General features: G+C 39.0%; 2 protein-coding genes across 2 annotated transcripts; one reads left to right on the top strand and one right to left on the bottom strand.

Annotated features, from left to right (window-relative positions):
• The first annotated feature begins 20,302 nt into the window (after positions 1 to 20,302).
• Positions 20,303 to 62,824, top strand: LOC100303518 (hedgehog). Its single transcript, XM_002740152.5, is given in 4 exon segments — positions 20,303 to 20,746; positions 41,483 to 41,744; positions 61,983 to 62,624; positions 62,627 to 62,824. Coding segments are annotated over 4 exon segments (1,239 nt in total). The 5' UTR covers positions 20,303 to 20,446; the 3' UTR covers positions 62,662 to 62,824.
• A 4,333-nt stretch (positions 62,825 to 67,157) lies between these two features.
• LOC102802568 (uncharacterized) lies at positions 67,158 to 71,757 on the bottom strand. Its single transcript, XM_006823342.3, has 4 exons — positions 71,337 to 71,757; positions 69,938 to 70,510; positions 69,600 to 69,708; positions 67,158 to 68,643 (listed from the first exon to the last, which is right to left on the bottom strand). Exons 1-4 carry the CDS (start codon positions 71,754 to 71,756, stop codon positions 67,373 to 67,375), a joined length of 2,373 nt encoding a protein of 790 aa, XP_006823405.3. The 5' UTR covers position 71,757; the 3' UTR covers positions 67,158 to 67,372.
• Positions 71,758 to 72,089: the final 332 nt, after the last annotated feature.

The following is a 72,089-nucleotide window of genomic DNA, read 5'->3' as shown; positions in this document are numbered from 1 at the left end:
CTAGTATTGAATCCAGCATTCTGATTGGTCCGTCACTTTCTCGTTGCTTGTTATATTTTCCTTGGTTACCTGACGGCAGCGCTTACGCTCGTGGCCGTTCAGGGGTTTCCTTTTACTTTCGAAAGTTGGGTGAATAAAAAACTGTTTCTTTTGTTATAAATTTTCACAGAAACAGCGAGGAATGTCAGAAACATCTCAAATGTGTAAATCTAAGCAGGCAGTATGTTTGAGCATGGCTTTATTGTAGTATTATCAGAGGTACATTACTTGGGGTTTGCAACTCGCATAGTACTGTATGGTGACATCATGTCAAGATCCCATTCAAATCTCTTCTCGTAGATAGCGAGACTGAGGCTACGACCTTCTGACATGACACATATCAATGTTCAAGGTTTGTAATGAAAAAATAAAACTTTTCTTGTCGCTATCATAGTGAAAAATGTAATACATCGAAAATGTACAGAAAATATAGTTCTCGTAATCCGTCATATCGTGGGCAGCTATTTTGATCCACCTGGACATCCCAGTATTCTAGTTACCTCGGGCATGCGCATTCGCATTTTTCTGAGTTGGAACGCTTATGCGAGAGCGAGACTGTGACGGGATCTTGGTATCATGTCACCGTAGTTACAAACCCCAAGTAATGTACCTCTGGTATTATAGACATGTTTACGCAGAACGGAACTTGGAATGTTTTCAGATTACGTCACTCAGTCACGTGCCTTCCGGCCGGAAAACCGGCCCAAATGGAACAATATGGCGATTACTAGTTACCTGGGTCCTACCTACCATTCGCAAAGGACGCCGGGAACCAGCGAAGATTGGGTGGTTGCTTTGTACAGGTGGAAAACCATGTAATGTCGCGTGAGGGCGTTTACATGCGTCAAAAGTCCTACGGCGTTTCAGCGAAAAACTATTGCTATACAGACTACGCAATTATTGGTATATTTGTGTGCATGCGCAGTTATGTAGATCATGATTTCATCGAACGGACGCGCGACATTCTGGCCGATTACGTCATCAGCATACGGATCTGCTCGAGGTTTGCCATGACGACGTGCATGGCTACCCTCTTGCATATAAATAAAGAACCAAATTAAAATATTTTTTTCAGCATTTCACATTATTCGAATCAGACATTTATCATGACAGTGTCATGGTAGATCACAGGGAGTTGGACAAACTTATGTATTTTAATAAAATAAAATTATTAAATAATAAAATGTTATATAACTTTTATTTTAACTCCCCCCCCCCGTTTCCTGGTATCGATTTCAAGTAATATGGGATGTGTCTACATTAGCGCGCAACAAAGATTAGGAAAATAGGAAAGAGTGGTATAAACAAAGATCAGTGATTACTTGAAATCGGTACCAGGAAGAGGGAAGGGGATAAAGAAAAGTTATATAACATTTTATTATTTAATAATTTATTAAAATACATAAGTTTGTCCAACTCCCTGTGGATAGATAAATAATTGGAAGAGGACTTTATTTTACAACTACGACGGGCAGCAGAATATATGGCAGAGCCTTGACTAGACTGGCAAAGTCGGGACTTCTTTTTTTGTTTTACAATAAGAATTAATTAATTGTTCTTTTAGACCTTTTGATCGCGAAAACTAACCTGACCGCTAAAGAAATCCCGACTGGACGCATCTGCGAGCATTTGACTGCATTTAATTATTCATGTCTATTAAAGGTTGATTCGATTCGATCGCAGGGATGGATACTTTAACTTTCTAAGTGCGAAGGCGATACTTTCATCCATGTTTAGGCCAGACTTTTATTATCCCTTGTTTTGCGAACCCGCCGAATGAACAGGAGCCGAAAATGAAATTTTATTTCAGCGTAATTTCTCGCGCCCGCCGACTTGTAAGCGCAAAAAATACTAAAAAAATATTATTTTTATCTTCATTTTTTTACCGCCCGCCGCATAACAAATCCAAGTTGCATTTTCGTAGGAGTATCATGTCGCATACGACTTATTTACCACTTCTGTGTCACTGAGAATGTTCTAGAACCGTACTGTGTCTGGGTGGAATATTCTATATTTTTTAGGAAATGGTTGAATAGGTAATAGAACACTGTAGGAGGCAATAGAGGATAATGGAACATTCTAGTAATTTGTAGTAAGTTCCAGACTCATTATGTATGCTGATGTAATGGTTTATTTATAGACAGTGGGGGTATATATAGAGGAGTTGTTCAGCACTGAGTTCGGATCGGAGATCGCGTTGAATGGTATTGGAGTTTAAGTATCTAGTTATTGGAGTAGTGGAGTTTTACCGCGTTATTGTACTTGATGTTTGCAGAGTATAATAATACCAGTACCAGTTGAAACCTCATCTGTTGGCTCCGTGTTCGTATGTTATCATCGCCGCCAGGGAAGTCTTTCTGTTACTGTTGCCATTTTGGTATTTGAACCATCACATCTGTACTATACCAATTACGGTAATATTACGTTGCGTGTGACATATCATCATGATCAAATTACCGAAGTTTCGCGCAGATGAGAAACAAGGTTATACATGAAATTAAATGTTATTCATTTCTTTTCTCCTATCAATGATCTCACTTACAATTCTTTAAGAATCACACAAGTCTAATGGAAAAAGGAATTCTTTTTATTTTTTTCTGTCCTCCTCAAAAAAATTGGTTTATAAAAACTCGAGAAACAAGGTATAAAAAAGTCTGGCCTTACTGAAAACATGTCGATTTAAATGTCCAACACATTTATTCTTCTAGTAACCGTAATATAAGTAGCCTTTCAAAATCGCCGGAACCTCAGAAATGAAAGGTCACGTACATTAACATAAATAAGATAAGACGTATATAGCTGCACTCTGATTCGTTATCAATGCTTGTCAACAACTTTTAATTAGCATAATCACCGGAGTGATTCTTCTCCGGTTTTCGCTCACACGCAGGGGGCTGCCTGCAGATGCTTCCAGTCGGGATTTCTTTCGCAGTCACGCTAGTTTTCGCGACCTCTTTAAAAGGGCTAAACTGACAATTATTTTTTTTTTTTTTTTTTTTTTGTAAAACAAAAAAGAATTCCCGACTTTGCCAGTCTAAGCCTTGACAAGCTCGGCGCTTGTTATTGCGCCCTCGCCGACGGAATCACAATCCGCCTGCGAGGGCGCAATAACAATGGCGTAAGCCGATGCTATATATTGTATATCTGCTCCAGATGTGAGAAATAAATTGAACAAAAAAAAATTACATAAATACGTTTCACTAACGTCTTAGCGGAGAAAAGAATTGCTTTCACAGGGCTATATGTTCCTGAGCGAAACGTCGCAAATATTGATTTTAATTTCGCTATTTTCGCTGATAAGTAAAATCCGCTAAATTAAATCTACGTGAACATGTAAAGTAACTTTTATAAAACTCTAAAAACCCAGCTCAAAACATCCAAATAATGAAACTTAATATCAGTATAAATAAATAATTTCAGAAGATGAGGGTCTCCCGTAGAAAACATGTGTGGGTAAGAAAAACTTCATTCAAACTTGAAAAAGATTGCAACTCTATATAAAGTATTGTAAAATACTTTATTTTAGCTAGAATTAATTTTCGCTAAAAAAAGACTTTTGTGCGTTTTGTATGGAATTTATTTTCACTAATTTTTGATGAGTTGAATGTAAAATATAGGAAAAAAAGGTATATTCGCTGGATTTTATTTTCACTGAATCATTCCTTAATAATCATGTATTTTACAGTATGCTGTATATCATCCGAGTCCTAAACCTAATGTCAACCACCTACTTCTTAAAACATTAATATATAAATAATTAATTTAATATTAAAGATAAAATTGTATCTAAATTGAATTTGTTTATACTGAGCTCAGACAAAACACTAAATCACCAGCTATAACGGCATCACCCAGTAAGCCAGGAATTCAAAATATGTCTAAATATGTATTTGAAAAAAAGAAGATAAATAGTTGTCGTTAGACAATACACAGGTGCGACCAAAATGTTATTTATTTTAGCTTATTTCATGTGTGTTCTTTTAGTCACAGCTTATGTAAACATACTCTCTGTGAATAAAATATAAATAATGTAATATAAAATTAGAATTGAATGGTACGGGCGTATTTTCAATGAGACTATTTTAAAGCGGGGGAGTCGTCACCTGCGCATGCGTCAGATGGCCATAGCGTGTCATAGTTTACAAACAAGCGTCTACCCATGAGCCTTTGCGTTTTTTGCGTGTGTTATTATCGTCGCTTGGGACTCATTTCCCGTGCGCGCGCGCAGGTGACGACCCTTTCGCTTTAAGTTTCGTGTAAATACAAAACGCACACACCCCGGGAGTGAGAACGCGGTTACTTGCGCACTATTTTGGTAAAATAATCCTATTTATATATATATATAAAAAAAAAAATTACTCTGGATATATGTCAGGGCCAGACAATGGGCGTATCAATCATAATCTTTAAACCATAATTATAACATTTCAAGTGCGTACATCTGTAACCAGAACACCTTCACATGGTATGCGGTATGTGCTGTAGTCCGTTGTTACGCAGCGTTGTCTGACGTGCCATCGATTGCCGCACTCCGTTATAAAACTGTCTTTTTTAGCTGATACCGTCGCCATTTTACAACAGAAGATTAGGGTTTTATTGCAGGTGATTGCGATGGCCTAATTTGACGGGGTCTTTGGGGGCATCGTTATTAAAATGCAAAGCCCATACTTCTTTCTTGAGTACTGTGTTTGTGTTCATCACTCTAAAGAAATAAGATAAGCACCCGGCCCTTGTACACCGACGCTGGCAAGGGGGGGGGTACTGCAAATCACGGTCCAACTTTTGCACGTGCGCATTGGGAGTCGAACGCATATACCTCCAGGGTGGTATATTCAGTGGCATGACTAGTCTACCACAATTCACAAATAAGAAATGAACAAAATTAACTTATATATAATATGAAGAAAACTGGCATACAACAGTTTTTAGATACATATATTTTTTAAATATATATTTATATTTTGGTGTTAAGCTTGTCTCACAATTCTGGCCCTTTATATGAGAAATTCATTCTAAAAACAACTTGTTGGTCGTCATGATAGTGCCATGCCTCCGCATCATAAACCTAATCTACCTCTGCCGAGTAATGTTGGTAAACTTGTCGCAAAACTATAGGAACCAATCCATTAATTGATTTATAAGATAAAGGAAATAACAGTAATTCTCAGAATTTTAAACCATTTTTTTCCTTAACATCTCAGCAGAGAGCGAGATATATTGTAATTCAGACAGCGAGTGTGTATAATGAGAGAAGTGGTCATAATCGTGTGATATGCTGAACTTTATGGGGGGTATAATAAATTTGGGAGTAGCATACATCGATTACAGATACATCGAGCGACAGTGTAAAGTCCCATCCGTATTTTGAATGTTTGCTGCTAGCGGTAACGTTTGTATAAGTAATTCAAAAAAAAAAAAAATCAGACGCCTATTGCGTTTTGCGGACCGACGTCACTTCCGGATTCACGAGCCAGCCACTGCAGGGGCAATCATTTTTAGCGTCGTTTGCGTAATTCTAAAAAAAAAAGGTCATGGTTGTCATTTGAACCCAAAATACCCGATGATTGCATTTTTATTTCACACGTGCTACTACTAGTATTTTTGCTGATTTCCATTAGGTCTGAAAAATCGGTTTATCGTCTATTTAACCTCGGCTTGAATAATTAAAAACACGCCCTCAATCAATCAGAACGACGTATTACTTACTGGTATAATATAATGCTTCTTGCGTCATGTTTTTGCCTCAAACCATTGTCACATTTATTCAATATAGCATCGCAATAGTCTACCAGAAGTAACAACTAGCGTGTGGCGTATACGCTCGTACATCAGATTATTATGATTTTGCAACTTAAAGGGCCGTGGTCGCCGCGTCGCGTCCTGTTCGATATGGGACTCATAGCGACGTATACAACGCGTGTGAAATACAAAGTCGAGCACGCGCTGCGCGACGACCACCGCCCTTCAACTTGTCGTAAAAAATGGCATCCACAACTTTCGTTTAAAAAAAAAAAAACTCTGTTTATTGGGTCCACATTGATCGTAAGTATATTATATTTGAAACAATGAAAACAGGAGTGAAAATGTAAAATTACTAACAAACACTGAGTATTTTCAAAACCAGAATGACAATGCTATTTTACATACACCGTATTGTTGATTAAGCAATAAACCACCGCCGGAGGACAATTTAGAAATAGGTCACTGCACAAAACCAAGAACACCAATTAAACATAGACTATGTACACACTGCAATGAAATAGAAGATGAAATACATCATCTTTTATATTATTTTTATTATATACAATTATCATACACCTGTCACTCTAACGCCATAACGCTATTGCACTGGGTATTTTCATCCTGCCATATAAGGAAACGCGAATTCCAAACATGGAACGATTACGCGCGTAAGCGTCCTCTAATAATAAAAACATGGCTGCCCCAGGGTTTGACCGAACCCCACACAAAGAAAGCAAATAACACCGAATAAACGGCAAGGTAAAGACTATGTCTAATTATAGTAAATACGTACTGCGTGCGTGACTCGAACCGGCGCTCGCGTACGGCACCTAATCGCCTAGCTTCACGCCACTACACGTCTTCCCCTCGGCCACCGGGCATCCCCAAAAAAGGGATGCTTAATAACCGAGCTTATTACGTGCAGAGAACATGAAACCCGTCCACGCGATACGCGCCACACAGCATGGCCAGAATGCGGCAAAGGCCTTCAGATCTGGCTGTAGTAGGATGGTGAAAGTAATGGTACAGCAAAGAAGTTTGCTATAAAATCTGTTCTAAACGTTTTAGATTTCGGCATTTCGATGATGTATATTGATAAGGTTATTAGGAAGATGCTGCGACATATGCACTCAGACAGTACGCTGTCGCATCGACCTCCGCTGCGCGTCAGTCGATACTTTCGCTTCGTGCATACTTTGCAGTACCCTCATAATATATCTATATATCTATTATATACATCGTCAATAGGTGATTTTCCGTACAATTGCGAGATGCATGAAAGACGCGCGTCGAACGTCTGCCGCAAAAATCGAACGATTTAATTTTGAACTCGAATTTCCTTATTTCGTAGCTCACACCGACCGGCCGATCTTCGACAGAAGAATATTGCTTCCGAATACCCTTACTTAATCGAAATTGCCTATCATCAAATGTGGACAGTAAATTATTAAGCATGGAAATGTCCCCAAAATACTCCCACGCGATGTTTGACGCCACTACGACGCTATGACCTTTGTTTGTCCTGTTTTTACGTTCGATTTCACGCATAACGCGTGATTCTCGCAGTGAACGGAAAATGGTCAATAATAGAAATACGAGAAGAAACATGGTAACACAAATCAACCAAGACTTCCAAAGCAGAAATATAATGAAGGATAAATAAATGCAAATACCCAGAATTAATTCATTTTGCAATAAATTGTACTCCTGAGCAATATATCAATAATGATTTAAAAACAGTTTGGGGTCAACAACCTAATTTTCGATAATAATTGTATTGTTGTCATTATTATAACGCTTTCACCATAGGTTCCTATGGCAGAGCTATTATGCCATATCTCAAATTTTTGGTAGGCTGGCGACATCATGTTAATTATTTCAAAAATCCGAGTTTTTAAAACGTGTAAAAGAATTGTTCTTTAATGTTGTGTTCTGTGGGATTGTTCTAAAAATAGCGATTTGTGAAAAAAAAATATTAGAACAAGTTTATCAAAATACGTTACCGTAACACCGTGACACAAACCAATTAATGCTATTTCATGGTGCCATGGGACATTAGCCTCATGATCTTACACAATAATAAACTAATAAACATTGTCATGTGATTTATGACCAATTTTCTCAAAAATTATGAGTAGGCTTCTACCGGAAAGTACATTACTGAAACATCAAATATTGTAACACGTTTTGGATCCGGACACTTTTTGGCCATCTGTAAAAACATACAGTTTAAAAATTGTATGGATCAGCTATTCAATGTTTTTTTATATTGATTTTACTCACCTCTATTCTATTCTATTCTATTCTATTCTATTCTATTCTATTCTATTCTATTCTATTCTATTCTATTAAACACATTGATAGCAAATATATGTTCCTACCACATTGCGCCACGGTTTCGAGTCAATTCCAGGTGATAGCGCCCCTATTGGTGAAAGTGGAAAAATAGAAAACTGCAAACGAACTTGGAGACATACCGCTAGTAAATCCATATCCTTCCCATATGTCTTTGCACCTGACGCAATCGTACTACAGGCAACCATCAATTCTTTGGTCATTTACCTCACTACGCTAGATCATTTTTCAAAGGGATTTCCCAACATTTCCGTTTGTCTTGTTTTCTCGTGAATATTTCAATACCATTTCTTGCTTGAGCGGTTTGCGTAGCTAACAGCCGTAGAACAGGGCAAAGCTCCCAGTGAAGTTGGTCATTTATTTTATAATATAATGCCTTGACAACTTTGAAACGTCTGCTCTTCTCACATAAATCGTGCATAATGTATAAAACTGAACATTTCTTTACAATTCTGGGCGTAAAAGTGATATTAAAGTGATTACAATAACCAGGCGATTTGAAATTAACCGTATTAACCGACAGGAACTTATAATTTCAAATATGCAAATGAGTCGAATGCAAATCTGCCTTGTGGAGTGGTGATAGGTCGTGATTAGTATGAAGTCGGGTTCGGCATTATTAGGTTCCACACCAATTTATATCAATGCGCGGGACTTTTTTAAGTATGATGGTCTGAATTATGATAACCAAGCTTGAATTTATGTTATAGTGAGATTTTAGAATTTCAAAACGGTTGTAAATGAGAAATTTGCAAATAATATAGTCCGCGTAATCTTTTGAAATTTTACTCCTCATTAGCATGTATATGCAAATTAGGCTGTGAAACCGAGCGCCTTCTGTAGCTGTGCGGAGAATAGACATTCTAAAATTCACTACAAGAAAGAGTCTCCTGCCGAATTAGAATTTTGTACACACAAAAAAAGGTTAAAAAAATATGTATTATTATATATATATGATTAGATAGTTATAAGTGATATGCAAATTAGGTATAGTTGAGTCACGTGCAAAAGAATAGTGGGGTCACATGCAAAAATGAAGTCACGTGCAAATTAAAAGGTTTTGCCGTTCCGTGTTGCATTGGACTTCTTTGCGACTGATGTTATCTTACTCCTGATAGGATCGGCGTTCTACGCAATCCAACAGCAAACCAATGAAGAAGCTTCTTGTTTTTTCATGTCGAAAGATAAAATTGTGGTTTGCAGAATAATTACAACCCACTGAACTGTATGATTGAATTAGCATCCCTTGATTCACCGCTACACACGGCAGATTTGCATACGACTCATTTGCATATTTGAAATTTTAAGTTCCTGCCTGTTAACACGGTTAATTTCATGTCACACGGTTATTTAACCACTCTCGTTGAATACATACACGAAAATTCATCAATAAAACATTTACCTAGGAAGACCACTCAAATCATTCAAATGCAAAGAAGACGCTTTCATTGACTATGGAAGCAATTTGGTAACGCCCATTAGCTGTCAGTCAGTCTTAAAAAATAGTTAAAAACAGTAAATTTAAAAATAACAATATAATAATAAAACGATATTAATGGGAGTAAATTAATATTTTATTTCAATTTTTAGAATCGCACCGTTACTAATCTCACAATGTACGCATACCGGCAGTTATTTTTTCCCGGAACGAACGCAAAGTACTCTGGGTAATGTAATCCAAGTGCAAGTTCTCAGTCATGTGACATCCAGCTACACACACCCCTCTGGGAAAACTTAGCTGGTCGTGATTCGAATACGCTTGTGCGTTCCGAATTTCTAGGAGAAAAAGGTATACTTTTCGAAGTTGGCCTGTCCGCGCCCCACCCCCCCCCCCAAAAAAAAAAGAAAAAAAAGAAGAAGCTTGACAGCAGACGGTAAAACAACAGGCAAGTGTTGAGATCTTTCGAAGTTGGCTTTTCCGCAAAAACTCCAAAAAAAGAAGAAAAAAAAAAAGATTGAGAGCAGAAGGCAAAACAACAAGGATGAGTTACACCTAAATTACTCACATCAAATGTACAGAGACGTTTGAGCAAGACGAGAAGACATTATATCATCCTGGTGTTCGATATTTAGACTTTTTGTTCAAATATTAGCATTTTGTTATAAATTTACCATATAAATATATTTCTGAATTCTATGATTTTATCGAGAAATATATATTTTTTTAAATACATGAAAAGGGAGTGATTTTTGATATTTTGCAGAGCATTCTTATGTCCTACCTATGCCTGCCATGTTCCTCTGGGAGTAGTCTAGTGGATCGCGGTTTTCCACATGGATTAGCGCAATGCATTGCGGGAAACCACTACAAATCAGTCGTGCGTTCAGAAAGCGGATACAAGCCGGAGCTTCGCAGCAGTGTGATCGATTTCCGCCGTACTCGACAATCCCGATAGTGTCAGTATGGATTAGAAAATTTCACTGGGAGTAAAATAACGCCGGAAAATTAGGTGGCAGACGACATAATAAATTGTATCACTCCTCATTAATCGCGCGCGTCTCCGGTCGGTAATTTACCAATGTCACTGATTTGGTGAATGGACGTGGCTCCAAGTGAAGCCACGTGGGCGCCTGAACTGAGTGAACTCTGAAATAACACCCTGTAATTAAATTACTGACTGTCACGTGACGATGTATTATCCCCCGTAATTGGCATAATATACTTGATACAAATTTTCATTATGTTCCACTTTGCGGGGGACTCCCTAATCACTTCCCGTCTGCCCTTGGGGGAGTAGACTTTTCAATGAAGTACCCGGATGTGACGTATTCACACAAACCTAAGGGTAATCATGCCTGCCCTTCCTATTATCAGTGATCTATTAATAGAACCGTCGTCCGAGGTCACTATGACTTGTTAAATAATCGTATTATTGACATAATAAAAACTATACCATCCAGCGTCCTTCTAAGCAAAAGGCAGTATTACGGCTTCACACGCACGAAGACACGGTACCACCGGTTTTGATGTCTTCGCTTCCTGTTCTTTGTCTCACGGTGATTACTTTATTGTTAATATTGATATGATTTTATTAATAATTTTAATTTCAATAATATTTGATTTGGTCGATTGATTGAATTTCTGATTGGCAAACACGGAAACGTTCAGTTTAGCGTCGTTAGCAATATCTACGTGGTTAGGCTGACACACTTGTGTCGGGTAGATTTATTTTCTAAAACCAACGCGTCTTTTTTTTTCATTCTGAAATTGTCATACAATTTATGATTTTTTAATGGAAACTAAATTTTCGCTCATTTACGCGCGCGGTGACCAGAACATGAATATTTTGTAGGGCTTTATGTGTCACGTGGTACTAGTTTTTTATGTTTCGGTTTTTATTTTCGGTGTAGGGAGAGGGCGGTCATCCATTATCATAGACTTGAAGCAATATTTCTGTTAGTGAGGAAATCCGGGAATGCGATTGATTAGAGAACGTATTTGTATGTGCCCATGTGTTCATGCAGGTACTACTAAGTATTTACCGTGTCTACATTTGCGTAAAAACACCATACATCGAAGCTGAATACCATCCACATCGGTTTCTCCTACAAATATCACCATTTAAAGCGTTTTTTTTCTCGCTAAGATTTACCTTAAAAAGACATCATTCCCATGAGTCGCGCCCTCTAGCGATAGAACGCTCCCGTGACGTCAAAATCAGTGACGTGTAAGGAAGAAAGCACATGCACCATCATGATTGTGCTTTGTTGTTGTTTAGCATCTTGAATAAAGTAAAATCTCCCCCAAAATAAATAAATAAATAAATAAATAAATAAATAAATAAATAAATAAATAAATAAATAAATGAATGAATGAATGAATGAATGAATGAATAAATAAATAAATAAATAAATAAATAAATAAATAAATAAATAAATCTTAGCAAGAAAAATCTCGACAAATGAATAATCTTGTTGATTCCTGAAAGTATTTTATTGACATGTATGAGACATACGAGAGTCGCTCAGTTAAACACTTTTATATGGATGCATATCATCTATCACCATAGCAACATAATAATAATAATAATAATAATAATAATAATAATAATAATAATAATAATAATAATAATAATAAATAAATAAATAAATAAATAAATAATCTTCGAATGGCAATGACTTGTATTCAATGACTTTTGAATAAATCCACACACACTGTTGTTATCAAGACTTGGAGTTAATGGGAAATTAGATTAGTTTGGTCAAAAACTAACAAAGAAATACATAAAAATATGCTGGTTGAATAATTTCGACTAAAACTTAAGAAGGTGGCTTCGCGCTACGCGTGTTTTCATTTTACACGCGTTGTGTACGTCGCTGTGGGTTACATAGTATCGAACAGGGCGCTGCGAGGCGATCACAACCCTTTAATGTAGCCGGTATGTGTATGATGACATAAGCGAGGTGTGTAATTGCTTGGAAGTATAGCGATGCAATGACAAGACATTCTCCGCTGAATACAACGTATTTGTCGCCAAGTATCGAATGTCTGGGAAACTATTTTAACGAGTCCATAGGAATATGCGGTTTTCGTATGCATCAAGTCGTGTCTATAGAATTCCAGAGCAAAGCACATATTTTATCCCCCCACAGAGACCTCGCCCTCGCTTAGTGTAATCGCCACTTTGTTTGTCAGTGGCCGGCCACTCGTGTTGATATCTGCATATAGGGTTTCTTTGGTAAAACACCTAAGTTACTAAGTTGGAAGTCTGGCACGGATGCAATAGAGTGTATGCATACCCCCCCTAAGGTCATACATCCTGGTACTTATGCATGAACCCTAAAAGGTCACACATCCTGGCACTTTCTGGGGTACAAATTCACTCTTACTGGTAAAAGCCAACACTATGCCAGAAAGTACCAGGATGTGTGACCTTTAAGGTCATGCACAAGTACCAGGATCTGTGACCTTTAGGCGGTCATCCCAAATTGCGCACTAAAACGAAATTGAAAACAAACTATCGCAGTAAAATTACAGCCCTTTTTATTCATTCAATAATTTCTCCCCCGTTTTATGGGATATTTTTGCATTGACCTGAGCTTTTTGTGTCATTTAGAGTTGACCATTAGAATAAATGCTTGTGGTAGAAAAACAACTACCGCAGTTATTCGTATAGTTTTCCTTGAATTCAACATTACAGCACATTGGCCCACCTTCTGTTCGAATGGTCAACCCTTGTACAATTTCGTCTGGTGCTTAGAAAAATTCCGAAGTGTAATACCACCACTGACTAACCCACGTGACCAATCCATGTGGCCCACCCTGATTAGTGCGATGTGTATATTGGATGTTGACTTTCACACAGGTGAGGTTGGATTAGAGCTGTTTAACAGGAAGTCGTCTCTCCTTCTCCCCTCGTCGCTACTATCCCCGGTTTCCTGTCAGATAGTGATGCGGTTACTCGCGCACTAATAACTGGTGCCCCTCCCCACTTATGCTCCTCTCAAATTTTGGGCCAGACGATGGTTTCAGACATTGAATGTAATTGATTCCCCTAACTTTTTGTATTGCGATTACAGTTACTAACCGGCCCGAGCATAAGCACCTGTTGATCTGGTCTAGCTGTAGTCCATAGTTTTACTTGTGTCTAGTCTCGCGAGTTGTTGCCCCTTTTTGCGAGATTTGGGGCTTTTCATGACTTATTTTTCAGATCATGATTTTTCAATCAAACAATAAAAAAACAAAAAACAACATTCAGAAAAAGTTAGCTCAAATATGAATGAAAATAAATAATTTGAACAGGTTTTTCCCTACTATCTCGTAGTTTCAAGCTCGAACCATCGCCAAATTGTATGCTATTTTTCTCGTATTTTGTCTGACTTTTCGTGAATTCTGTCGCTAATTCGAAATTTTATCCACGGTCAGGGGACATCTTCGCAAATGTGTCAAGTCTCTGGGGAGGACTACTCGTTAAAGATAAGTGACAGAATACGAGACGAATACATCGTGGTAGTTGACTGTCAGTCACCGGCGTGGTGGTGGTGAACCACACACCGGAAATATACGTACGCAAAGAAAACTAATAACGGAAGACGGTCATTCCAGTTTTACCAGATGTCAATAAACACAAATTTGTTGATCGGAAATTTAACTTGGGCGTTCCCGAATTCCAATTCCCCGAATTTGTTTTTGATAACGTGCGAAACAGTCTCACAAATTAACTTTTAACTACCGCTACTGTACAACTTAATTAGAGAGCTTGCTGTTGTAATGCCCACTGTATTACATGTATAATGGTGGAAGGGGCGTTAAAATTCACGTTTAGAAAGTCCCAGTTCCCATATCACTACTCGCGTAAGGTGACGCGATTGGCAGCTGTGTACGTGAGGCTCTCGTTCCCCATTATGACTCTAATTACTTTAATTAGCAAATAATTAACCGAATTGTGCATTTAATAAACGATTTACACAGACACAAGTTCCTTTGTAATCGCTAAGTGCGTGTCATTCTCCTTTTCGCGGACTGGTTTTAATTAAAAAGTCAAGTTCTTTATTGCTTCTTTAACGCCTAAGTCTCGTTGCCCCTGGTGAAGGCCCATGGAAAGGTCGACTAAACAAATAACCCTCTTTTGATAATGAAGTATGTGAACAAAAAACAACACATTGCTTTCAGAATTAAGATGTTTCACAGTCGTGCAGTTTTCTTCTGATTGGGGCTTAGAATAGGCGGTGTAGCGAGCCTCAGATCATAGAGGAACAAGTCGACCGCTCCACCAGACCGCGAAAAGACCATCCTGAGCCCGCTCGAGAGAAGCGCCCTTCTCAGAGAACCGACGAGGAACGCCCCAACAAAACATGACTGGGCCCCAAGGACTTTCAAACACTGGGTGTCGTTGGCATATTTCAACAAAACCAGACATGACGATAACACTTTACCTATATAATACAGTAAACATAGTGCCCATAGAGAGAGTGTAGGGTTGGGGACATTTGCTTTGTTCCCTGTTTAGCTGTTTAACTAAGTCAGTGCGTTTACTTTTTACCGAAGTCACAATGGAATCAAGTCGAGCACATGTGAGTCTACGCTTTTCTTATTCAGGTGTATCGCAATAAGATATGCCCATGGCGGTTCTTGAGCAAGCATCACCATTTGCGGGTTTCTGACGCGCGAAATAATAGTATATTCTATCCGATTCCTCAGACAACTTGTATTCTCGCTCAAAATTGGTCCAAAAAGCGCGTGATCAATTTCTCGTACATGTATATAAAAACAATTTAGTTTTTTAGGATTTCGTTTCAAATCAAACATTTACCTGTCAGGCAGAAGTGTGATAGATATATATTTTGAGGACGATTTTAATGATTACTGTCGAACGAGACTGTAGTTTCTATGATGACGTACATTGACAAAAATACCAGGCATATTGAAACGTACAAGTTCTGATTGAATGCTAAGTTCCGGTTATATGTCTCTGTGTTCGGGTGCCTTTGAGGAGACGATGGCAGTTTCGATTTAAAAAAAATCTGTTCTGAAAACTCGCACCGATCGATCTACCGACCCCATGTCAAGTTGTACCCCGCCCAAATAAATATAGCTTCACATAAGACAAAGCAAAACCTTCGATGTTTGGGACTTTTCTTTTCTTGTTCTTTCAGTCTCAAGTGCCGGATAGCGCCAGGATCTGAAACAACGGCAATGGTTCTACCGGAGGCGTCCCACGTCCCCGCTGTTAGTTCGGAACTCACGTACGACATTAAATTCAGCACTGGTGCCAGAAAAACGTGAGAATTGGGGAGAACACTGCCACTTGTATCCAGTGAATAAAAGCCACGCGAGGTGTATCAAAACGTGTGGCTGAATGCGTCGCCTTTAAGTGGATTTGACAGTCTGACCACGGGGTGACTCCTGAATCGATCCATAGTCCCTAAAGAATGAGAGATAATAGAGAAGCCTCGAAAGGGGATGTCTTATTGTGACGCGGTGACAATGGTCTAAACCACTGCTTTTGATGTATTGTATTATTAGCACCTCTCCCGTGAAATCCTCTAATTGCGCGATAAATTGTACAAGTGATGCCCGCGGCGCTCCAAACTGTCTTTCAATTTCACTCAAACTCTGTACTTTAGAATAACTTGTCTTCTTTAGACAGTAATCACTCAGCGACTTCCCAGAGGCGAGGACCGATTCTCAGGCCCGCTAAATTGAAAACAATGCCTGTGGGGGGAGTGAGTATTTTCTTTAAAAAAAAACTATATATCGAATTAAAGTTTTAAAAATGTCGAGTTAAGTATTTGGAATGTTTTTATTCTGAAAGAGGCAGGGAAAACATCTTCGATAATCCAGCCTGTGAGCGAGGAATACTTAAAACGATACTTACTACGGCTAGGCAAACATGCATGCCGACAGACAAGCCAATAACAACACCAATTTAAACGGAACGATTAGGCAAAAGAATGTCAGACCCCTTGCGGGTTTGCAATGGTGGGAACTCAATTCACGAGTAAATAAGAAAAAAACAATATATTTGTTGTCGGTATCTTTGCTCTAGTATATTATGGATGATTACTTGATGGGTACTAAAAAGCGGGTCATGTCGACGGGCCGGCGCGTTTTATCTGAGATATGTGTTCTATTGTGGGCTACGGATTTGCAGAAGACAGCAACCTTGCGCTGTTGGCATATTTGTGTTGCCGAAAAGGAACGTTTATTAGCGTTTCGCAAAATTCAGTCGGTGTTGGCCCATAATATGGAGTTATAGTCGTGGATGGGAACATGATTAAGGATCGTAGTCCAAAATAGAATAAAAAAATCAATAAAAATTCGGAAATTGCAAAAAACGTTGGTCGCGCGAACGACAAGTTTAGTTTGTATCGTCTTGTGCGTCGGGTTGTGCAACCGACGATAATGGAATGTCACACGTCCCCGCGAGTGTCGCGGGGTGTTTAATTTCTTTGCTAATCCGTGTGTTGTTATCAATTTTCTGATTAAGAGAACCAATTACAAAAACGTGATACAACAAACCCGCCTATCCGATGACAGGTCGACGCGCCCAGTAACAGGTCCATTACCGACATTTATCTTCTACGCGGACAGTGTAAACTTCACCGGTATATGCGAACTATTTTGTTTAACGCTCATTAATTTTAGTTTGTTTTTCCCACCCTTACTATCAGTGTACGCGGTGGTTACGTAACTAAATAAATGATGTGAGGAGATCCACGCCCGAAGCGTTGAAAACAAGAAACTCGACGTAAGAAGCTTTGCTCCAAAGTCATGTTGCCACAGTCGAAGTTTTAATGGGCCGTCGCGGATAACACGTTTTCAATAATTATCTCATCAGTGCAATTCTCCACAGAGAACAATTCGGAAATCGGTGACGTCACGCGTTGTCAGTCTATTATTCCATGGGATCATCACAGTGTACAGAAATCGGTCATTTTAAACAATATCAGTCTAATTATACTGGCATAGAAGAAAAGTATCGACAAATCATAGCCATGGACAAGAAATATTAACGATGTGCCCAGCGTACAACTCAAATGCAAGAAAAGTGTTCTGCGAGGACCGATATTATACAAATACAAATTCCGCATAACGCAGAATGGGCTGGGAACAAGGTTAATAGCCCGTCGACATTCAAACGGAAGCATTTCTCTTTGTTTAGGGTGTATTTCGGTAATACTTGGGTTTAATTACTTGCTTTGAGTGACTAACTTAACGGGTGCTTTGCGTCTAATTGCAACCAAATACAGACAGGTAAAAACGTCTCTCGAATTAGGGTGTGTCGAGTACGTGCTTAAACCCCATCAAAAAGCTGACTTATCCAGCATGCATTTGGAAAATGTGCCCCGCCCTCTCCTGTCCACCAGACGTCGTAATATGAATCGAGTAATTGTCACATATTGTTACATAATCAGTATCCACGTGGAGTTTACTCCCCTTACTGTAAAATCAGTTCATTTACCGTTACGTTATTATTATTATTATTATTATTATTATTATTATTATTATTATTATTATTATTATTATTATTATTATTATTATTATTACGTTTGTTACGTTTTTTGTTCTCGGCCACACTCAATAATGTGTAATTTCCAAATAACAAAAGCTTTATATTTATCGAGCTACATCTCAAGTAAATATGTCGTTACTGTATTACGTTCGTTACGTTTTTTTGCTCTCGATTCTACATAGTAATTTGTAATTTCCAAGTGACAGACGCTTCACATTTATTGAGCTGCATCTTGAGTAAATATGTCGTTACTGTATTACGTTCGTTACGTTTTTTGCTCTCGATTATACTTGGTAATTTGTAATCTCCAAATAACAGACGCTTCACCTTTATCGAGCTGAATTATGGGTAAATATGTCGTTACTGTATTACGTTACACTCAAAACTTTGTAATATGTAAGTAACCTACACACCTAAGTTCATCGTTTAGCCAGCTTCATCTCGAGAATGAATAAGACGTAACATTATTGTACGTATTCGTTACGTTACCGATTACATTTCATTACTTGTAATATACAAAACAGTTCGTCAAGCCGCATCTCCTACGAATACACAGTTACGTCATTACGTTACGTGTTCACGTTACAGGTTTTTACAATTTGTAAAAAAAAAAATGTCATTGAATGTTGAAACTGATCCAGGTTTAAACTCCAGGTTTAATACTGGTACCCACAGGTCTTTTCTGACATCATCTTGCCAGATTAAGTTTTATTGTCCCCTTCAAAAAAGACGTGAAACATGGACAATATTGACATAATATTTTACCACTGTGAGCAAACCGCCACAGTCGACGTTCGAAATTAATTTACGTAAATAGTATATTTTACGCGCCCTTGTATCGAACCGACATGGAACACGACACAGAGCGAAGTATATAGCGGTTTAAATTAGCATTGTATCACTGTGAAAAATATTGTTGTTCTCGCAATTTGTCGACCGCCCCTTACTATACACCGGGCGAAGTAAGTGCGCTACCACCTTAACAACTCATTCTTTTGGGGGAACCTCCTTAATCACACTCAGGTTTGACCAGGTGATAGATCTCTGTCGACTGTGGCGTACAGTAGACGACCAACAGCACACTCACATTGCCAGTATGAATGTTCCAGTAATCAACGAGGAAATAGTACGTTTTACACGTTGGAAAAATCGGGCTCTTTGCGCAGCAATTCACAGTGTTGAGGTCTAACGTTAAAACGTACGCTCTGAAATGAACACCGGTGATTTTAAACGATTCGGGGTATAGTTCGGGGGTATTGCGCGTCGCGGCGATAGGGCTAGGCGATATCGAGATATAGCTGGGATAATTGATAGGTCAATTAATTTTTTTTTTGGATTTCGGACTTGAGATACCGGTAACATAAATTTAATCTGATGTGCAAACGTAGAGGTCCTTGTGTCTATGGTAACGACAAACACTACTGCTGATACGAGATCGAGTATTACGTAACCGCGAAAAACAGCGTTGTGAACATTTTCGAGGTCTTTTAGTTCACGGACTCCGTAATGAATAAAAAATAAAATCGCTTTCAGTGAACTCGGACGAATAAAGTACAGCAGTGGTGTTAAAAAGAAAATTTCTTTTCCGCAAAAAATCTAATTTGTGTTATTCTTTGTGGAGCAGAAAAGTGAGTTATCGTCTCACAGTGAATGTAATGAGACGTTTGATTGGGCGAGTGGGATGGAGGGCGGTGATCAAGTCAGATCAGGTGCTGTCAGTGAATAAACGTGACTGAGGTCTGCGAACTGTCGTGTGGGCAGTTTTGTATTCAGCTCTGTGTTCGTCTCAAAATTGCTGAGTGATCATGTCTACTAATCGTCGGGTTTCAACACAAACATACTTTACACACTTGCACACAAATTGATGGAGCTCTTTGCGAAGAGTTGACTGGGCGCCTCTCACGCTCTTGAAATCTGACAGTTATCACCCACCGACCAATCAAACGTCGTGGCTGTGCACACAACCGAGTGCTGATTCGTGTGTGTGGATTTGCTTCTACACCAGTCGCTCGCTAAGCAGAGTACAAGAAGGCAAGGATATTTTGCAAGTGACTGTCACAGTACGTAGCGCAGCAAGTAAACCACGGGATGCCATCGTTATTGTCCTCCGCAGCTAGCAGGAGTTTTATTCACTAGTCCCGTGCGTATTTAAGGGGATACCTGTCCAGTTATCGCTGCCAGTGCATTCTCCTCAACCGGATGATCGTGGCTGTGTTCAACGCGTAGTCTTACTTTAAAATTAACTGACGTCCACCCAGCCAACTATGAGCAGGAATTAGCCGCAATAATCACCTGGTGAAGAGAGAGAGAGAAAGAGAGAGAGAAAAAACGTGGGACCGCAACTGAGTTGAAACATGAATTACCACAATATTGTTTTCACAGCGACATTTCTGTTGTGCCTTCTGACAAGTGGGTGCTGGTCGTGCGGTCCTGGGAGGGGCGGTGGACGGAGGAGACCATCGAGGGAACTAACGCCACTGCTGTATAAGCAGTGTATCCCCAATGTATCCGAGAATACCCTCGGCGCGAGTGGACCGAACGAGAAAAAAATCACGCGGGAGGACGATGAATTCAAAGACTTACAGACGGTGTACAACGCCGATATTATGTTCAAAGACGAAGAGGGGACCGGAGCGGACCGATTAATGACACAGGTAAGGTTTTTTTATCATGTATTTTGTCGAAACGATCTGAAAACTGTGTCACACGTGTTTGATGCATAACAACGTTGTTAATATATCAGCTATGTGTGCACTCGGCAAGTCCCACGGCGATGACAGTTTGCTCCGCTGTGATTTGACTGTCCTTTGCAAGAGACAAAACCCCGAATCCATCAGTATTCAACCTCCGCGTCCGCGCCTCCAATCAACGATAACGTTTCAGTTAATGACAACCTCAAGTTCCGTGCGTTGAATTTGACGGCAGTACAAGGGAATTGCGACGGGTCGTCTGCTTTAACTGAAGCGATTTAATCGTATCACTGCTATCGAGTTTATGTACGACAGGTCAGATTGTTTAACTTACCTTACCTTAGCTACGCGACGAGTGCCAATGTACCAGCCAGCGCGGTTTCGGATGTGGGGTTAAATCCCGCAGTCGTTAAAATACTAAATGGGGCTGTTGACAAAATGACTAAAAAGGGGGATTTTTAATTTGGTCCGATGTATTTCTGACGCATCGAAATGTGTTCAAAATTGAGTTATTTTTGGAGCTTCATATTTGTAAGCCTCGACTGGCTCGTAAAACTTGAAAATGGTAATCCCCCTAGTTAAATTAAGCCAAATAAAATCCGTACGTCAGATGCGTTAGCATTTTTTCGACTATTTTGTATTTTTAAAAATTGTAATTCTCGGTAAAGTAGGCAAATGCGCTTGTTTGAGTTTTGTTTTGTGTTGGTGCTGTTGTCGGACGGGGTAAGCCTATCGTGGTTGGGCAAATAACCTGTTTTCGGTGTTTATTAGTTATAATACGTCGCTTATCGGAGTGTCTACATTTACGAGTATTTCAAATGCTAACAAAGACGCGATCTTTGTACTGTAGTTCGTTGTGGGCTATTACCGATTGACTCCAGCGTTAGAGTCGTTGTCGCACTCAATTTGTACCCCGATCAACAAACAGCTTCGGTAAACGAACACTTATAGCCAGACTGTGGCTAATGTCCCCCATTACCTGTACGTAGCTCGCTGTATTTTAATTAAAAATATCAGAAAAAAATAAAAAAAATGTATATGTTTTCCTTCCGTTTTTTGGCACACCCTGGTTAAACGTTTTTTTTTTTATTCACCAGGATGGGATAGCGGCCGAGTAATACCGTATTTGCTTGTGAGATTATATTCGCCCCAAATTAAGGATAACGTCAAAACATGGCGCATTTCGGGCTATCAGCGCGATATTAATAACCGCATTTGTTTTTCACTGGCGCAAATTAACTCGAATTCACACGATGAGTGATGGTCCCCACGTCATAATGATGCCTTTTAACTATATGATTTGTAAAAATAAAAATTAAAAATTAAAAAAAATCCCCTATATACGAATTATCCCCGATTTGACCTAGTCGTCAAGCTCGGCAAGTCTCGTAACACGGCGATCATCGCCGAGGAGGAAACTTGTCAGACTATACTATAGCAATATATAACTCGAAAAACCTGAATTGTAAAATCTAACTTGATGTTACAACCCGATAAAAAGATTAGCCAATTGATAACACAGACGTAGCAAGGGACTCCAAGATATCTCTTCGATTAGAGGCAAGGATACACGGCTGCGATAACGACCCAGACAAGGAATTCTTCCGCGTCGGTCATTTATCACTAGAGCCAAATAAATGTTCTCCATTAAAAAAAATCTCATTTAATCTTTCATGATTCCTTTTTTCAGGCTTGAAAGTCGACGACGGGCCTGTCGTGGTTCTGTCGCCAATGCAATTCACGGTATGCGTCACGAGACTACGTTTCAGCGGCGGCAAAGCTTACTTTTCGTCCCCCAGCCGACATGGGGGTGATAACTTTCTCGAAAATCATCACGCCCAAATAGCATGCGCGAATTTTAACCCGAAAACTTAAAACAATTCTTGTTTTAGCGTGCATTTTTGGTCGCAATAATATTTTACGCAGAACAGCCATGTTAAAAAAAAAAACTGTTATCGGCCCACAGACCTAAGCAATATCTTCAAAAGCCGCCTAATATAATTTTTAAATTTTTTTTTTGAAAGTCATCTAGCGGCAAAACATTTGAATTCAATAGGTGATTTTCCGAACAATTGCGAGATCTCGCGAGATGCATGAAAGACGCGCGTCGAACGTCTGCTGCAAAAATCGAACGATTTGATTTTGAACTAGAATTTCTTTATTTCGCAGCTTACATTGACCGGCCGATCTTCGACAGAGGAATATTGCTTCCGACTACCCTTACTTAATCGAAATTGCCTATCATCAAATGTGGACAGCACATTATTAAGCATGGAAATGTCCCCGAAATACTTTCGCGTTTGTCGAATCCCACGCGATGTTTGACGCGACTACGACGCTATGACCTTTGTTTGTCCTGTTTTTACGTTCGATTTCACGCATAACGCGTGATTCTCGCAGTGTACCGGAAAATGGTCTATTTTAAACCTGTACTCTGCGGTGCCGGTATTTATTGAACGGAGCACAATGTCATCGATTTATGTCGAGCGCGTGAAATGACGCGAGTGTGTGCAGTCGCTCGCCGACATTGTCTAACATCACAAAACATAAACTCATTCCACTTACAATTGCATATATTCAATTATTTCGCACTGTGATTATTATGACGCCGATATTAATGAGAACAAATGACGATGTTTAATTTGCCATTATCCACCGTATTATGGCGTGTGTTCAGTAGAAGTCGAGTCAAGTAGCCGTTTTATACCATTACTGACTTGTACTGGGTCACGTGACTTGTTCATCTCTTGACCGTCTCACGTCGGTACAGTGCGATATCTGGGCAGAACCTCGACTCATTGGTGACGTCACACCGGGTGGAGAAAGTGCATTCTTAGACCTCGGCGTTTAAACGATTTCTGTTCGGTGTTTGACAGATTTCGCTTCGTTTCTTTGAAAATATGTTATATATGTAAGTGACTGACTGATTCTTTAAAGAAACGTTGACTTTTTTCATCCTCTGAAAAGCAGGTTGTCGACTTTTGATAAATTCCATTGAACGCACTGCACTGGGAGTAGCGTTAATCCCTTTCTGTTTTGTTTACGTGGTCTTTATTATAAGTTAAAATAGAACGATAATCTTTGATTGGTGTATGTTTTTACAACGACTTTATTCGTACGCATTTTTTTTTTTAAAAAAAGGTAACGCAATCTTACCGTCGGGGTGTTTTCTCAATTAAATTGTTTTACTGTGACTGCATTTTCTTTTATCCGTCAAATGTTGTACTTTTTGTTAATTTATAAATGTGATACGGTGTTCGCCTTTGTCCGTTCTGAAAGGAATTCCGTGCGTGTTTGCTTAAACGCTTATGGGCTGCCTATATGAGCCTGTACCGGACTCTGAGAAAAACAAACCCAAAATGGCCGCTGAAGTCAAACAATGAATATCCTTGTCGGTTTGTGTGTGAGCTAGGGAGTCAGGCTGAAGTGCCCTTTTTTCAGTGGCCGTGTTAAAAGCCTAGGCGAAGTGGTTTGCGTTCAATCGGAAAACAAGCTATAAAACGACTGTAAAATGGCTCTGTTTGAAAACACGCAGAAAAGAATAATAGTCGCAACCGAACGGAGTACACGAAACCACTTGTAGTCTGTTATAAACCACTACTTTTGAAATTATTTCAAACTGACCTAACCGAAACAACTAAAAAGTAACTCATGGCGCTTCCGTATATTAGCCATATCCGGGCCTAAATTTTTAAACGAGATAATTTTTCCCGCCAAAAGAATACTGCTATATTTTGTATTTTTTTTACGCGTTTGTCAATGATGTCATCGTTAACTGTGTACCGCGTAGGCATGATTTACTATTGCATATATGTCTTGTTCAAAATTTGAAAGAAAACAAATATTGAAAAATAACATTGACCTTTGTTTTCAAAAGGCCTAATACATGTTACAAATCCAACTTCGAGCACGAGATTTCAGAACGAAAGTTACCAGACGTATTTACGCTCCAATCTACAATACCCGCTAACTAAGCAAGCACTAATGTTTTATTTTTTTCACGGAACTGTTTTTACTGTCGGTTAGCTGTGTTTTGGGTAAACTAACCAAAGTGTTGTTGTATATTATTTTGACACACACCACAACAATAAGCTGGTGTTGAGGTGTCCCAATTTGTTTTCGTGACAGAGCCTTTCACTTGTCTCCTCCCGTGTATGTACCCTGCGTATAACATTACCGCTATTACAATGAGGCGCCTACTTCAGGGCTTACCAAGGTGAACTAACTCATAATTACCGGAAACCAGAGCTCCTAGTCAACCTGATTCCCATAGTAGAACTCTTAAGAACACTTCTCAGTCACTGCAATCTCTGCTCTCTTATTAAACGATAGCCTAGAATCCATGCAGCGTTCCATGCACTCGCCCTGAGCAACTCCGCCAGCGCCTAGCTGCAATACTAGTAATATCACTTGTATTCCACACGCAACTGAATCTCCGCTCGTTACGCTATTCAAAATAGATTTGATTGGTCGAATAAATAGGTCTAACTCTGACGTCATCGTGAGTGTTGCGTTCAGATGTGTAGCTAGACCATGGTGGTCATCGGACACGAGCGACACCCCAGTGAGGAATCCAGCAAAAAAAGTTGTCGCAGATTTTGATTACAAACTTTAAAACTTTAAACAGTGTTATTTTCATTCACGCACTAGCATGTCAAAGATTATTCTGTTATCAGCAGCACGTGCTACGCTAATAACATCAGTGCATTTGTGAATCTTTGCGAACTTATCATAAGATTATGACGTGGTAGATCGTCGAAAAAACGCGAGACGTGTCAGCTACTCGTAATACCGTGAAACGTTGAACCTCAGTGGTGACGCTAAAGAATCGGTTGCCTGTCGCGTGACGTGAGGCGGGTCCCGATAACAGAAAGCCGTGGAAACTATCGAAACTGATTTTAATGTCACCTCCATAACAATGGAACAACTATTCTTACTTCCAGAAGGAAATAACGGATTATTTATTGATGAGCAAATTTAAAGTAACGCTGTGGCCCGGTTAGACGCGCTCATCTCGTTCACATCGTGACCACGATATTTACCAAAATTTCAAATACCTCAAATTTGAAGTACACATTGAATACAACCCCTAAATCAATGTCACTGTGCTTGTTTAAAGTGGCATTAGTTTTCATAAAGAAGCACCGCGAAAACAAATAACCACTTGCTGAAGATGCAAAGGTGCAAAGCTCAATGACGGAAGCCCGTATGGCCGAGGTGAAGGCGAAACATCTCAACTCTGTAAATTTCAAGCGCCGTCGCAGCGCGCGTGTTCAAATTTCGTGTAAAAATGCAATGCATTATGGGTCGGCGCGGGCCCGAATACCTAGGATTCTGTTTTTTTTTAAACTAAGTACGGTAAGCCAGCAAATCATATTTATTTCAAAAATCTCGAAAATCAAAACAAACGAGAATTATGAAGTAGCAGATTCGTTATATTTGATGTGAAGCAATTGATATTTCTTGACAAAACAAGCATAACGTAGACGACCGTCCATTAACACAGTGCCGTTTGTCATCGGTTCCGTATGAGTTGTGTCGGTGTGTGATCGAAATAACAAACGATAACATGTTCGATATTCTGGAACACGACTGTAGAAAAAACAAAATAACACAGACGATATATTTTGTTAATGAAAATAATTTGTTGTATATTTCCAGACGATATTGCGTCGTCATTCCAAACGAGCGACGCTGGCGCGTGTCTTACATGATATTAGATATGTCACGTTGCTGTATGCAAATCGGCCATTTTGGAAAATTCATTCCCGTCCTCTTTCGCGAGCACGAATCCCCAGAGCAAGTCAAGTTGCGATCAGTGACATCTCGTGCATGCCACTCTCTTTAGGAAACGTAGGAGGTTATGAATGTGAATGTGAACCGGGACTCCCTAGCAACACTACATCATGATTCATACCATAACTCACGAGATCTCGCGATATTTCGGTCTATAATACGAAAGTCGAGGGAGAATCATAATATGCTGGGAAAACATTTATACGCTGTAGGCCTTAAAGTTCTCACATCCTGGCACTTGCGTGACCCATAAAGATCACACATCCCGGTACTTGCCGGAGTGATTCATTATCAACAGTAGTTTTGATTTCTGAAATAATACAACAAAATGTCAAAAAAAGTTTAAAACAAAAAAAACTGTTGAATTTAACAGAAATAGGTGCATAAAGTTAGAAGGATTAAATTAGAAATGTGCTAGAACAATACCCAGTGCCATGTGTGACCTATAGGGTCATGAGTAAGGCGTAACATCGGGTCCTTTGGTGGCATTCCATGAATTTTGAAATTACACATCAAGAGACAAGGAATATGTAATATATAATAACAGCGATGCCAACAACGCCGACCTCAGGTTGCTATGCTCTCACATAAAGTCGTCGACGATGACGAGTGTTCATAAAAAAACATTGATATCTATATTTTTGATAAGATGAGAAGTTGTTTGTTTGTTTGTTTTAACTTTCATGCCTCGTGTATATCGTCCCGTTTCAAAGACCCCGCCGCACCTTCGTATCGCCCAGACACCGGACGATGAGGATGATGCTTGTCAACGCATCGAACGAGTGTTCTTTCTTATCGGCGATACGATCCGACCTATAATGTTGAACCCCATGTACCGGTATGTTGATTATCTCTCGCATAGCGTGGGAACCTGGAGACGGTACAGCCATCTCACCTGGCATACATGTGGTCAGTCGGTAGGTTATCATTTAATGCGTACACCTTTGCGGCGAATAGATCGGCACTGATCGAGCCCAGAGTCAAAACACTCACAACGTTCAATGGGAAGAAGAAAAAAAAACGACACGCGTCGATAGAATGATAATATTCGTGCTGTCATTAACATATTTGCTAATAAATGGCTAAATAAAGAAGAAAAAAACATGTTGTTTTTTAGTCCGATTACATCGTTATCACTGATTCGGCGCCGACTACCGCAGACGATAAAATGAATAGATATTTTGCGAGGCCATGTCGTCTAGAAAAAAAACGAAGAACGTCGGCCTTATTTCAGTACCCTAACTAGAACAGCAAATTATGTATTTTAAGGACGGTGTTGCCTTTATTTATTTAGTGGCTATTTTTTTTTTCTTGGGGTTCACAAATAGAATGGACAATCTGTCAAAATGGCGTCCTTGACGTCACAACGATCTGTTGTTGGGTCTGCACTTGTCTTGAAAATGAAGACATTCGTGGCCAGATGTTCCTAGATGTGAATCAATTGTATCACTAAATCAGTCAACACGGAACTTGAACCCGCTCAATAGTTATTATATTTACCAATAGTCTGTGATTTATAGATTGGTCTAGAATCTTCATTTGTTGCACATTTTAATTTTTTTAATGCATTTTTTCGTAATTTCTTTGTCAGTTGTACACATAATTTCACATTGACTCGATGACTTGATCCATATTTTCTCCAAAATATAGAACAAATTATGCAAATTAGTTAAAATTGTCTTTATTATCAATGAAATACTCGGAGCTTAAAAGACGGAGTACATTTATTTGATGTGATCTTCTCACAGTTTTTTTTCGCCAACTATTGAATATACGGTCAGTTTCCATTCATTACAAGCTAGGAACGAGGCTGAATTAGATGGACGTTTTCATGACGTACACGGACAACCATACCACGTGACCCCTCAAATCGGCAATTATACATGCGTAGAAAAGTTCTGGGAAGCTAAAGTTAGATGGTGTGCTCCGTCTTGAACGGTGGAGAAGACGTCGGTATCACGTCGTGCGATTTAGGAATTGGCCTTCGTCCAACATTTCTATAATTTATAGATTTTTATGAAAATATCGTAAATATGACTGGTGACAATTTACGATGCAGATGGCAGGTAACCAGGCACTGAGAGGTACGGAGTCGGAATTATCATTCCACCGCACCTGCACTGAACTCATATTTGGTTGTTTTTCCAAAGTCGTCTGCAACTTTTATAACTTGATTGTGGGGCTGGTTGCTAGCACGGCAAAGACGGTAAAGACAGCGTTGCTAGGAATCCCCATATCGTCATCTCTTATTAAAACTAATTAACTATGGAGTCACGTGGTTCCTAACGGTGCGATTGTCTCTCATGTTGGATTAGATCGATAGATTTTTTGTCGCCGCACGTCTCTCCAAATTTGGCGCGTTGTGAACTATTTTTCTCTTTTAGTTCAGAACATTTACGACTGATGTACTATCGCGACCACAAACCCATTCTCTTGAATTTTATCAATATTCATGAACTTTAATTTCAACCGACATGCCAGTTAATGAGCATTGTGCGCAATTGCGTCATTTGAAAACGTTTCAGTGTTATTCCAAACGGCTAATAACAAGATCTTGTTTCGTATGGATATTTATAAAAAATCAAATGAGGTTTGTGGTCAAAATAATACGACATAAATACTAGTTATTGGTAGAAACATTATATATGCATTCGTGTTATAGCTCCCAGCTGAGGAAATAAGTCAGAACAAACAAACAGTGACGACGTTCCAAAATGTCTCCGTAATAACTTCATATGCAATACTTGTGAAACTCCCTTCAGTTTATGTCAGATCTCGATATCTTTAAATGCATGTTTACACAACGGGAGGGACATCTTGATATAAGACTAATCTCATTGCAAATGTACTCACTGGATTAACATTATAAAAAGAAAACACATGTCAGATTACTCCTATAAACAATCGTGTTTCATGATTGTATTGTACAATCACAGGGATTGACAACCCCTTAATGGGGAAATGGCCGCCGAGATCTCGTTAAGAGCAAGAGAGCCGCGTGACTTGTTTCTGTCCCCAAATTAGCGTCCACTGTTACGCTGACCTATGCAACTATGGTGTTTGGAAAAGTGCACGCGATTTTGAGGTCAAAACAAGTCGCGTGACTGTCTCGCTCTTAACGAGATCTCGGCGGTCATTTTGTGAATAAATAATAGAATAAAACCAAGTATCGCGCGACGCACACAACGCGTGTGAAAAAAATTGTTTGTTTGTTGACACGGAATTTAAACGCGCGCGTCATGAAAATCTGTACTCTATAAGGCCCACAATTCAAATACCTCCACCCTCACCTCATCTCATCTCCGACTCTTCAAACAACGACCAAACTGTTTTGAAACGGCTGTCTTTCATCAGAAGTCTATATGTTACACGAATTTCCCTCGCACCAAATTCTCCATCGTTCAGTACAATAGTCTGAACGACACACGTCCACTTGATGACGACACCATCGTATTGTCACCATGACAACACGTGCCCGACTGCATAATTGACGTTTTAAAAAGTCGCCTCCTCAATCTACATGTCGTCAACACTCACTCGTTTGTTTTCACAACTTTTCAACAAATTCCTTTGTACACCTTTAAGAAGTTAGAATAACAAACTGTTCTGACATACCCAGTTTTGAGAGGATCGTATCAAGACGTGTGTGGTTAATACGGTTAGTACTTAATTGACCGTTATATCAGCAGTTTAATAATTTGGTGACTACCTTGAACTTTCAGTAATGGTACTGTCAACTTCTCAAGTTGTGGACAAATCTTATCAATGGATTTTATGAACGCATTTCTGAATGACTGTATAAAACAAGCTCCCGCGCCATGTTGCCATAGAACCGTCGAAACGGACATCTTTGATAATTAAAACTCTCGTGCTTTTTATGCAATAAACACACAATTTTATCCTCAGTGACGTCACATGGTGGATCAAGGAGAAAGAAAAGTAGTACTTATTAATGTTATTACAATCCCATTTATATAATCGCTGTTTTATGTCAGTGGCAAACGGTTAAAATTTGTATCTTGATTTACGCATGCGCACAAGCTACGCTAAGATATTGTGCCAATAATTGAAAATACAAACCATGATGTATGCAAAATTATGATTGACAATCTGTAGACAAAAATAGTTTATGAAAAAAATAATTGTGTTTAGCCATTCGAGTTTAACTCATGGATAGTTTTTATAACTGTTGTCTGATATGTTTACCAATACTTGTGTTGTATATATTCATCATTCTGATTGGTCGAGTAGGGTGCACAGAGTAACACGCGCAGTGATTGGCTGGAAGTCCCACTTCCGGTATACCGACGCCAGTAGTTGGTAGACCCTACGACTCAGTTCGAAATACAAGCGTTTATACGTCGTTTAGACGTATGTCAGTTGTCGAACGAGATCTCGCGAGATACTAGAACGTGGTGGTGAAGATTTCACCGCGAATTACTAGTAAATTATAGGTACAGGACAAACTTATTTAATATAAATTGCGTATAACACGGCTGAACTTTTTAAAATTGTCTTTTCATCTCACTCGAAAAACCTTATTGCAACGTGAAAACTTCATATTGCACATATTGCATACTGTACATCACATGGCGCTTATTTTCGCATTGTCATCTCGTTGATTTGATGGATCTGTTTCTATTTCCTGAGCTCTCCTATTTGCTCAATCTGTAGTAATAAAACATGGTATTGGCAATGAGTCGAGAAATCCCTCGCCATAAAATACCCATTAACGGTAGCTCTTCGCATGACCTTTGTATATCGAAAGCTTCTCGTTCTGTGTGACGTATTTGTTTTATCATCGTGTGTATTATTGTATGCCAAGTTGGGAAAATGTATTTTTTACCCGAATTTGTGAATATATTTTTTAATTTATTCATAATTTTGAGCCCACGTGCTCAGTTTTTAGTCCTGATCCTAATCATTGTAGAAAATAATATTGACCAAATTGGTCGAAATATGTCTGAAATAATGTGTAGTTACATAAAAATAACTCAAAACTGACTTCGAATATAGAAAATAATATCGAAATGATAAATAAATCCCCATCTAGCATTTTTGCGAGAGGATAATTTGGCTGTGAAAGGGTTAATTTGACTATTTTATAGATTTCAAATAAAAACAAATGACTTTTTATAGAGTGGTTTCGAAATATTATTCCCCTGGAAACGAGTATCATGAACAGTTTTTTTATTTAACAATACAGCAAAACGCTTTCTGCTTTATTTTAAAATATAAAGACTGTTCCATGATTCGCCATTTTTATTACAGCCTCGTTCACAGCGAAAAGGAAATAGCCGAGTAATTATTCTCTTATTGTTTTCTCCGTCGTAAATCTTATGTTGATCATTATAAAAGCGTGTTAAATTTATGACAAGGACATTTGTGAACTTGACCTAGTACGGATAACAATCCGGCCGTTTTTCACACGATACCAGCCGAGCGCAAAACATTATGGGCCTGTAAACAGGGGGATATTTATTTTTAAAACAATCCTATGTTGAAAAGTGAGTTTGTGGTTTACTTTTTATTTCCCTGGATAATTGATGACTATGGCAACAGCAAACAAAAACAACGCCACCGCCACAACATCTTACAATACTATTTGAAAGCAAGCGAAATTGAATCCAGTTGTATTGTAGCTTGAACAAACAGTTTCTATAAAGTTGCTTTAACACACGCTAGGGGAAGGTCACGTGCCTTTGCCGCGAGACCTATGTTGATTCTGCTCCTCGTGAAATAATGCGCTCGAAAACAAATTTCAACTTTGATCTTAAACCACCCGGAAATATACAATATACAGCGCGCCGGCTTTCTTTGATTATCGTCTGCTTTCGACGTAGACAAAATACAGACGTCATTCATTTACAAATCTCGCGAGACAAGAATGATGTACATTTATCAAACCACACAAAGAGTATTGTGTGTTTTCTCTAATCGCTAACGCGACATCGTGGTTTGCATCTGATGTCCTGCCTCGGTGCCAAATCAAAGTTTATCGTTCACGACACAATTTCATTGTTTTCCGAATAGGTGGCTGGTGCACTAGTTGTCCTGAAATGTTGGCTCGTATCAGACGTCGGGTTTTAAAAAATACGATCACCAAATTTTTTTTATCATGTATCCATGGCGGTATCTATTTTACTTCCATGATATATCTTAGCCTCGTAACATGGATTGGCCACCTGACTGACTTAGACCAATCATGAATCATGGATATTAGCCTCGTTCCAGAGTATGGCAATCTGACTAATTTGAACTAACCATACTTAAGCTAAACAGAAACTAGCAACTAACTTATTGGAAATATAGATAAATATATATTTTAAAATTTTGTGTTAATGGCAATATGTAGGGCCTAGCATGTTTTCGACAGCAACCAGTGGACCAGTTAACCATATCCACTGTTTCAGATATTATAGCTGCACGGGTCAGGGGAGCAGTGAACGGGAGAGATTGGAACACTAAATGAGGAGTTAGAACAAGTTAGAACGTGACCCTGGCGGCTATTTACGTCTAAGGTCAGTTAGAGTTTACACACTCTCGGACATTTCCTCATCCATGATTTCAATTTTCTATAACACCCCCCTCAAACAAAAAAAATAGCAGGTAGTATCACCCACCACCCCTGGATTGACATGTAGTACCACCCAGCCTCGTTCAGACATTATTATATAAACCAAAAGCAAAGCCTTGATAAGTACCTAATCCTCAGCACGCGCGAAGGAATGTAGCATTTTTGCACAAAATAAATGAATATAGTCACATAAGGTCATTACTATTTGTTCGACAAGTGAAAATCCAAAAACAAATCAGTAGTAGACAGCAATAAAGGAAAGTAACAACAAAACTGTGTTCTCCTTAACCCAAAATTAACCTTTCGTAAAATAATTCTATCCAAGTTTTTTTTTTCTTCAAAAATTGTGATTAAAATCTCTTGCCAGTGGGAAATTTATTTAATCCCAAATTAGCAAAATAAAACAAATGTAGAAAAATACATAAAAAACGAGGAATAAGTTGCGTAGTATTTTTGGTGTGAAAAAATATGGCGCCCAAAGTGTTAACACAAAAAAAATCACGAGATGAGATTTTGAGAACACCTGCGTACTGAGTCGTTCCTCCTCGTCGTACGTGTGCGTAAATTACTGACAGAGATTCATGGCAAACTATAAGGGCAGCGAGTCATATTTGCCAAGTGTAGTATTTGTATTAATACACAAGACGTAACTTTTCAGTCGTCTCTGTGTCCTCTACGCGCCACGATCTCGACACCTGCCATACTAACGTACACAACCCTTCGACGCGTTCCACTCAAACCGTCTGCACTTCAAACAAGGGAAAAGGGATGGGTCATTTTTTCTATAGGGAGGGCGGACGTTCCACACAAATCGTCTGCACTTCAAACAAGAGAAAAGGGGTGGGACATTATTCCTTTAGGGAGGGCAGGGGTTCCACTCAAATCGTCTGCACTTCAGACTAAATATAAGGGGTCGGTCATTATTTCTATAGGAAGGGGGGGTCCACTCAAATCGTCTGCACTTCAGACTAAAGATAAGGGGTGGGTCATTATTTCTATAGGGAGGGGTGTCCACTCAAATCGTCTGCACTTCAGACTAAAGATAGGGGTGGGCCATTATTTCTATGGGGAGGGGCGTCCACTCAATTCGTCGGCAATTCAGATTACTAGTATAGATAAGGGGTGGGTCATTATTTCTGCAGGAATAAGAAGTCTACACAATTCATTGATACATTCGTCGACACTCTAGACTAGAGATAAGGGGCGTGTCATTATTTCTACGGGCGAGGGTTTCTGGTCAATATGCTACTTATGGTCTTTGACTGCGGTGCACAAAATTCAGTAAAAATATTCCATGTCAAAATCTGTCTAAAATCTGTCAGCAGTATGCAGGTCACTTTTATTTGCTTTTATGTGAATTTTGAGAACTAATGTCAACTAACATGAATCATGATAATCTTTTAATGAAAACACATTCTGTCATTAAAACTCACCAATCAAATGTTTATACATCTTGACGTCAAGTACCTTGTACAAATACACCATTACCGCATTGGCGTGTTTGTAACTACATAGCATGTTTTTTGTAACTACATAGCATGTTCATGTAACTACATAGTATCTTTTTGTAACTACATAATATGTTCTCGTAACTACATAGTATGTTTTTGTAACTACATAGCATGTTCATGTAACTACATAGTATCTTTTTGTAACTACATAATATGTTCTCGTAACTACATAGTATGTTGATGTAACTGCATAGCATGTTCTTGTAACTACATAGTATGTTCATGTAACTACATAATATGTTCTTGTAACTACATAGTATGTTTTTTCTAACTACATATTATTTTTAACTACATATTTTTTGTAGCAAAACATTATTTTTGTAACTACATATTATGTTCTTGCAACTACATATTATGTTCTCGTAACTACATAGTATGTTTTTGTAACTACATAGCATGTTCATGTAACTACATAGTATCTTTTTGTAACTACATAATATGTTCTCGTAACTACATAGTATGTTGATGTAACTGCATAGCATGTTCTTGTAACTACATAGTATGTTCATGTAACTACATAATATGTTCTTGTAACTACATAGTATGTTTTTTCTAACTACATATTATTTTTAACTACATATTTTTTGTAGCAAAACATTATTTTTGTAACTACATATTATGTTCTTGCAACTACATATTATGTTCTTGTAACTACATAGTATGTTTATGTAACTACATAGTATTTTCGCTGTAACAACACATAATGTTTTCTTCACTACACATTATTTTTCGACTGCAGATTATAATTGTTCTCCGTTTCGTCTTGCCCCCCGGTACAAACATTTTTCGTCCCTGATTACCAAATAGGAAAGAGATTACAAAATAGTTTACTGTCTGTCTCGTTCTATTTCGAGAATTGGTTGTCATGGAAACCAAGTATTGCTATATCTGAAAGTAAACACCGGGCGCAGAATTGCAATATATAGCACAGGAAAGTCAATAAAATAACGTTTACTCACCCAAACTCGATGGTAATAATTTAAACAGTGTAAACATATCATATCCACGAAGAACAAATCTCGTGATATTTTATTATAAAGCAGAGGTGATTCATTACTCTCCTTTTTATGAAAAAAAAATATTCGGTTTTATGTGATATATTTGTACGTTATCACATCTTAAAGATATCCGCCATGTTGTTCATACAAGTTCACAGAAAGCTATAATGTAATGACCAAAATGTATTCAGAAAGGGCGTCATCGTCTGATTACATCATCGCATCGTGACATATCCAGCGTATTGCTCGTCTTAGTTAGTACTGATTGAAAGTTTTAATGTGATGACTATCTTCTTTTTAGCAAGGGGTTCACCGACAGAGTACGTCATCAATCCCGCCATTTTGTCCATACAAGTTTGCTGAAAAGTGTAATGTAATGGCTAACATTTTTTTAGACAGGGCGCCGCCGTTCGACTATGTCGTAGCCTAGTGGTGATATCCGCCATCATTCTCCTTCCCAGAGTTCCTTGCGGTTAGATCACCAAAAGTATATATATATATATATATGCCTGGGAGATCTTACGAAGCTATAATATATTACATTTATGTAGCCAGGGTGTTACAGTCACATTAATGAAATCTATTTATTCAAAATTCCATTTAAATTTCAGATCACGAGCATTTTTTTCTTCTGTGAAACTTTAGTAGTCGTCTGAACCTTTGTAGTCGTCTGGTGTAAAGTGGGATACGCACAAGCTGGTCAATTGACAAATTGAGGCATCACGTGACGCGACCCCTTTTGAACACTATTTTATTCCCGCTTAAAACATTTGTCACATTTTTGTGTATTTTTCCAAAAATTTTGGCCAAATTGACAAAATTTATCATTGGCTGCCGATCTTGATCAAAATTTGTAAAAAAATACGTAAAATAAATATGCAAATCTATATATTGTGAAAGATGGTAAAAGTTTCTACCGAATATGACCCACTACGATACATTTTCGCGCGCAATGCACAGCTACATCATAACAGTTTGAAACTGGACTGTGCGATTTCCATGAATCTCGTGGCAGTGACACGTGACTAAAAGTAAAAGTAAAGTAGAACGCGGATATGATGTAGACGAGTGGTATTCAATTTACTGATAAATGTATCGCGGGCATTCACCGGATACCCACAATACACTGCGACAGCATGGGACTCCGTGTCTTCCGGAGTGAAGTTTAAAGTAGTTCATTTGTGAATAAAACTGCACTACACTTTTTCACACACAAAATCTGACCGGTATATACATAGTATAATGCAAATTTAAAGTCTGGTACAAGTAAGTGTTTCCATGACGACACGAACTATGGCGGCCATTTTAAATAAGAAAATTGCATAAACTAGGCCGGTAGTTTGAAATTTACATTAATTGTTCATGTAGATGTTCATGAATTACCCTGTAGTCAAACAAACTTTGAAATTCGTGTTTCGTCAATAGGTGATTTTCCGTACAATTGCGAGATCTCGCGAGATGCATGAAAGACGCGCGACGAACGTCTGCCGCAAAAATCGAACGATTTGATTTTGAACTGGAATTTCCTTATTTCGTAGCTCACACCGACCGGCCGATCTTCGACAGAGGAATATTGCTTCCGAATACCCTTACTTAATCGAAATTGCCTATCATCAAATGTATACAGCACATTATTAAGCATGGAAATGTCCCCAAAATACTTTCGCGTTTGTCGAATCCCACGCGATGTTTGACGCGACTACGACGCTATGACCTTTGTTTGTCCTGTTTTTACGTTCGATTTCACGCATAACGCGTGATTCTCGCAGTGTACGGAAAATGGTCTATATATTCGTGTCCGATGTCATTGACTGGCAGAAGAAGAAAAAATAGTTAAGACAGGTGTGTTAGAAAGATGTCAGGCACTTTTCAAGGTCATTTGTAAGTTGTAACATTTTGAGTTGAGTAACGCCGATGAAAATTCATTTTATTAAAATGACGTGAATTTCTTCGAACAACCATTGATAAAAAAAAGTTAATAATCTGTCACGTTGTTTCCGTAAATCGTGTAGAATATTACCTTAGTGGACAGTGCGTACGTGAGTAAGCCCAGTAGAGGTATCCATTTCAAAGGATTTAAACTAAGTGGCGACCGAATGTAGTTCTTTACTGTCGGACACTGTGGGGGTAATAACGGTTAATTCATCTATTTCTAATTCATAGACTATGTCCGCTCTCAAAGAAAACACGTCTCGCCCTTATTAAAGAATAAAAGGCGGACACATAAACGTTGGCGAATCAAATTAGAAGGCTTCCATTGAGAACGACAGGGGGTATGGAACGTTTTACACTGATCGTACGACGCAACCAAGCGCCGAGAATGGCCGTAAAGGCGTTTTTATAATAACCTTATTAAAGTCACTATAGATGTCTGAATTAACACGTGATGTCGGGTATAATTGCTACCACTGACAAAGTACCGACACCATCAAGACAGCGTCCCCGACAATCGCGGAAGGCCACTTCTGGTCAACGAAACGTAAATTAAATTATACTTGCATGCATGCGATGGCTAGGTGTACTGTCGATTTTACATTACGTTTGTCACTTGCACGTTTGCATGAACGTATCTGCATTTGTGTGTTTAAATGACAATACATTACCGCGTCGATAATTGTAAACAAAACACCAGACTTATTTAATTATCAGATGTCACTCGTTTTATTCCCACGTGGCGAAAAAGCGTCACTTGTATTACATTTTTTTTATTTTCGTTTTTATCAATGTATTTATGCGGTTTTAATATAAATACGTCTGAGGGGTGTGTCCCGATGGCGAGCTTATATGAATTCCCGTCTAGTCGCTCGTCGGCGAGTTCTGTGATGCAAGCAAAGCGACAATGCGTGCCGGTGAACTCCACTCATTGACGGCGCCTCTCGCGAAGACGCCATTTTGAACTCCAAGATGAAGTAGAGCCCGGGTGATTAAAGTTGCACTCCGTGATCATTCATGTAGCTTTATTGGGGTCTTGGAACTATCATGAGACACATTTGGCGATAGCAATATGCGTAAATTGAGGGAATATTTAAAGATTCGCCCGAATTCGCCGCTGTATAGAATTACTGCCGGCACAGAAGCAAATCTTCGCGAATCCATGCGTATCAAAGCACTATTCCAAAGCGTTAGTAACTGATTTCCAGCATATAATCTAAATGATCGCCAATATTTGGTCGCGTTGAAAATGGAACGTTTAAGTCTGGCAATTCAAATTCTTCACCACTGAGCGTGTTACTACACATATACGCAATGCATTATGGGAGAGAACTTCCGATTTTGCGTTACTTGCATGTTACTGCGTATATATGCAATGCATTATGGGAGATGAACTTTCCATTGTATATAATGGAAAATATTATCATACTTGATGCAATATTAGGATTCATATCAATAATAATAAATAGCGAAGGCGGTGATCATGTTACACTTAAACAGTGTATTTTATGCGCGTGCTGTGTAACGTCACTGCGGGTCCAATAGTCGAACAGAACGCAGCGCGACGACCGCCGCCATTTAACGCATAGAAAGGAAATGGGATAGAGGGCCCAGGCGGTACTTGAAACTTTTGAATTAACGTGAAACTGTGGAAATGCAAACCTCGGGTGTATATTTCAGTATCTGATATAAAAGGGTTGCACTTATATGTCGGATTAGGTCTAAATGGGTTGGGCGCTGAATAATCGCTTCTGAAATAGCTGTAGTTTGAAATGCTATACTTTAATATTGTTTTTTACATTCCTCACACATCCTTACAAACTCGGATTTTCAAGAGCCCAATCAAATACACAACTTAACTGATTTTAAAAAACAAGGTATTTAGATATAAAATATTGAGTTCGCACTGGTCTACATGGGTTGGAAGAGGTTGCATATTGGGGTGGTACATTCCATTTTGTCCGAACCACTCAATGGTGTTGGTCACGTACTGTTTATTCCCTTGGGTTCCAAAGTTAACTGTTGCCATAGAAACCTGAATGATTGTTACCTGTAGAAATTTGGAAATTAAGTTCATTTGGTCCAAAATAAACAAAGAAATTGTAGTTAACACGGGGAAGCCGTCACCTATCCATGTGACAGACGGCCATGGCGTGTCGTTGTTTACAAACAAACGTTTACTGATAAGCCTTTGCGTTTTAGCGTGCGTTGTTATCGTCGCTTGGGACTCAATTCCCTCGCGTGCGCAGGTGACGACCCCCTCCGATTTAAATGAACGAAAAATAAAAAAAAGATAAATGTTGCCCCAGAATTATCGCGGAAAACATTGTCGCATTCAAACTGTTAATATATTGACAAAAAAACATTTGAATACTAATGAATTCACTTCACCACAAGAATTGTATTTTCATAGCGCAAACTGCCGTGTTTGTGACAGGCAACTACTTACGCCCTTGACATACATTTTGAATGAAATTGCACGTGAGTGTCAACTCATCGAGTTTTATCAGCTTTTTTTCCTTTTGATGTGAATGTACATGAATGCAACCTCAAAAGCGTGAAACGGTGTGTCAATGTCACGTGACAGTTTGTCTGAGTATATCATCAAATGCGCCATCTTGTTCGTAACCAGTCGTGATAAAATCACTTATATATACCTCCATGTGTACGGTGAACCAACTTCGAAGCAGTCTGCGTAAATTGGGAATATATACATTATGTCAGCAAATCAGACAACACAATTTAACCTTCAAACACTTGTTTTGACCTTTCTAAAAAGAACAATTAAACGAGTAATTGGTGATAATGTTGATAACTATCTTTCAACGGGTTTACATTGAACGAAAGGAAAGCCTTGAAGTCCATGGTTATAACGGAATGTTGACTTTTGTAATCAATTTGTCGTTAAGAGTATGTACATATTGAAAACAAATACCTTCCGGGGATCACAGCGGAAAGTTAAAACAAATCGCTATATTTGAAGTTGTCCGTACAACCATGGAGCTTTTAGCTTTTAGCTCCATGGTGCAACCAACCTTCTAACCGCCATTTCCAACTTTCGTCTTCCTCCCCAAAGCAGTTGCTATTAAATATTGTATTGTATCTATAGCAACTTCATGATCAAAAGCTGTTGGTTATTAGAAGTTAGATTAGCCCAGAATTAGCATTGAAATTAGCGAAGATTTCACCCGTGTAAACGATGTCAGATTTTGTCTGATTGTTCCAAAATTAACATTTAAAAAAATATATTCAACATTTCGGGCTAAAACCTGTTATGTGTGGTTACCCCTAAAATAATACTAAAATTGTAAACAAAACTCAATATTGGTAAAATCAAAACTAAGAATGATTTGTTATTGTTAGTTTAACCTAGTTATTTTAGTAAATAACTATAATAATGATTAGTGAGGGTAGTATTTCATTGCCAGCCGCTACTGCTGTACTTCCTGACTTTCCCGTGTACTGACTGCAAACGACAGTGCAACTTGCCACAGAATGTGACGTCTCAGTTTCCAGTGACAGTGCAAAGGTCATAGCGACGTGATTGGTAACTCTTATCTGCACTAATAATCGATGGTTTTAATAAGTTGATATCTCGCTATGTAAATCAAAACAAGCACTTTGAGTCGCTCTGATGATTTGCCGCCTTCTCTCCCGTAAATGCTTTGTACCACGCCCACCTGCACACATGGCCACATCAATATACCACCCGAGTACTTGTTGAGTGTTTTGTTTGCCTTCCCATGGTTCAATATAATAACTACAGGTATATTTCACTGGCCGCATGCTCCACTTCAAACATTACACGCAGTGGCATTTCGTTAATTAACTATTTTGAATTTTTTTATATAATTAATAATAAATGTATTTTTTTCTTCACTCTTAGAGGTGCAAAGACAGATTGAATTCACTTGCGATATCAGTGATGAACCAGTGGCCTGGAGTCAAACTTCGTGTTACCGAGGGCTGGGACGAGGATGGACACCACGCGCCCAACTCTTTACATTACGAAGGACGCGCCGTGGATATAACGACCAATGACAGGGATCGTACCAAATATGGCATGCTTGCGAGGTTAGCCGTGGAGGCAGGTTTTGACTGGGTGTTTTACCAGTCTCGCGCGCATGTGCACTGTTCTGTTAAAGCAGGTGAGTCAAAGCGTCCCTTAGCTATTCTAGTTAGTCACGGTGATTTGTAGGTCACGCGTGATTGGCTAGTTCCAGTGATAAAAACTCATCACGTCTGTATATACTAAACGGAGAAAAATTACTTTGATGTTTTCAAATGATGACAACTACAATTTATCACTGACTAATGCTTTTATCATGTGACTTAGCAAATCACTGAATCAGTCAATCATGACTGTTTCAATCACGTGCTTGTTGCGCATTGCGTCATGTCATTGCGGCATATAGACGGTGTTGCGCATTGCGTCACGTCACTACACACGTCATTGCGTCATGTTTCGATGTGCGTCACGTCGCTCTACACGTGATTGCGTCAAATAGACGTTGTTGCGCATTGCGTTACGTCACTATACACGTCATTGCGTCATGTTTCGATGTACGTCACGTCGCTCTACACGTGATTGCGTCATATAGACGTTGTTGCGCATTGTGTCACGTCGCTCTACACGTATTTGCGCCACATAGACAATGTATTTTATACGCGTTGAATACGTCACTATGAGTCCCATATCCAACAGAACACGGTGCGATGACCACCGCCCTTTAATATTAATGAAACGTTTATGGGGCAATGCATAGTTAAACGGATTTTTCAGTTTCCAAAACAGACTGCTGTATAAAAGGGTCAATTGGTTAAAGGTCAATCAAGTTTATCCACTCTTTCTTAACACCGACTGGAAGTTTATCGTTTCCTCACTTGTGTTGACAGTGGTGTGGTCACGTGTGGTCTCCAAATTATTAATAGTGAAATATACTTTTTTATCCATTTATTCCTCAACTTATTTGTTTTTCATTTTATAAAAATATTCAATGTTTATTCTTTTTTTTTTCACTGGGATTCTAAAATAACCACTTGTTGTTTTCATAAACTTTCTTCACATGAAATGAACTCAATGGAAAACACATCATACTTAGGGGATCTGATTTTGATATTTCACCCAGTAAGACCACCTAACTTTCATTACATTTGCATCAATACTTGTTGGCGTGGTAGAGGAACCGCATTTTTTCTGTAAATGGGGTACGAACCGCGGTCACTGTGGTCACTGGAGCAAAATGGTTGCACGTCATCAACCGAACAAACATACCCAGAAACCGTGACGATGACCTACCCATAAAGCACCGGGAGAATAAACACCTGCCATGCCAGTACATGCCCACTGTTTTTGTGAAAACAGAAAACTGGTTCGAACCACTTCACCGATTCATTTGGAGTAGACCAGTGTGTTTATTTTCTGGAGGGGGAGGGGCTAGGTTAGAATAAGAAAAATCAGAGAACTCGTTTTCGCGATAGTGTAGACACTACAGTTACACACAAGTCTGCACGCGAAACCAACATGACTTGATCATCAGGAAACAAACATACTGATCAATCCATAGATTAACCTAACCCCTTCCCAATGAAAATAATGGCCAACCCTTAATTTGGTATAAGGACCAATATACGATTCGCGCAGTACATTGTCTGGTGTTTTGGCACAATTTAGTAGGAACGATCGAAATGTGCGAGTCGATATTCATACTCTTAATATCCTGAGCAGGAACGTGATGCCCACACTGTCAATTCGTTTTCTTGAAGCATCGTCTTTTTTATTGCGGAAACTCTAAGAGTATTGGATTTTTCAGTGATTGGTGAGAAACACGTGTAACTGTGTTTATTGTTTAATTTGCTGTTTGCTTTAGATGGATCATTTGATTTAATAGGATGTGGAAGAGAATTGATGAAATAACCAGAACACAAATCAAACCATTATCGGACAGTAAGCAAATAACACCGAATAAACGGCAAGGTAAAGACTATGTCTAATTATAGTAAATACGTACTGCGTGCGTGACTCGAACCGGCGCTCGCGTACGGCACCTAATCGCCTAGCTTCACGCCACTACACGTCTTCCCCTCGGCCACCGGGCATCCCCAAAAAAGGATGCTTAATAACCGAGCTTATTACGTGCAGAGAACGTGAAACCCGTCCACGCGATACGCGCCACACAGCATGGCCAGAATGCGATATTTATATTTATATGCGATATATAATGCGATAAGCATCCTTTTTGGGGGATGCCCGGTGGCGGAGGGGAAGACGTGTAGTGGCGTGAAGCTAGGCGATTAGGTGCCGTACGCGAGCGCCGGTTCGAGTCACGCACGCAGTACGTATTTACTATAATTAGACATAGTCTTTACCTTGCCGTTTATTCGGTGTTATTTGCTTACTTTACTTCCTATGTCGACAGCAACTATGAGTTTAAAAATTATTTCTCAGTACTTATTCACTGTTAAAATGCTGTACCATTACTTTCACCATCCTACTACAGCCAGATCTGAAGGCCTTTGCCGCATTCTGGCCATGCTGTGTGGCGCGTATCGCGTGGACGGGTTTCACGTTCTCTGCACGTAATAAGCTCGGTTATTAAGCATCCTTTTTTGGGGATGCCCGGTGGCCGAGGGGAAGACGTGTAGTGGCGTGAAGCTAGGCGATTAGGTGCCGTACGCGAGCGCCGGTTCGAGTCACGCACGCAGTACGTATTTACTATAATTAGACATAGTCTTTACCTTGCCGTTTATTCGGTGTTATTTGCTTACTTTACTTCCTATGTCGACAGCAACTATGAGTTTAAAAATTATTTCTCAGTACTTATTCACTGTTAAAATGCTGTACCATTACTTTCACCATCCTACTACAGCCAGATCTGAAGGCCTTTGCCGCATTCTGGCCATGCTGTGTGGCGCGTATCGCGTGGACGGGTTTCACGTTCTCTGCACGTAATAAGCTCGGTTATTAAGCATCCTTTTTTGGGGATGCCCGGTGGCCGAGGGGAAGACGTGTAGTGGCGTGAAGCTAGGCGATTAGGTGCCGTACGCGAGCGCCGGTTCGAGTCACGCACGCAGTACGTATTTACTATAATTAGACATAGTCTTTACCTTGCCGTTTATTCGGTGTTATTTGCTTACTTTACTTCCTATGTCGACATTATCGGACAGTGTCCGTTAGCGTGGCACATTAGTGTATTTCCTGGTAGAACTACTTAAGTCCACTTTTTTTTATAATAATTTGGTATTTGTTGAAAAGTATATTTAAGAAAAAACTTCATGAACTCGTTGCTTACGGGGTTGAGGACAATAGGTGATTTTCCGTACAATTGCGAGATCTCGCGAGATGCATGAAAGACGCGCGTCGAACGTCTGCCGCAAAAATCGAACGATTTGATTTTGAACTAGAATTTCTTTATTTCGTAGCTTACATTGACCGGCCGATCTTCGACAGCGGAATATTGCTTCCGAATACCCTTACTTAATCGAAATTGCCTATCATCAAATGTGGACAGCACATTATTAAGCATGGAAATGTCCCCGAAATACTTTTGCGTTTGTCGAATCCCACGCGATGTTTGACGCGACTACGACGCTATGACCTTTGTTTGTCCTGTTTTTACGTTCGATTTCACGCATAACGCGTGATTCTCGCAGTAAACGGAAAATGGTCTATTAAGAATCGACTCCTATTTGAGGTGTGTATGCCACTGGCCGAGTTTCATTCGCGGACGGATGCGTCTGTAAAATAATGTATTTTCGCTTGGGATGTTTTCGCTGAAGGGATGATTCAGTGAAAATAAAAGCCAGTGAATATATTTTTTGTTCTATATTTTGTGTTCAACTCATCAAAAATCAATGAAAATAAAACACTCAAAAAGTCTTGTCAGCGAAAATTAATATCAGGTAAGATAAAGACTAAGTCTCACTTATCCGATCTATATGTTTTTCATCTTTATTCAGTTTTTTTTGGTAAAGCATCGAAAACATCACTTTTCCGTAAACACTTTTTTCAGTCACGAGTAAAACAACGAAAACGCCTTTTTCATACCACGTTTTTTTCTATGACCAAATTTTTTTTCCGTGAAGCAACGAAACATCACTTTTTTATAATCATATTTTCAGAAAAGCAACTAAAATGTAAAATTTTAATAATTACTTTTCTTTACAGTTAAAGCAACTAAAAATTATGTTTTTATAATCACGTTTTTGGTAGAGCAACGAAAACTCACTTTTTTTAAACAACGAAAATGTCACTTTTCTATAATCGCATTTTTTCAGCACGACATCACTTCTACCACGTGCTATTTCCCACGTTTTTTTTTTCTTTCTAACATTTGTCACTAAAGAACAACCTCCATTAAAGAATCAATAAAGCGTGTTGTCTGTCCGTCTACCACAAACCGTGGGATCTACTCTTGAACAAACTCACTCCGTGAGCGAATTTAACAAAATGTGACCAAAAAACGATAAGGCTAAATGGGGTCAATACACTTTGTAACTTAATAAGCTTGTCAAGGACTCGCAGTGTTGGATTACATCCATGCCTATACAAAGTAAAAAGGGTTGATAAATTAGAAGGTGTTCGGTAGAGTTAAAAATCTACCACTTAAGTCGTCGTTAAACTGAGTAAACACAAGGCATACGTGGATGACTAGGTACCTAGTTGGTCGTCACATTAGAAACGCGTCCAGCGTTGGACAGGTACCCAGTTAGCTGTCACATTAGAAACGCGTCCAGCGTTGGACAGGTACCTAGTTAGCCATCACATTAGAAACGCGTCCAGCGTTGGACAGGTACCTAGTTGGCCGTCACATTAGAAACGCGTCCAGCGTTGGACAGGTACCTAGTTGGCCGTCACATTAGAAACGCGTTCAGCGTTAGACAGGTACCTAGTTGGCCGTCACATTAGAAACGCGTTCAGCGTTGGACAGGTACCTAGTTTGCCGTCACATTAGAAACGCGTCCAGCGTTGGACAGGTACCTAGTTAGCTGTCACATTAGAAACGCGTCCCAGTTTTGAACAGGTATCAAACTAAGCCGTCACATTAGAAACACGTCCCAGTTTTAAACAGGTATCAAACTAAGCCGTCACATTATAAAAGCGTCCCAGTTTTGAACAGGTATCTAATTAAGCCGTCACATTAGAAACACGTCCCAGTTTTGAACAGGTATCTAATTAAGCCGTCACATTAGAAACACGTCCCAGTTTTGAACAGGTATCTAACTAAGCCGTCACATTAGAAACGCGTTCCTGTTTTGAACAGGTATCTAACTAAGCCGTCACATTAGAAACACGTCCCAGTTTTGAACAGGTATCTAACTAAGCTGTCACATTATGAAAGCGTCCCAGTTTTGAACAGGTATCTAACTAAGCCGTCACATTAGAAACACGTCCCAGTTTTGAACAGGTATCTAACTAAGCCGTCACATTAGAAACACGTCCCAGTTTTGAACAGGTATCTAATTAAGCCGTCACATTAGAAACGCGTTCCTGTTTTGAACAGGTATCTAACTAAGCCGTCACATTAGAAACACTTCCCGGTTTTGAACAGGTATCTAACTAAGACGTCACATTATAAAAGCGCCCCAGTTTTGAACAGGTATCTAATTAAGCCGTCACATTAGAAACGCGTTCCTGTTTTGAACAGGTATCTAACTAAGCCGTCACATTAGAAACACGTCCCAGTTTTGAACAGGTACCTAACTAAGCCGTCACATTAGAAACACTTCCCGGTTTTGAACAGGTATCTAACTAAGACGTCACATTATAAAAGCGCCCCAGTTTTGAACAGGTATCTAAGTAAGCCATCACTTAATAACCACGTCCCAGTTTTGAACAGGTATCTAACTAAGCCGTCACATTATAAAAGCGTCCCAGTTTTGAACAGGTATTTTACTAAGCCGTCACATTATAAAAGCGTCCCAGTTTTGAACAGGTATCTAACTAAGCCGTCACATTACAAACACGTCCCAGTTTTGAACAGGTATCTAACTAAGCCGTCACATTATAAAAGCGTCCCAGTTTTGAACAGGTATCTAACTAAGCCGTCACATTATAAAAGCGTCCCAGTATCGAACAGGTATCTAACTAAACCGTCACATTAGACACACGTCCCAGTTTTGAACAGATATCTAATTAAGCCGTCATATTATAAAAGCGTCCCAGTTTTGAACAGGTATTTAACTAAGACGTCACATTAGAAACACGTCCCAGTTTTGAACAGGTATCCTAACTAAGCCGTCACATTAGAAACGCATTCCTGTTTTGAACAGGTACCTAGTTTGCCGTCCCATCAGGCGGATACACGGATTCGTTCGTTGTATGACAATCACTAAAGTTTTTGTTCAATAAAACCCGAACAATACCGAAACACTACTATGTGTAGTCGCTCCATGCAAATTTGGGCATGCACGTGCACGTGTCACCAAGCTACTTCGACGTAATAACAAATTCGATCGAAAAAAAAACGGTTTCATGTTACAGAATGTCTTTTTCAAGTATAAGTTACCCTTGTGGGAGATGAGATTTACATTCTTTCTCTCTGTGACATCACGTCCGGGCACTTACCTTGCAATGGTGATTTCAAGACCGAAATGTCCCATTTAAATATGGAGATTTCCTTTCATCGGTCATTACCAGTATTTTGATTTGAAAACTTGATTCAAAAAAGTTACGAGTACAAAACACCCGGACATTGCCAGTATAGATACAACAGATAGAAGTTTAGTGCTTTGGCTCACTTTATTTCCACATACATTAAATATTACACAGATTTGATTTCATTCTTTCAGACCCAAAGCCTCTATTATAGAGGGACTGTGTTTCAGAGTATATCTATCTTTATAAACAGTTGTCTCGCATCGCGCGTTCGAATGCCACGTAAACGACGCATGGGACCCATTTCGTTACGATTATGGCGCTTTTTATATAGCTCATATTAGATAACTTAAGGACAATCTTTTCTAAATATTTTATCATTCGGATCGTATTGATAATAATATGAATATAATTATAATATGAATATAATTCATAATAGGGTCACTAGAAAAGTTTTTTTGAGAAATACAGTCATAATCATAATATTCCCCACAAAATACTGAAAAACATGTCTTTTTTAGCTAGCATGTTATTTTACCTAATTTAGCTAATCTGCAATTTCGCTAAATTAAGATGTCGCTAATTAGAATAGATTATATTCTCACAGTAACATTATTGGCACTTTAGCTAAATTAAGATTCAGTTTAATTCATGCATTGAGTCAAATTCGCTAAAATGGCATGTAGCTATTTCAAAGTGTTTTACTGTACATTCTAGTATATACTTATGGGAAGTAATCTCCCACAATGCAATGCATTTATGCTCATTAACACGCACATTGGTGCAAACTTGGAATTCAGTCGTAACACACAATTTGCGCCGCTGAGTATATCTCCCGATTGGATAGTGTTCATGTGAGGTACCCTGCTGCCTGGCGGTGACAGGTATTTTGGTGGTGTCCACAGAAACCCCGTCTTTCGATCGAAGAATGCTTGATCAAACACGGGCCCGGGCATGTGTGTATTTAAGGACGGTACTTTGTCAAATGAAAGCACATATGTGATGTTTAGAAGAAGGAATTGGGACGCTATGCCCTGCTTTAAAAGGCCACTTTTGCTTTGATTGACCGACACATATTTTCTAAACTGATCTAAATCCACCATGTCAAGGTATTAGTCACGCGTGTTTTATAAGATTGTTTATGATTGGTTACCAGCCATAGCCATAACACATCCAGCCAATAACATTTCATTTTAATTGAGCAACTAAGAAGAGGTTTATAAGATTGTTGATGATTGGCTATCTAACCATAAATCACACATCCGACAAGCCAATAAGCTCCTGTGTTGAAAGGACAACACGAAAAAACAAAACAATATAAATAATTTTTGTTAAATATTGTTCTTCTTGAAATGCAAGTCGGACTTCGATAACCTTTTAAACAGTTCTAACAACGTACGCCAAAAACGCAAAGGCTCATGGGTAGACGCAGGTTTTGTAAACAATGACACGCTATGGCCATCTGACGCCTGCACAGGTGACGACTCCCCCGCTTTAATGCATTTCCGTGGACGACGAAAAAATAGCGCGTAACTTTATTTTGGATAGTTTAATTTAAATATATATACCTTTGGCATAATTGTGCACAAGATATCCCGAAATGATTTTCCATTTGCACTGGAGTAAGATGGCAACGAACACATTGACGGTTACGTCAGTTCCGGTAATCGAATTAATGTTATATGCAATACGTTATAGGGTTCCTGATTGGCTACCCAAGCCTGAAACCTAAAAGACAGACTAATCAGTGAGCAGCTTGTTTGTTGATCAGTTTTTTTTTTCGACGAATCAAAATCGCCTTCGACACTCAACTATGATATTATCGTCTTCAGCTCTTTTCTGCGAATCTGTTTTTTTTTTCGGGCATGCACATAATAACTTCTCACTATCGTCCACGCCGCTTTGTTAACAGTCCACTTCCACCTTGTTTGGTTGCATGTTAAAAATATTTTTGTTGAGTGGTAAGTAGGAAACTGATACGTTAACCGGTTGACAGCAAGTAGCACTCATTGAATAGTACAATCCATGCGTGACCAATTGTTCGCTTATCAGTGGAATCAGCGACCAGCAATCACTACCAAACAGACTGATTCTTATCTTACATTACTTTAATAGATGCATGAATTGATAAGAAACACCGCATAAACGTCGACGAGGTTTTGGGACGGGGAGACCTCTGCGAGTTCCCAGCTTTGAAACGCGGTCAAAGAAATGTCGTACTGTAGAATACTTTATTTTCGCTTGGAATTTATTTTCGCTGAAGAGATGCTTCAGCGAAAATAAAATGCAGCGAATATACTTTTTTCCCCTATATTTCACATTCAACTTGTCAAAAATTAGTGAAAATAAATTCCAAACAAAACACCCAAAAAGTTTTTTCTGCTGGAATGAATTTCAGCTAAAATAAAGAATTCTGTAGTATTTAAATTTGTCGCTACTGAGCACATTACTGAGCATATGTGCAATGCAATATGGAAGAGTGATTTCAAATTTTACCCCTACTGAGCATGTTACTGCACATGTAATGCATTGTGGGATATAATTCAAATGTTACATTACTGAGCATTTTACTGCACATATATGCAATGCATTTTGGGATATAATTCAAATGTTACATTACTGAGCATGTTACTGCACATATATGCAATGCATTTTGGGACATAATTCAAATTTCACACTACTGAGCATGTCACTGCACATATATGCAATGCATTTTGGGACATAATTCAAATTTCTCACTACTGAGCATGCTGCTGAGCATTTGTACAATATAATAATGGGAAAATATTACATCAATAAAAACCCACTCAATTGGAAGTTGAGTATATTTTTTTAACAATATTAGGGTTTATATCATTAAGAAAATAAGACGAAGAAATATGAAGAAATATTGTCACCACTCAAACTAGTAAAACAACATGATAACGTACACAATCCGGTGAGAATACTAACAGACAAAATGCGAATTTTGTCGTTTTACGGCAACATTTGAATCAACTTCTCGGAAAATTGTTTTTTTTCTGACATAATAACGATGACGTATGAAGAAAATATAATATATAACATTTTCAATTCTGTTTGAACTTCTCTGGAAATATGACCAGAAAGCTACCCACTGTTTGACCCATAGAGGTATAATCTGTGTATACCTCCATGTTTGACCCAAATGCGGTGCAAAGTAATACCCTTGAAAATATGCGTAAGTTAAAGCGGGGGAGTCGTCACCTACGCGTGCGTTAGATAGCCATAGCGTGTCAATGTTTACAAACAAGCGTCTACCCATGAGCCTTTGTGTTTTAGCGTGTGTTGTTATCGTCGCTTGGGACTCAATTCCCGCGCGTGCGCAGGTGACGACCCTCCCGCTTTAACTTGTTCAAATAATACTTTTTCTTTCGCATATTAGAACACTAACAGTGACCTGGGAGAGACAACAAGATAAATCGATTGTTTTACAATAGCTCAGAATCACCATTACACAAAATAACCCATCGGGCCCTTAAAAGTAATACATTGAACGCGTTTATTGTTTAATTATTTAAAAAAAAAAAAATAAGTCGGGAATATACAAATATAAAATTGTACGAAGAGACAATTTATTTTCATTTATTTTCGATATTGTTGGTTAATAAAACCGATAGATTTGCCATTCCGAATTGAATTGAGATTGACTGGTAACACTGCTTGGCGTGCACATTACCAGCATGTACGAGCTTCTTCAAGACGTTTGGTTCGATTTTTTATTAATTACCGCTGATAAAAATGTTTTAACTGACCACAGCTCGCGACTGTGACGACATACAATTTTTTCATGGAAAAATACTCATTGGTAACGATTTTTTGTCCAGGATGTACCAGAATGTGTGCATTCAGGGTTATGGAGAACTGCCGTAGCGGTGCAAGATGGCGGGCTACTTCGAGGTGTTTCTCCGCCGTATATCATAGTAACTTGTCAGAATAGCCGCGAAATGTCACTTAACGCCAGTACAAGTGCTTATTTGTCGAAGTCCATGTTCACACACGATGCGTAAACATATAACTTGTAAACGTATCAAGAATCGTGTAATATTGTCGTACGGTGTTCTACTAGCGCGTATGAAATACAGTGAAATACAGTGAAATGCTGTAGTACGGTTTTTAAAAATGAAATATCATATCGCTGTGTTGCGCATGCGCATAATGTGCGACTTTGTCGTGAAATGTCGTCATACGGTAGTGTATCATTGACGCTGCAGGTCGGCGTCTTCTACACCGTCTTTTGTGCTGGGACAGCGCTTCCGGTAACGACACAACGGGTAGTGTATATATGCGTATAATTTACGGCATTGTCGTAAACTGTCGTTGCACGGTGCTGTACATTATGCATAACGATGTAATTTTTGTGGACTGTCGTGTCGTACACTAAACATACTAGTACATGCACGCGCGTCATTCACTGTGACGCCATGCAATGTCGTGAACCAATAAACAATTGCTTCGATTCCGATAATGGAAAACATTTCCCTCATAATTTAGTATGTGTGTGTGTTTATTAATTATTTCCTCTTCCATGATTACAGTAAGTTTCATCATTGCCTGAGTGTGTCTGCCACACCGAGTCGCCGCGTCATATTCGATATGGGCGTCACGCGACGTGTCTAAAATACATTGTTTACACGAATTCGAACTCGCGCCTGTGCGACGAAAACGGCGCTTTTATAAACTTTAATAGTAAGTCGGACTGTTGCTAGGACAAAAATATGCTTAGTATTTCTCCTTCAAGGCACTACATCATTAATTAAGATCTAGTTGCATACTTTTGGCGTCAACGAACAATAAGTGGTTCTTTAAAGTTGTGGTGTCTGCCGGGGATTGTTGTCACGTGTCCGATATTATTCACATATTGGTTTGAAGATACACTATAGACGAAATTACCATAAACCTAAAAGCTATTTTGCATGTCCACGAAAAATAATTTAGCGAATTTTACTCATCAACGAAAATAGCGAAATTTAAAACACATTGAATAAATGTTGAATTATTTTGAAGTTTCGATTAATATTATGAAACTATTTTGCGGAAACTGTGGAGTAGGACATATTTGCAAAATTTGACAAAGGTTCGGTGGTAAATGGGTTATAATGTTGGGAGCACCGATCGTCGCTCGTCTCTGGGAATAGACCCTTCTTTGAACGATCGTACACCACATATATATACTCAGTATACTACGTATATATGACTACCAGGCACGAGTTCCGCCGTAATTTGCCAATTTCCGCCATTTTGAATAGCGGCAGACGACCACGTGGTGTTTGACGTTGTATCATTTACAATTCAGAATACGCTGTTTGAACGCAAATCAATAACTCTCGACAGTAGGACTATATGATATCGTGAGGAAGTTTGGAGAGAATACGGTGTAGAGTTTCAGTTTGCTGGCGACACCGTGGCTACTACGTCTCGCTTAAAAAGTCTTTTGATAACATTCAATATTGAAATTAGTCTAGTGGTGACCCGTGACAGACACCGACTTGACCAATCACAATGCTCGTACCACGTGATATGTATAAATACTACTCCACCAATCACGTCAGACGTATCCAACAACATGCTCAGACACAGCCCTCAGCCAATCACGTTGGACGTACCAAGCAAAACCTATAACCAGTAATACGTAATAACCTACATACGTAATTCTCGAACCAAAACACGCAGCCTCGCGTTATCATGACGTAACAGTTTAGGAGCACCGACTGCCATAACGCGTTCAAACTGATTGGCATACATCTGCTTTGAAATTGAATTTGTTAAAAACAGTTCGGTATTTTCTTGTTTGACTCTCAGTCGTTGCACGCGCTGTATATGTCGCATTGAACTTATATCAAACACGTCACACCGCCTATAACCCTTTAAAATAACACAATTAAGCAATATACTTGTAAGCCACCTGACGTGCTATTTTCACCATTTGTCTAAAAATCGGTCGTCACATATGCAGGACATGTGCTATCGGACTACATCACGCGACACTCCGAGCTGTGAGTAACCCTTGACATTCCTCGAGAGCTAACGAGACCTGGTACCCAGTGCACTTCGCCTCTCGCCGGTCAAACACTCCGATTGGTGATGACTTGGAAGAAGGCGTTCTGCGGTTCTTATATTGATCTCACACCAGCTGAGTCAATAAATCAGTACATGGCTCCACGTGTATTCAACGCAGTATGTTGTTTGCGACCTCTGAGTCATGCGACACGTGCATTATTTGCAGCGATCTCCTCCGTCCAGGGTCTATATCTTTCCCTCCCCTGGGATCGTCCTTGTTGACGTTTTCTTTTGCCGTTTGCATGGTCTGTGATACTGGTCAACTTGTCTTCGCGTGTACGTGTTCTGTTATGCAAACTGTGTTGATAATATATCCAACTCCGGTTAAATATGAATCATAGTTCTAAAATGTTTTCAAATAAAACATGCGTTTTCAATTGCGATACCATCTGAACAGGTTGTCGTAATCATGGAGAACTCTTCTGTCCCTTGATTGTACGTTCTGATCCAGTTGTCTAAACTGATTTCATTGATACCGATACACTGAAAACACTTTATTTCATGATTCGTTTCAAAATCCCCGAATAACGGCTATTTCTTTCATCTTTTATCTATTTTGTGTTTGTATCTTGACACACCTTCGGTTTTATTTAAAAACTACTAAGAAAGTGGGAGCGTTAAAATATGTATATAATTTCGACTGATGGCGAAGTTTTAATGTTGTCGAAAGCTTGTATAAATTGCACCTTCATACTGTAAAATGCTTTATTCTCGTTTTAAATTAATTTTCGCTATTTTCGCTGATGGAATAATTCAGTGAAATAAAATCCATCTATTACCTATTTTCCTATATTTTACATTCAACTCGTCAAAAATTAGTGAAAATAAATTCCATACAAAAACACCCAAAAAGTCTTTTCAATGAAAATAAATTCCATACAAAACGCCAAAAAAGTCTTTTTCAGTGAAAATTAATTCCAGCTAAAATAAAGTATCTTACAGTAAACGACGACGTGTTTTACCAGACCATCACTTACGATGAATACGCCACGATCTTTCACCTCTGATTGAGTAGCCACTTAGACAGATCTTTCTCTTGATTTGATTGAATTCATCCTGACATTGAGTGGAGTACGTCTTTCATTAGTCACTCCCCGACGACAATGCTGCCGCCCAAGCGTACACTGTGTGCTCACACACAAACCAAGTCACTCCCTCATCACATATCCCTTACAATGGGTGTTGTGCAAACACCACGCTATTATTATTACTCCCCCTCTATTTACTCTCCATTTTTGTTCACGTCTTCCTTTGTCCGTTATCACCCTGGGATCGTTCACCAGCCTTCTTCACCTAAGTATCGTTTCCAGTCTCCATTCATAGGGAATTCAGATAGTCTATGATAAGTGCCTGTGGGACTCGCTTTGGGGGCGAGCCATTTTGTATCTTGAGGTGACTTTCTCGGAAAAGTGGTAGTGATGAACCATTGGTATCTGAATCACTGCTTCCCTACAGGCATCCAAAATAGAATTTCATTCAATTATGAGATAAGCCTATACCTTTTCAAATACTATATCTCGTTCTGTTATTGACGCTGATCAAGATGATACACCGATCAAAGATTACAAGGGCTCGAGGCAGAGGCACTTACGGCTTTCAGCATCATGTAGTATTTTTGTCAGAGTAGGCATACGTTCCACCATTTTATTTAGGCTCGTTCGTAGCTAGTTTTTTGATAATCACTGAAATAGTCCTCTTTTTTTCAAGACTACTTGGCAGGTAAATGTACGATTCGAAACACCGCGATTTAGTCGCTTTGTGGCATATCTGTTTACCACCGTGCGCGCCATAGAACAACTTCTGAACGAGCCTGCAGTCAATGACGTAATAGAACAACGCGCGCACCAGAAACCCGCCAATTTGACATGAGTTTTTATTGCCAAATCAGAGAAAGGTGGGGCTGATAAATAAAATCGACATGGCAACAGTGTTATAAAGATAACATCTATCTTTTAACTGCTTGATTCGATTTGAATAGTATTATGGGATGTGTAACGAGGCACTTGAGGGAGTTATCGCGGTATCTTGAAAGATCAGTTAAATGAATTGGTTCGATGCGTTGTACGACAGAGAGTAGTTTTTAAAACGACGACGAATTCTTTTTTTTTTGTCAGTTTGGCGGAACTCGAGTTTGTCAATAAAACGGTATTGTTCAGAATAAAAATTTTTTTTGCTCGATTTTCTTTGTGGATGACTCTAAAATGCATGTTTTTTTATTCACACTTTAAAGCGCTACAGCGCCTGTCCGAATTTCGTGTAAACAGACAAATGATGTATTGTACACACTTTGTATACTGGTACGTCGCTACGGGTGCCACAGCGAACACGACGCAGTACGACGTCTGTGGGCGCTTAAAGGGCGGCAGTCGTCGTGCCGCGTCCTGTTCGATATGGGACTCTTAGCGACGTACACAACGCGTGTAAAATACTGTAAAAGGGTTAATTATTCACTGGGTTTTAATTTTGCTTATTTAGCTGACTGGAAAATGCGCTAAATTAAAATCTAGTGAATATGTAAAATTTAGCATACAACACATTATCTAAATGATAAAACCGTGAATTTAAAATCCACTGAATATCGCTGAAATGGTAAATCAGCGAAATTTAAACCCAGTGAAAATTAGTCATTTTACAGTACATTGTTTATTTACATGAAATTCGAACACGTGCTGCGCGACGACCACCGCGCTTTAAACATATGCGGTGAATTTTTGTCAACCTGAAATACAAGTGATTTTATAACTTTGTTTTGTTATTATTTTTCTACATGAATTTTTTTATTCATTTTTTGTCTGCGCTTCTAAATTCCCTACAGAATGTCAATGGTTAACCCCTGATTTCAATGAATTACAGTGTCGAAACACGACCGCAGCGTGGAGACATACATTTTACATAAAATAGTGCGTCCTTCAAGGCAAATTACAAGGAATAATGGTATAACTACAGAATTGAATAGACTCTGAATGATAATGCAGGGTGGACAACCTTTGGGGATTACATGCGGACAGACTGCGAGAGACTCCCCGATATCATCTGGTAGCACTCTTATTAGTGTGGGCGAGGTGTACCTTATGTTGACGACCCCACCATATAGCTTGGTTTGACCTCTTGACCTTGCGTGTGTCACTTTTCTCATCCTAATTACGATTGCTCATTTCCGGTATTAGTGTTTTCTAATCAATCTGGACAGATATCGTGTTTCCGGTACAAGATTGAGACAGACGTGACTGCGCATACACGATGAGTCCGCTGGCGAATGTACATTTCTGAGACTGCCAAACACGCATGCGCGACATATAGACTACTCTGCCAATGCTCAGTACGTCAAAACCACCCAATCATTGGTGATGTCAAAACCCTCCCCCAAATACTAATTATTGACAGCAACTTGCTCGATTACAGACTACAAACAAACAAACATTTTTAGTTGTCTTTTTCGAAAAAAGTCGTCAAAAATGCAGAGTAGAACGTAATACTCCGTCTGTGGGATCGGTTGCTCACGCGCAACAACGTGTTCAGTTACCGTCTCGTGCATACCACGAACTATGATGAAAAAGATGTCGGGCTTGGTGACGTACTCGGACGAAAATACTTGAAGCAGTAAATAGTATATTTATTTGGGGGGGGGGGGTTAACACTATTTGGACTATTACAATAACCAAGTAAAGGGCAAGAACAGAACTCCCAAAAGGCTGTAAAATGCAGAACCCAAAATATTTGCATGCTGCCCTCAGTGTATCCACTCTCAATTGGAAACTAGCGCCGTTTTGTATAAACATTTCATCGCAAGGAGTTTCCATGTTCATTTGTATTTTTTCCACTTGTGTTGCCAGGTGAGTACAGATCTGTGACTAATACGTCGGATCACTGTAACACATCGTCTGAATTCATGAATGAGACAATAGCTAATATCCAACAAGTAAGATTACGAGAAAAGTGACAGCATAATCCCAGTGGAAGTGCCGAGAATGATCACGTGACTTCACCGGAGATGTGTCCTTTCGTACAGAAGTAACATTTCCGGCGTCTCCGAGTCCGATTTGGCGTGCGCATACTCAGTTTGAAATACTAGTATACGGTCGCTCAGATCGTTTTTGAAACAGAGGGAAATATTTGTTTCCGTCGTCTGAGAATATGACGTGCGTGCGCATGCTCAGTTTGAAATATACGATCGCGTCAGATCGTTTTTGAAACAGAGGAGAATATTTTTTCTGTCGTTTCCGAGTTCGATTCAGAGTGCGCATGCTCAGTTTTGAAATACACGGTCATGTCAGACCGTTTTTGAAACAGAGGGGGATATTTTTTTTGTCGTTTCCGAGTTCGATTCGGTGTGCGCATGCTCAGTTTTGAAATATACGGTCGCGTCAGACCGTTTTTGAAACAGAGGAGAATATTTTTGTCTGTCGTCTCCGAGCTCGATTTGGTGTGCGCATGCTCAGTTTGAAATACACGGTCGTGTCAGATCGTTTTTGCAACAGAGGGAGATAACTTTAGATCAAGTGACATTACATTACGCCGTATGCAATGGTGTGCATAACAGAACATTTGAAAATGACGTCAGTGGGGGGGACATTGACTTGAAGCCTCCGCGCCAAAATACAACTTACGCGGCACGCGTACGAATTTAATATACACATCCATATATTTTACAGGTGTCGTATAGGTCGCATTGGACCCATACGTCTCGCCTCAACAACTAGGCGGGAAAGATTTTCATCTGTAAAAATTGCACCACGTATCGATGGTGTAAATATCATGACCTGTTGACCACCTTTACTTCCGATTTATCATAACATATCGGATATGACGTACACGAATGACATAACCTAACACATAAATCACGAGCACGTGCCATTTCACGCGTTATTTATTTATTTGTCTACATTAATTATCATTAATTTTCTGTCATATAAATATGATTTGAAGGGGGCAGCATATGAGGGTTTGAATATCGTTAGCATATCGTCAGAATTTTGTCATTCCTTTTGTAAGTAATTTATGCATGGTTTAAGCAATTGTCTTGAGCTAGGGACTTCGTAAAAAACATGTCCCATTTATTTAGACTAACTCAACTTCGCAATCATAGTCTAGATGCTAACACTTGATTTTGGCGAATCGCGCGCTATTCGGGCAGACGACAACACGGTCCACAATTTTGAGTTCAAAGTATTCGTTCTAAGCACAACAACTTTAACAAAATGGGCCAATTTCAAGTTTGTTTATCTAAATAGTGCATTCATATTTCAAATTGGTAATTGCTACGGCAACTACATTTCTTTAAACGATTCCGATCTATGTTCATTTTTGGATTAACTCTTCGAAACTTGCTCCAAAGATATGATGACGTCAAATAATATCATTAAACGCTTCAAACACACAGTCTCGCGGATGTGTCGCTAGAATAGCAGCGGACCGTTCAGAGGTTAAAGTTCAAATCAGACACCTAGTGTTTGACTTCTTTCATCGATTGTTTAACGAGCCGTGAGTTAAAAAAATAAAGTTTACCGCTAAAGTTGTTTAATTTCACATTAAGGGGTCAGCAGGTCGACTAGTTTCACTTCAGTTGTTTACAGAATGAAAGTTATTTATCTAATCAATCATTCACATTACATGGTTGCAATCACTCTCTAACTATTTCGCATAGTGCGGACACTATTTCGTCGTCATGCACACTGCGCATGTCAGATATTTTCAAAATGGCGCCGCCGGCGGGCGTAAATTTACGCATTTCACTTTTCAGTGTTTGCGAGGAGTTTTGGAGATTAAAACGGCTATGTGTTGCCAACACTTTTTAAAAATCTTCCAATCACTAAAATTATAATATATATATGATGTTTGGAATGCAACGCACCCGCCATTAATTTACTCACCGCGACACTTCATGCTTTAGACTAATATCATTACATTCAGATGTATTGTATGGCGTGCTTTTTTTAATTCTATATATTTTTCATATTTTTTTCATATTTTGTAATTGTTTGTTATTACATGAGTATTTTTAGTACGTTCATCTTATTAGTGGGATTTCGCGATCAGCTAACCTTAAAAAAACAGCAAAATTTTAATAAATTAAAATATAAAATAAAATATATGAAAATGAATAATTACATTTAAAAAATGAAAACTAAATCGTATGAATGATCTTATTTTAATCCTGTTGGGTTAGGATAAAACTGCCCACCTATTGATTGGTCGATTTCTGTCATTTGCATAATTTAATTGAATAATAAATAATAAATAGTCACATCATCTTTATTCAAGATTTTCTGACTTCATACGCCGAGTTGGGTCAATTACAGCTAAAATAAAAACAAAAGAAATTCAAGAAAACAACATGGCTTCCCACCGAAGAAAGAGTTCAATAATTCTTGGCAAACACGTTTATCCTAGATAATCCTGCAATTATCGGGAGTGTGAACAAACGACAGAAGAGCCTCACATAAAGAAGCCCCGAAGTTTTTGATCTAACGTATTATTAAAATGTCAATTGACGGACACTCCTCTGTCCAAACCAAGGTTACGTGGTCATATTTTATTCATGTCGTCACGTGCCCATATTCGTCCTTGGCAGACTACACATCCTCACATCATTCCAAACCATAAATGGAACGTAACATTATTCTACAGGGATGGTAGGCTAGACAAACAGTAACCAGTCTGACAAGGAAAGAGGACGATCACCTCTGTCAATACATGGCACGACCATCTCCAGGTTCCTTATTTACTCCAAAATATGGGTGCGATAATATCGCGTCTCATTTGGACTGTCTTAGTCTAGCCCTGAATATCGTATGCGATCCATGCTATTCAGGTTATCCACAGTCACGTACCCGACTCATTCGGCATTCCCCGCCCGACTGAGATTATCTTGATTTCTGTCGATGGGAGACTCGAACGTTATGCGTTAGCGCCCTCTTTCTTCGCCAACATCAATTTCCCCCACTTTTGTTTACTAAGAAATAGTCGGCACCCGTCTCATAATAACCCCTTATCACGAAAGCCTCATGCATTTTCCCCAGTAACCCGATAATTTAAAAAAATGAGTGTCACATGACCGCGCGGACAACAAACTAACAATAACTGTAACAATAAAAGTATTTAAATACAGTTTTGCTGGAAGATACACACCTTCCATTTACACGTCATTTCCGCCTCGTTTATTAGCAAACTCGTATTCTATAAGTGGTATGGACACGTGTACATTAAAGGGCGGTAGCCGTCGCGCTGCGCATGTGCAACATTGATTTTCCAACAATCCAATGTGCTCTTCTAATGAAAGTATGATGTAGGATCTGGGCGCGACTTGCACTAATTTTCGCCGGTGACTCCTTCGATACTTTCCAAGCACCTAAAAAATACCCAATTAAAGCTTGGTAACAAACCCAGTTTGTACTTGTTGATTTGCGGAACAGTCAAAGTCGCCATCTTTGTTTACATGAGTCCCAAATATCTCGTGCATGGCGAGATGACTACCGCTCTTTAATTGTACCTGTAACTATATTAACCCGGGCCAACCCATGGCTGAGTCAATGAAATCAATCGTAACTCCAGGAAAGTCGTCCACTAACTTGGGTCCAAGTATTTATGTTAAAACATAATGTGATTGGTCTCAAAACCAGTGAAACAAAGAAGGCGACATCCGACTGGTCGTCTTGTAGATAATTGTCTTCATGTTTAACTTACTAACGTGTCTTGTTTACTGTGTTTTCAGAAAGTTCACTGGCCGCTAAATCTGGAAGCTGTTTTCCCGGCGACGCCACAGTCACTCTGGAAAATGGACTGACGAAGAGTTTGGACCAACTTACTATTGGAGAAAAAGTTATGGCCGTGAACGAGGATGGAACAATCGTTTACAGTGACGTCATCATGATGATGGACAGTAAACCCAATAGACGGCAGCGTTTTCATGTGATTGAAACAGAGGATGGACAGAAGTTGACTCTTACTCCTCAGCATCTTGTCTACGCGAGTCGTTCGAATGTGACCTTTGACCCCGGCTCTGTGTCTCCAGTTTATGCCGCAGATGTTGAACTCGGGCATTATGTGTATACATCGCACGATAGGGGGCGCTATTCATCCATAAAGCCAGCTAAAGTAATTACAATATCGTCAGTTGAAAACGTTGGCGTGTACGCGCCGCTCACCCGGGAAGGGACGATAATTATAAACAACATTGTAGCATCATGTTATGCAATGGTAAACCACAACATTGCGCAGTTTGCGTTTGGACCAATTCGTTTCTTACATGATGTCTCCTCCCATATATGGAGAATGGTTGCGACCACGTCGACAGAGGGCGTTCACTGGTATCCGTACCTGCTTTACACGTTCGCAGGGCCATTCCTCAGTGAACACCTGGTACACGCAGATGGAATTTCTGTCTGAATTGAATCGCTCCGCAGCAAACGGTTTGAATTCTGCATCACCAGAGGGCGCAATTCACTGGATCGAATACGTCACTGGTGGGCTGGCAGGGGAACGCACGTCATTGCACGTCGAGTGAAAATGATCGCATCCTCGCCACGATGCCACTGTATACGCGTAAAAAAAGAACTAAGCGGCAACGCACCAAGTAATTCAGCAATACCATTTTTAGAAAATTGTACAAATATTTTTTTTTTCATACTTAAAAACAAAGTAGACAAAACATGAACGTGAACGTTGGCGAACACAATCAGTAACGTCACGTGATCAGTTCATTTGCATGTACCTGCTTATTATATGCCAATTTGTCAGCTGTGTATGACTTCAGCTACAGATATAAATCATTGAAAAATAGTTTATTTATATTTTTGTATATTAGAATTCTGTGTCACGTTTGGCATATCTCCCTATCTATATTATACTTGCTTTTCGTGATTTGGAGCATGCGCATAATATTATATATAAATATATATATGTATTATAGAAATATATATATATTTTACACTCGTATTGTAATTGTAGTAATTATACGCAAATTAGATGTACTAGTACTTGATATCAGAAGTGATTTGTTACTTTTTTGAAGAGAAAGAAAATCAATTGTTGTTTATATTTTGTACACTTCTTATTGACAAATATACTATTTGTCTTTATTGGCATAAATCTACGCATGCGCAAATGTAGTATTGCCTCGTTATGACTTTATGATATTGGCGCCGCCCCCTGGTAAAAGCGACAATGGTCGTCGTTCTTTCTGAATAGTACGTCACGTGTTTCAGTGTAGTACGTCATGTATTTCACTTACCGATCTTCCTGTCACCGTTTTGTGTGGTGTATACTATCATTACCCCCGAGTTTTAAAAAAAAATGACCTCATGACGTCACAATTTCAATCTAATTGCTTTTCAAAGTTTGATGGTGATAAAATTATTTTCTAATGATTTGTTTTTAAAAAAAATATCGTTCGGCGCCAAAATCAATTTTTTAATTGTTTTTTTTTTATCGTGTGAAACCCACATTTCACAGTTCTGAGAAAATATTTATTTATAAGGGAAAAAATTCACGCAAATACCAGTTCCATAGTTTTTTATTCAGTTTGACCGATGTGCTTGTTTCTGCAAACGGAGGCGAGGTATCGACTTCCGGCATCCAAGAATATATACATGTATATCTTTTTATGCAAATATTATTTTACTTTCTCCCACACACTTATTTTCAGGGCACATTAGCTGTGACGGCACCTTTCTTTAACTATCAGTGCGAATTGTGTGTTGCGCTTTTTAAAATAACTTATCATGTCTATCATTTCAAATCTCGAATGCGAGACGCCATCTTGAACGATTAGTCAATGCTAAAACATTCCAATTTTCCCATGTTGAATTAGAAATACAACTAGTCAAATTTTGAATGCGGCGCCATCTTGAATCGAATAGCCAACGACAAGCCATTTCAAATTTGGAAACAGGCGCGATCATGTACTTGAACGGAATAACCAATAACTGGACATTTTAAATTACGACTTACGCCACCAGAGTCGTATATTGAAAACAACAGCTATCTGCATATTCTGAGCTCACTAAAAATAAATACAATGTATTACGAACAGTAGACAAAGTGACGTCACAGCTAACAGTCTCATGCATATTCGTGTGGCAAGCCTTTTCATACATCTGCAAACACTGTGTCACGTGGTGCTATTGCGTATCAAATAAAACCTAACGCTTTGTGCTTTATACTAGGCGAGTCTGACTCTTTGATGACGTGATCGCACGAGAACGACTGCTCCAATCCTCGGGCTCTGCCCTCTAATAATATAATAATGATGCATAAGCATCATGGATGGGTCATTACAAATTCTTGGAGTGGTAAGAACAGAAGAAGCTACAGAGAATTTGCAAGAAGAAAAAAATATTCCAACAAGATATCTGTGACGCTATCTATTTCAACGGCATTCATGTTACCCATTACGTCATGAAATTTCTTCGCCACTAGAGGGCGGCGGGACATATAGAAAAAAGTGTAATTTTCCTCAAGAATCCCATAGCCTATATTTGATGAGTGGTATCATGTGATAAGAATGTCGTATGAGGGCGCTGTAGAGCTTGAAGTGCACTCACTACACTTGGAAAAAAATGGAGTTGGATTTATAAAAACGAGGGATACAAATGATGGGATTTTCGTTGAAGGTCTCAAGCGATTTGAAGAAGTAACGCGATTTGCGAGAGGATCACAAAGTGATCACGAACATATATTTCTAAAAATCCCAAATGCAACGAAATGAGTGAGTATGTGAAAGAATTAGTCAACGTTCGTCTCGTGTTAGCATGGAGCAAATTACTTAAAGGTCGGTAGTCCTCGAGCCACGCATGCGCGAGATATATGAATCTCATAAAAAACAACTGTTTGACTGTTGCGCAGATCAACGTGTACAAACTGAGACGCTACGACGCTAGGCAGTTTTAAGGTGATTGGGGGGTATCGAAGGAGTCATTGGCGGTAATTAGTGCAAGTCGCGCCCAGGTCAAACCTCATACGAGTGATTTCTATTAGAAGAGCGCATTTGATTTTGGGAAAATCAAAGTTTATCAACATAAATGTTGCACGTGCGCAGCGCGACGACCACCGATCTTTAAACTGCCGCATCTTTACGTATCATCGTTTCATTACCTCGAGTTTAAGAACAAATCTCTTCGCAAATCCAAATACTTTCGTGAAACATTGAGCCACCTTAAAAAACGGCATGGAGTTGATAATTCAGAGGTCATTTTCTTAGTGACTCGATCATGACACCAATACAAGTACTACTATATATTTTTATTCAGTTTTATTCCGAACATTATGCAAATTAGGTTAAAATATTGGAAGAAAATATCCCAAAATTGAATCAGCAGACTTTTATTTTATTTTTTCCTTTGCATCGAAAATTTGACAGTCCTTCCTCAAAAATGAACGTAGAATGTGCTGTGCTGTGAATGTGACGTGTTCTAAAAGCACACGTACCTCATTAAAAAAAATTCCCGACCCTTGATTTTTAATTATTTTTGCGATTCTTGTTGAAAAGAGTGAATACAAAGATTTAGACATGCAGTAATGGCATATATGAATTAAAATATTCACTGTTTATCATCTATTTAATACCAAACAAGTAAAAAAACTGGAAATTGCATTCCCTACATTTGTGTTTAGCTTTTTCTTGAGGGGGTCATTACCCCCTGTGTTTGGTATGTTGTTTGGCTTGACATTTCTTTTAAGTAATCAACAATTTGAATACCACCTGTATATAAACAATTTGTGGTCGCTATAACGCAAGCCTCACTGAATATTTTAAATTTCCTCCACTAACTTACAACACTTGTAACTAGAGGGCGCAATAAACAGAAGCGTAATGTTTATAGGAGAAAGTGATTACAGTGAAAAATCATATCCACTTTCACAAAATGTTTACTCAGCAATTGCCAAAAAATAATAAAAAACATTAACATGTACTCAATTAAAGTGTGTCTAATCAGTTTAGATAGTGGCCAATTAGCATATAATAATGGCTTCCAAAATCTCGCAGTGGAAGCATTCAATACATAAAAAGACAGAATTCAATACATAAAAAAATAAACAAAGTAGCTGCTTTCTGATTGGTCTGACTGTTTGGTTTTAGGATTGGGTAGCCAATCCAGGTACAATCTTGTATCTTCGCATTGACTCGGGTCATGTTGTTTCTGCTTTTATAGTGTTCCATTATCACATCAACTACTGTAAAGGGGTTAATTATTCACTGGGTTTTAATTTTGCTTATTTCGCTGACTGGCAAATGCGCTAAATTAAAACCCAGTGAATATGTAAAATGGAGCATAGAACACATTATCTAAATGATAAAACCGTGAATTTAATTAAAACCCACTGAATATGCCTGAAATGCTAAATCAGTGAAATTTAAACCCAGTGAAAATTAGTCATTTTACAGCATTTCAAATAACTTAGGCCGCATATGCGGGATGACCGCTGCGAAAAAGATCGGGGAATTTTGAAAGCGCGTTAAAATCAAGCGCATTTCTTAACAGATCTTAACCCTTTTACCACCCTCTTTTCATTACAAATGCAAAAAAGTTGTCCCGTTTATAGTCTGCACTTTCTTTCAAAAGATTTTGACAAAAATAGCCAAATTAAAACTGAAAATTTCCTCAAATGTTGTCTATTGGTTCCAAAATTAGGGTTCATTTGCAGAAATATTGTATAAAAAAAAAAGTACAGAAACATTTGGGCAAAAGAGTCTGGTGGTGAAAAGGTTAACTTGATCGCCTGTTTTTCATTACAAAATTCGGCCACAAGTTAATTGAACAGAAGAAGGCAATAATATGAGAAAATGGAACCCTGTTTGACAATTAAAAAAAAAGTTCCTTAGTCTTGGCTATAATTTGCGTCTATATTCAGCATATTCAGTGCTTGATTGAAACAATTGAATCAAATATGGTGTTAACATCACTTTTATTTAAGATGTAAATGGAGGCTCACACTAAAAAAAACATTGTTAACATTTGTATTTTTGATGTGTAATTGTATTTAACATGTATGTGAATGTATTATGTTGTGTTAGATTATGTGTTATGTTGTTTCAGATTATGTGGTGTGTTGTGTCAGATTATGTAATATAGAAATGTAATGTAAATGTGTGCAAATTATGTTTTAGTGATGTTGTCGGCGACTGCTAGAATGGCGCTTCTTTTTCTTTTGTTGTTCATGTCCTTGCCTGGTTCTCTCATTGGTATCTGCTTTGGCACGTGCACCACTCAAGTTATTGGTTCCAGATTTCAATTTGCTATCAGTCGTTGCACTTGAAGTGGCATTTCCCAACTGATCAGATGAAGCATCCGTAGATTCTTTGGGAGATAGCATCTTGTTTGTGTCAAAACCATAAGCGCCAATCTGTGTATCCAAGTCGTCTAAGTCCGCACAAGCAGTTGCGCAGTCCAGTTTTGCAGTTGAGTTATTTTGCTCATCAAAGAGAGAACTGGCTACAGCCCAAGATGTTAGATATTCTGAAGCTTTGGCAAAACTGCTAACCAAAGGATGGCATTTGGTGGCAGAAGAGGCAGACTGAGAAGGAAAAGATAATTCAGGCTTGTCATTAGATGATCCAGGGTTATTGGATGCACAGCTCACATCAGCAGCAGCAGTAGATGATGTCACTGTGTCTTTGGAGGTTGTGCCTTGATGTTCAGTTGGTTTAACATGTACGTTTGTGGCCGGTGTCGAAACCTGTGAATGATCTTGTCTGACTTGTCTGATTTTTTCCCACCCCTCTCGTGCTGGTTTGCAGAATTCCCTTCTCTTTCCTGCGACAAACTGTTTTGTATGTTGTCTATTCCAAGAATGTGAGTCAGTTGATTCATCTGAGGCAGCACTCGTCCCACTCGTTGATTCATTTGGTTGACTGATATGTGGTCTTGCCATCGTTACCGTGCTTTCATCAACATACATCAATGTAGGAGTTTCTCTCGAACTTTGTGATTGGTTAAAACCGATGTGATTCATTTGTTTCGCAGAACCAGGAGCCCATCTTGACCTGTAGCCTTGGTAACAAGAAGTGGCAGCGTTTTTTCTACCGGTCCCCTCACTGTCGACCATTCGGTGCAAAGATCGAATCTTTTTCCTCAAGTGCTCAATCTCGACGTGATTTGCATGATGAATATTCTCGTGGTGTTGTTTCTCTTCCTCCAATCGTTCAGCCAATCGTTCTTTCTCTAAAAACGATTTATTCAACGATGTTCCTACTTCTTTGAGATGTTGTTGCAATTCCTCAACCTGTGCCTGTAGGGCAATGGTACTCATGTTAATTATTCGCTCCCTCTCGCACGAATCAACGATGACTTTTTGTAGATGTTCATTCTCAGATTTCAAGTGGGAAACAGCTGACGTTACACTCATCATCTTCAAACACCCGGGATTATCTTCAACTGTGAACAAAAGATGAAACAAATAGTAAATTAGTAGGAAGATTTTTGCTCATTGGTTGTTCTGTTCTAACAACAATGCCCAAGACCAATCAGACAACACTTTACATAAGCAAATTAGTAACTTAGTGGACTCTAGCAAAACTTTTGCTGATTGGCTACTCCTTCCTAGCCCAATCAGACAACACTTTACTGTGGATAAAACATAAGCAAATCAGTAACTTAGTGGACTCTAGTAAAACTTTTGCTGATTGGCTACTCCTTCCTAGCCCAATCAGGGAATACTTTACTTGATTACTTAATTAAAAGTAATTCTAATAGACAAGTTTTGAGTTCCTGTGCGCCTTCTATGGTTGCTAAGCGAATAGACCTTGGAAACAATGTGTAAGCTTAGGCTACTTCTTTGCCAAATTGTTGATAACATTAATAATGGGTCACCTGACGGGCTAAATAAATAATAAAAGACTTGTTTTCATTGTGGATATAATTGTACAATGTCTCCATAGAGTGATGCCCCTACTTATCAGACTCACAACTCAACTCAACTAAATTAAATCGGTACCTTATATGCTCAAATATGTTACAGCAATTTTGTTTAGACATTGTTCATCTTTACCCTCAATAATAATCTAACGTCAACAACAATTACTTCAACAAGCATCAACTCTGCCAATGAAATCTCTGTAATATTGATACTACTGTTGTGATAAATAGAAGGTCTTAACATAGCATAGGCATTATTATCTTCCTATCATAATGGCATTATGGTAATTAAATGCATACATACAGTGCATTTTACCACAGAAACCATATCCCATGTTTGGAACAGGGCTGTGTCATTAACTTCCTTTAAAAACGACATTGTGACAATTTAATTCATACACATAAAGTGAATTTTACCACAGAAATCATAGTCCATATTACAAATATACTAGTGATTCACTTCCACCAACTCATACCTTCAATGCACGTTTCTTGAGATCTCTTGGCCACCATGTCTTTGGTAGAAGCAACAACACACTCTTGACGACCCCCAACAATCTTTTGTTCAAAATAACCAATATCAGTCTGGAAAAAGAAAAAAAAAACAATTGTTGATAATTAGTTACCATGACAGGCAAGCAGATTTGTGAAAATAAGACGGACCGTGTTACTATGAACATTTATTTAGCAATATGTATTTTTCATGTACACTGTTCTCTGAGCCAGCACGTGATTCAAATGTGACTTGTACGTGATTCGCTTGTGACTTGCACGTGATTCGCATGTGACTTGCACGTGACTAATGTTTACATACCTCTACACCGTCCATGTCCTCAACATGGGTGAATCCTTGAATAGCCAAAGTGTACAGAATGCAATCCATGTATTTCTCAAGCTTAGCATTTCTCGTTTTCACCACTTGGTGGCACTTTTCAAGCTCCGAATATCTCTGCTTGACATTTTCCAACTCCTTGACCTGCTTAGTGCTGCTCATGCGAGTCAGAAGTTTGCCAATCTCCTCTTCGAGAATCTGGTTTTCAAGAAAAAGTAGCTTTACCCGGGTTTCCATGGTATCATTTTTTTCACGGTAATGGTTTAATTGACCATTTTCAGCTACAAGTCCTTTAACTTGTTTTGTCAGTTCTTCAATGAGGATATCTTTAGCTCTGATCTTGTCATTCAAATCTCTCCTCCAATCAGCTTCCAACACGCAATCATCAGAATGTGGGTCGTACCATGTTATCATAGGTAGGGCAGGTGATACCTGAAGGGACGCGCTGCATTGGAAAACGTCACCACACTTTTGAAGAAGCGTGCCTTGTTTCTCTTGACTTTGTGTTGTTGTTGTGGTGGTGGTGTTTGTTGAATCCCACTTCTCGTTAATATCCTACAAAAGTATAATAAAACAAAAATGACAATTGGTACAGTCATGAGCTGTATGATTCGAAGAAAAAAAAAACATGGAAGATTCTGAGTTGAATTAGTATCACGCCCTCTAACCACGATCCTTTGAAGTAAATCCGCCGATGTCACTCAACACCGCGACAAAAGGGGCGCTCTCTGAATATACTGTAAAACCAATTAAACAATGAGTTCTAGTTTCAATTTTACATGTTCGCGTAGATTTAATTTAGCGGATTTTACATTATCAGTAAAAATGGGGAAATTAAAGCCCGGTGAATAATTAATGCATTTACAGTATGTCGATAAAAGTGTTCTCAACAGCACGACATCTGAGTGTCACATAACACACAGCAAAACAACGAAACATCAGTGATATGTTTTCTCCGAAGTTGCGTTTGTTTCAGATCGCGATTACTTGTAAACAAAGTCAATAAACATTGATTGCAACTGTTCATATAATGAAATTCGAATGTATAAAGAAAGAGCAGAGTCAAAAAATAACCATTCGTGTTTCGTCGTGCTTTACTCGCCACGTGAAAGTCTTGTACGACAAACTTGAAAAGCATGACGTCAGACAGCGGTCAAGCGTATTGGTTAAAAGGAATCCTGCTTGACAGCAACTTTTACAGGGCGGCAGTCGTCGTTCCGCGTCCTGTTCGATATAGGACTCATAGCGACGTACACAACGCGTGTAAAATACATTGTTTATTTACATGAAATTCGAACACGCGCTGCGCGACGACCACCGCGCTTTAAATGATATAACTACCAAAAACATAAATAATAATAATAAAAAATATAATTATAACCATTTCATTGCTTGGACTATATTCAATTGCTAGTAGGGGCATCCGGGTCACAGCCATGGGTTGATTTACTGAAATCAGCTGCTGGTTGGCAACCCCCTGTGGAGTATAAGGTACCAAGGCGCGTTCAGGGTTGTCTTCTTCCGTCTCTTCTGTCAAGTTGGTAAGGATCGCCAATAGCGACATGACATTGAATGCAAATAAGCCTTCATCCGTCAGTGTTACGTGATCTCTATTTTGGTGAAGGTTTCTTGTTTTTGTGTTCTCCGGTTCCGTAAATCGCATAAACGTTTCCATCATTGGATTTGGTTGCGAGTCGCAAAAATCCATCGCCCCCTCCGTGATCTGATCAAGCCATTTTGAGATATCACCCTCTACGTCCGAAGTTTCTTCCGTTGCTGTTGTAGCGTCCTCTTGTGGCATAGAAATGCCGTCCTGTCGTTCATCGGCACCAGACGTTCCGTAGTAATCATCCATCAGTGCCAGAGGCTCGATAGGTTCTTCTGGAGTGACTGAAACTTCTTCTTCTGGAAACGTTTCCATTTCATGACAGAGCCTGAACGAGCCGCTCACGCCGATAATTTCACCTTCTTTCGTGACGTAGACAAACTGATAAGAACCTTCCCCGTTGACGTCATAAATCGGAATAGTTCTCGTGGAGAAGACGAGACTTTGTATGAGAGCGTTGTTAGGAGCCGGGATCCACTGAAACTTGACGTAGTCACTGACCGACGTCCAACCTGCCGGGTATATACC

Source organism: Saccoglossus kowalevskii, chromosome 20, assembly GCF_978046115.1.
Source record: "Saccoglossus kowalevskii chromosome 20, keSacKowa6.1, whole genome shotgun sequence".
In the NCBI taxonomy this organism is placed as follows: domain Eukaryota; kingdom Metazoa; phylum Hemichordata; class Enteropneusta; family Harrimaniidae; genus Saccoglossus; species Saccoglossus kowalevskii.
Note: the sequence above shows the minus strand (reverse complement) of the source record. Positions and strands in the feature narration are given on the sequence as shown.

What these genes read in the sequence shown, in the direction of transcription:
- LOC102802568 (XM_006823342.3), bottom strand. Translation starts at nt 71,756, where the DNA reads ATGCCACAAGAGGACGCTACAACAGCAACGGAAGAAACTTCGGACGTA. An exon ending in ATAGTCCAAGCAATGAAATG is followed by an intron (nt 70,511 to 71,336) that starts GTTATAATTATA and finishes ATACTTTTGTAG; the next exon opens with GATATTAACGAGAAGTGGGA. An exon ending in TCAAGAAACGTGCATTGAAG is followed by an intron (nt 68,644 to 69,599) that starts GTATGAGTTGGT and finishes TTTTGTTCACAG; the next exon opens with TTGAAGATAATCCCGGGTGT.